The sequence below is a fragment of the Melozone crissalis genome, unplaced genomic scaffold, assembly GCF_028551555.1.
Source record: "Melozone crissalis strain CALT ecotype California unplaced genomic scaffold, PUWL_Pcris_2 ptg000008l_1, whole genome shotgun sequence".
NCBI classification, from domain to species: Eukaryota; Metazoa; Chordata; class Aves; order Passeriformes; family Passerellidae; genus Melozone; species Melozone crissalis.
In genome coordinates, this window is record NW_026535786.1 from 7,527,679 (window position 1) to 7,591,762 (window position 64,084).

Genomic DNA, 64,084 nt, shown 5'->3' on the forward strand with positions numbered 1-64,084 from the left:
TTCTGCAACTGTGCTAAATCAGTTCCGACTGAGTAAAACATAATTCCAGCAGGGGGATATCCCAACTACCAGCTCATGGACTACCGACCCCAAAAAAAGAGAAAGATTGAGCATGCAAACTAATCAGCAAGAGAGAATAATTAACTAATAGAATACTAATTAATAAGATAATTAGGTAACTTATAGCTTCTAACACCAATTCCCTTGTTTGCTAAAACATAAATAGTAAAAAGTTTCAATAGTCGGTGTGTTTGATTTGTGGAATACCACCAAGTACCCAGGCTTGTGCAAATCTGAAATAAACGAATGTCTCGCATGAGTAATTCCTGGCTTGTTGCACACCAGGTAACAAATCCAATGTTTATAGAGAGCAGGGTGACAGGTGTGGGAGGCTGGGCCTGTAAGGGAGATGTGTGTGATTTGGGGGAGGAGAGGTGTGTGGGAAATATGCAGGAGGGGCGAGTGTGAGTGATGGGAGTGCAGGAGGGAATGGGGGAGTGACAAGGGGTTTGTGTGTGGGGCAGTAGGGGGGAAGGTCTCTCACACATAGCTATTGCCAAAGGGTGGGAAGGGGATTCCCTGAAGAGTGCAGAATGTGGGGTCTTTCCCACCACCCCATGGCTGTGGCTGGGGCAGAGCCCTGTGGGGCTGTTCTGTCACACAAGTGAGTGAGTGTCCCCTGCCCAGATTTAGAGTATTTAGGCACCTGGTTTCAGGGTCTCTTGCAGTGACCAGAGAGATACAAGTGCTCCTCATCAAGGGACTAATTCAGAGCAGCCAGCTCTCAGACCAAGGGCATAGTGTGTGACATGAGTCACTTGGGGTTTACACTGTAGCTGCCAGCACTGAGATTAATGAAACGTGTGTGTGGGGTGGGCACCTCAGAGCAGGGGAGTATGGTTAAAAGGTAGGAGAATGTGGTCCATGAAACACCTGTGGAATGACAGTTGTAGGAGCCAGGATGAGAAGAAATGCTGCGGTTCGTCACACAGCAGGTAGTAGAGCAATACTTCTCATCTCATTTTGCCTGGGTTCAAGGGCTGTCCAGAGTTCAGAAGAAAGGCTGCTAGCAGCTGCTGCTTATGTAGAGTCACAATCACAGAATGGTTTGGGTGAAACGGACCCTAAAAATCACCTAGTTCCAACCCCCCTGCCTTGAGCTGGTAAACCTTTCACTAGACCAGGTTGCTCAGAGCCCCATCAGCCTCACACTGAACACTTCTAGGGATGGGGTCATCCACAACTCCTCTGGGAATCCTGTGCCAGAGCCAGAAATCACATCTGGTTCAGCCAGTCCTTGAGCTGGTCACTGGCCTCCAGACCTGCTGCTTCCGATCATTTCTGTAAATGATCTCAATAGATACCAAGTCTGATACCCTGCTGTGGCTTATAGATACTCAGGCCCAAGAAATACTCAATCCCTTTCCTAGATTCTTGAGTTATGTGGCAAAGAACTTGAGATACTCTGGAGGCAGCTGCAGCTGCCTACAGCCCAGGTGGGGGATGCTGTTTGGCCCCTCATGGTGGTTGTTTTGGGGTTTGCTTTTTTTTTTTTTTTTTTATTGGAGACTTAAAGAACAGAGCTGAAATTCCACAGCAAAAATCTTCCTTCTTGCCTAGGAGACCAGCAAGAGAGAGTGGGAGGTCTCTGGATCCCACAGTGCTGATAGCAAAGGTTTTTCTTTTTGTCAAAAGCTGCCAGACGTGCACAAAATGGAAGAGTGTATCACTAATATTTAGCTGCATGAAACAGCTAAAAACAGGAAAAACACCCTGGTGGAACATCTAGAACATTGTCCAGTTCGAAAGAACAGATTGAAATAATGCAAAAGTCTTGACAATTTATTCTGAGCTGAGTGGGGATATAAATGCTACTCTGGCATTAAATAGAGTTTAAATGACTGCAGAAATCTGTAAGACTACTAGAAAACTACAAACAGTAGTTTGCTTGAGAATCAGTTGTCATATGATATTATTGGATTATCTGTTAAGTTGCTGAATTTAGAGAATTGCAGAGATATTGTAAGGTAGGATTTTCTTGGAGCCTCAGAGCCTCTTACGTTCCCAGCCTCTGCTGAACTTCAAAGCAGAAGCAAATACAAAAGGCTGAGAGTTTGAGCTTTTGGTCATCTTGAAAAATAAAATGGTTTTAACTAAAAAAAAAAAAAAGAAAACTTATGATTCAGCAGAGGTTAGTACCAAATAAATCAAATTCATAGTTTATGTTTTCCACCCTAATCGTCCATGTCACATCATTGACTGGTTCAATGATCCATGTCCAGCTGTAAGAGTGTAGTGATTTACTTTCATAAAGGCGTAATGACAAAAAGGCTACAGAGCTGTCAGTGGAGGACGGTTCAAGATGGTGAGGACAGTACAAAGAAACCAGAGGATGGTCCCATGGAGAGGAACAAAATTCAGGCGTGTGTTACCACAGAAGCACCTGTTGAGAGGAGAACAGAGAAAAAAACTGCAGTTATGCAGCAAAGTGATGGAGTTTGATGTTCAGAGCTCTCTCCTTAGTCAGCAAATCCATACTGTGCTTTCTGTAAGCATTGAACTGCAGCAAGAGTTCATTGTACGCCTGCTTGCTGTGTTCTAGCTGTCCTTGTAGCTCTTGAACCTTCAGATCTCTGTCTGCTGCTGCTGCCTCTTTCTTGAGGCACCTTCCTGCTCTCTGCATGGCTTCCTCCACAGTCTCTAGCTTCTCCTCCAGCTTCTGAATCTCCCGCTCCTTATCTTGCAGAGCTTGGCTCCTCTCCATGGCCAGGTTCAGTAGCTGCTCTTTCTCTTCATGTGCCCTTTCCAGCTTGGCCTGCAGCTCACTGCCCTGAGCCCTCTGCTGGCTCTCTGCCTGCTCGGCCCTTGCAGCAGCTTGGTGCTGCCTCTCCTGTAGGAGCTGCAGCTGCCTCTTGAATGAATCCACCTCCTGGGCATAGGCATCTGCTAGTTGGCTCTGAGCTTCCAGCAGCTCCTTCTCTCGCTCCTGGGCTCTGTGACTCTCAGAAGCATATTTCTCCTGCAAGGAGCAGAACTGCTGTGAGAGCCTCCTGGCCTGGGCTGCCAGCTGGAGCACTTCAGCTTCCTTCTTCCTCACAGCCTGGCTGAAGAGTGCTTCCCTGTCCTGCTGCAGGCGCTTGCTCTCCTCCCACAGCTGCAGGTGCTGTTTTTGTGCTCATTTTTGAACTGGATCATCTTCTCATGGTTTTTGACCAGATCTGTGAAGTGCCCCTCCAAATACTGAATGTGGTGGGTCTGGGTTTTAATTTTCACAGCATCCTCTCCCCTCAGTTTCTCCAGCTCCATGTTGAGCTGCTCCAGGTCTCTGCAGCGTTTGTGTGTGTCATCCACTTTCCCCTTCAGTACAGAGACAAGATGATGATGCTGTTCTAGGTGTGAAAGCAGTAGCACCTCCTCACTCTGCTCCTTAGAGCTCTCACAGAGTTCCTCCAAGCTTTTTGTCAGATCTTCCACATCTTGGCCTGTCTCTGGATCACCTGTGGAGTCAGCCATAGCTGCTCCTGTCTCCTAAGCCATGGAGCACCTGTCTTATGCAAAGACAAGATAAAATTTTATAGTGGCTTCTTCTGTTAGTGACACTCAGCATAATTAAACAGTGCCCTGTGGTTGTGTGGCCAACACTGCTGCCATAAGCTAGTGGTGTTTCTCTGGAAGTCCAGAGAAACTGATGTGGGGGAACAGGACCTCCCAAAACCAATGTCAGCCAGAAACTACACAGGCCTGCTGCCCTCCCCCTCCTCTGGTTCGGAGACAGGCACACTGAGACTCAAGGATGCCAGACTCTGTGAGCAACAGCAAAGAGTGTGGGCTTAGTATTTATGCAAGCCTATTCATTTGCTGATGACTAGCTTAGCTAATTATTCCTTCTTGAGGCACTGCTGTTGTAGTTACAAGAACTACTATTATATTTAGGTTAAAAGCTTGTAAGTGATAAAGCTGTAAATAACTCCTTACACAATCCTTTTCCTCTGCCTTTATTGTCTCCTACAGCTCTGTATTGTAACTGCAAATAAAACACAGAGGGTTATGTCAAACTTTTAATTGATTTACAAGATTTCATTGCTAGTTAAAAATAACTGAATAACCTTATACTGTGCTTAGAGATTTATGAATCAAAAGAGTTATACCATCTTAATAAATAATGAATGCTCTGTGATACTAAGCCTCTGTGTCTGGAGAAACAGTTCCTCAACTGAGTTTTCACACTGATCTGCTAGATTAATTTAGACGTGTAATTTTAAAAATCTGGTTCTTAATTTAAAAATAAGGAAAATATTTCTACTGCAAAATGATTATTGGTGCTGAATCACACAGCATGCTACCCAGACATTTGAAAAATTAACCTGCAACTCATCTCCAAGTTTTTCATTTGGACACATACCTGAAACAGCACATGAAACAGCACACAGGTAATCAGATTTTGTGAATTCCTGAGCTTTGACTAGAGGTAAAGATAGGATGAGGGAAGGAGCCAGCTTAAAGTAAGGATGACAGATAATGTACAACAAAAATGAATAAACTCCTGTGAAGCACAAAGCATTTCACAGCTCTGCAGTAGTGACTTCAGTACAGACACCAGCTCTGCCTCCACCATCCTGCACTCTCTCACTGCTGTTGCTGCCTTGGATCCTTTGCAAATAATGGAGGAGAGAGTGAAGGACTGAAAGGTTTAGGCCATTCAGTGGAAATACAACGAAGAGCAGGGTTTAAGAAAAGAAAACTATTTTCTTACCAGGTATTTTCTTCCTGCTGTTTGTTGACTCTCCTGTTGTGAGGCTCTGTTTCCATAGAGGTAAGATGCTGAATCCAGTCACTCCAGAGCTCATGACCTCATCCAGGCTGCTTGGAGCCAGGCCAGCCCCACCAGGGTGGCTGAAAGAGCTGGCAGTGTTTCTTAGCAAACAAACATTGCTGACACTCTCAAAAGCACCCAGATTTGGAAAGGAAAGAGAATTTCCACAAGCTTGAAGAACTCCTCGTTCTCGGCTTACATCCTGCGCATGCCAGAATCAGAATAGCAGGCTCTGACCTCAGAACAGACTGAAGGTCCATGGAAAGTAAAGACAGACCTTGCCCTGAACAATTCGCAACTTTATTTAGCAGCTAATAAAAATCTGGCCAACAGGATAGGGAAGGGAAAAATAAATGCAACTGGAAGAAACAAGTCAGTGCAGGCTTTGCTGAATCCTCTGGGAAGGGAAAGGAGAAAGAGGAGAGTGCTGTGGGTAACAGACATGAAGCACACAAGTAAAGGAGGGCACAGGACAGATTTCAAAATGGGTGAAACCAAAGAAGTGGGAGTTGCTGCACCAACTCAGGTTTGCAGCCCTACTTGCAGCAATGGGAGGTTTCTGAACACAGAGCTCAAAGGAGAGCTGGGAGTTTGAAGCCTATTTTATAGGAAGTGGAAACAGTATAATTCAGAAGATATACACACATGTATATATGCATATACACACATAAGTGCTAAAAAGAAAAATAAATCATGGGATAAAAGACAGATGAACTTGTAACATGAAGGAGAAGAGAGGAAGGAACTGTTGTGTTTCTGCAGACAAGAATGAATACATAAAGATATTTTAGGAGTGTGGCTGCTTTGATTCTTAATTCCAGTTCACCTTTATGACAAAGCATAGCTATTAATTTATCAAACTGCCCTTTAATGAGTAGCTAATTATGCTTCTTCAAAATTTTGGTTATGGATGACTAAAGGCTTTCCTTTTGCCTTGAGAACAAAGTAAGTAGTTCCTTGAAACTTTTTGTCTTAATCAACTTCCCAACTCACATTTCTCTGTCAGCATATTATCATACTACTGAAGTTAATGATTCTGTACACAATGAAAGGTATTTAAAAACTGGGGAGGAAGTTTTGTATGTAAAGGACAGTTTTTGTTATCTGTCTCAGTTTCTTGGTCAACCTAGATCAGTACCTATGTCATTAGATAATTAACTAGTTAATCAAACTAGTTAATTACAAGTGCAATATGCAAGTAAATCTTGCATATTGCACTTGTAATTAACATATTAATGTTAATTACATGTTAACATATTCATGTTCAGGTAGCTTTTCAAAATTTGAGGTCTATTAGTGAGGTGATACAGAGTCTTTTGAGATTCCAGAAAAATTCTGTGTCAGTCTCTAGGAGGACTAAAAGAATAGCAAGACACAGAATGTCTTCTACTTGATCAGAAGACAAAGAGATTGTCACTGTCACAAAATAAACATTTTATTTTGATAGCAGTGAAGTTTAGGTATAAAAATTTGGTAGAGTATAGAAGACAGCAGATTACATGACACTTGTGGCCCACTATTTAGCAGCCCTTCAATAGTGACTTCTGAGTCACTTGCTGGCTTTGAGGGTCCTGCAAATTTGGAGGCAAAACACAGGCAGGTCCTGCAAATGTGAAGCCTTAAGACCCCATCTCTGCAATTGAGCCTACAGCTGATTTGACTTCACAATGTATTTGAGCTTCACCGGAGATAAAACTGCAACACAACCACTAATTCTGTGACACTGTAGATCATGTTCACAGCCAGCTATGTTTTCAGATGAAAAATTTATTCATGTAGGGAGCAAACACAAATAAATTAGGTGCCTTTTCTTTTTCAGAATCACCATCCTTTCTGGAGTGACTCTTTCTGGACCAGCTGTATCATTTTGGTAAAAAGACATTGTTCTGAAGTGTCATGTGCATGTGTTCCCTAGTCAAAAAGTGTTTTGTATATATCTAGCAGAGTGGAAGCTGTAGCAGTTACCAATCTCATACAAAACACCTGAAGCAGGAAGATATCAAAGACTGGCAAACTGCTTTTGACACTTTTAGACTCCACAGACTGCCTGGCTGATGAGAGAGAAAGTGGGTTCCCTGGAAGGTTGAAGAGCATCTTTCCTTTTTTTCCATTCACAGTGTATAATATATACCAAGTAGCATTTAAATTTCTATTATTAAATCAAGCAATTACATTACAGCTGCGAAGAGCTCCCTTCTCCCTCTACCCTAACTGAAGTGAAAGATTTCAGCAGCTTTTAGACTTATCTGGAGTAAATAATTGTGCATTTATTTTCAAAAATGTTTTCTGTCTGCATTTTGTTATATTGCATGCTGAATGGCTAACATATACCACTAGAATTTAATAAAAACTGAATTCCTATTTAGTTTAAATAGGCTGCATTTATTTAAAAAAAGAAAACAAAAGGAATATATTTTTTATTTTATGTGTTTATCTACCAGTAGCATGCATTTCTACAAGTTAAAAACTCCAGTCTTATTTCCTATGCCTCAAAACTAAGCAAAGCCCACCACAGTCCTCCCAGTCTCCTAACGGTGGCGCTGAAGCACAGGTAAGCTCAGTTTCTGCAAAAAACCCCAAACTAATGGATACAGGTACAAACAAGAGCACTTTCGAGAATAAATACCCAACATTCTTGTCATCACTAAAATTGGCACATGTAGATCCTTTTGAGTAGCACTGGAATAAAAAAAGTTTCACCTTTACATCTTCAGCACTTAAGACTAAGTAATGTATGCTAACAAGATGATGTAAAGCAAACCTTTTATAACCCTGATTTTTAACAGTACATTGGAACTAAGTCCTCTGCACCTTGTAGAACAGGACATCAACAGTACCACTTCATGCTACACTTCTTTCATTGGGGAAGTAACTTTCATGTCCTAGAAATGTACAATTAAAGCTAGAGGAACTTTCAAAAAACTAAATTCTTCATGCCCATATTCCATGCTGGTGAGATCTAACATGGCATAATGAGGATACAAATACATACCAATGAGCTTTAACACTAATGCTGCTGTCTTATCAGTAAGGCTTCAAGAACAAGCCAAGCAATGTACAGAAACAGTTGACTTGCTCTTATATTTCTGCTGGTTATTGGGATCATTTAAGGGATCAGAAATGCTTCAGCTAGACAACACAGTCATCCAGGTATCACAGCTACCTCTAACACTGGGTTCTGTAAGCACCTTCTTGAAGTTGTTTTCAGTGAATAAGAAATTTTAAAATCCCTACAATTTACATAACGATCTGCAAGCAGATGTTTGAAATACCAAGTGACATCTGACAGCACAAAACCAGAACAGTAACAGAGCAGAAGCTGTCAAAAAAGTTACTACTGTGTTCCTCTTCCAGGTTCCACCCCCATGCTTTCAATTTAATTCCCAAGGTTTCTTTTTGACACTAACAAATAAAAATCCACCTTATTTAGTCAATTTGGCAACCATAAGCATCCTGAGAGGTAGTGTATCTTCTATCCAGGTGTTTGGAGAGTTCATCATCTTCTCCCAAAGGGCAGTTTCATGTGAAGTAGAATCCATCCAATCTACTTTAGTTCCATAGCTTTTGCCTAGAAAAATGGCAGTTTTAAGAGAAAAATTACTTAATATGCTGCAGACAATCAAATTTGCCTGCTCTAAAATGGTTACACCTCCTTAGGTAGCTGACCTTGTGGTTTGGAGATCCAGTTCTACATTTTTACTCTTGAGCAATTATGTCAAATACAATTAACAACAGTTTCACAGAAGTTTTGTCATCTTTGTCCAGATTTTCTCCTTTTTATCCTTGGTCTTTTTGTCACAATCCCAAGGAGAAAGATGCCAATTGCCCATACATCTGAGAAGACTTAACAATAAAACAGGGTACTGATTTTGTACTGAAATGCAACCTTGGCTACTCTAAAATTCAAATTAAGATTTATTATTCTAATTTGTAATTTAGGTTATTCTGGTGAGCCACGCAAGAAATTAATTTGTGAAGAGTAGCTTGTACATTGCATTTCTTGAGAAGACTCCAAACACGTGCTCCCCTCAGATCAGAGAGCAGAATGAAAGGGACAAATAGAAGAATTGTATGCATTTTCCTGTTGCTATATCTGCACATCTTATATTGGCCTTATGCTAAAAACTTATTTGCATTTATAATTCAGTATCTTCCAATCTTATCCTGCATTCCTGATCTATCCTTTTATTTCCACCCACTGCTGTCTTTACACTATGTTTTTGCATGAGTAGATTTGCAAGACATTATCAGAGTTCAGGTGAAGGAATACCTTAATCTTGTACTTTAAACAGGACCAAATACAATGTATGGCCAGACAAAGGTTTGTTTCTAATATTTCTCCTTGTCAGTCATTCTAACCCTCCTAACATGACTATTATGTACATTTCGGGATCTGTTCTGAAGAATAGGTACATTACTGAACAAAACTGTTTAAGGAAAAGGAAAAACTGAAAGAGATAAGATGGAAAAGGAAAAAAAAATATGAAAGACTACTCTGTAAATTAAGTATTAATGTGGTGATTGTCCAGTACCTGTTCCAAGGCCTATCCGGAGGCCTCCCAGAAAGTGGTTTGCTAGTTTGTTGTGATCCCAGACTGTGAGTTCTATGCAGGCTTCTTTCAAATCTTCTGGTCTAAAGCCATCATAGACCATGGTGTGGTTGAACACCGGGTTTGTAGTTTTTGTAACTGTCCGTGTTTTCTGGCGACTTTTTCTGCTGGTGTCTGGAAGAATGGTACTTCAGAGAGAAAAAGCACTGTCAGTTTGCACTTGCACAGCACAGCCTGCATTAAACATGCTGAAAAGGCAAAACCTTCTGATTAACTATGTTTTGCATGGTAAAACAGGACTGAAGATAACAGTGCTTTACAGAGATGGAGTGAAGGGTGATATTCTCAGCCCCTTACAGGAAATACTGGCAGCAGGTATCCACCCTTGTGCTTCAGAGGATGAAGGGAAAGTCAGGTGGGGAAGAGGCACAAGGGAGTTTATTTGCTGTGTTATCACTGATGACACTGAAATGTTTTGTAGCCAACCAGCTTGTTATTCTTGTCTCTTCATATTTTTAGTCTGTATGTGGAAAGGAAGGGGGAAGAAATCCAACTATGTATTAACACTATTACACTATTTCACACTTCTGTCTCCTCCCAAAATTTGCTAAGCTAAACCATGTTTTGCAAAAACATCCTTTGCTTAAATGTGAATAAAAGCCAGAACAGTTTGACTATTCCTTCCCCAAGTGATTGAGAGACAAAACCAAAGTGTAATAACGACACAGAAAGCTCTCCCAGTAAGCTTTACTTGGTGGTACATGCTTAGCATCTGGAAGCTGTAAACTATGCAGGACAATTAGCACTACAATAAAGGAGAATCAGAAAGCAATTCAGTGCTCTTCTAATATGAATGTAGAAAAAGAAGATACAATGAGTGCAATGGTAGCATTATTAGGCCACCATGTTTGATGACTTTGACCACAATTCTTACCATTTAATGAAAGAGTTGAGCCTATTGCCTCTCAGAGGAGGGAGGTTATGGCATTCCTTCACCCAGATGTGCACCTCACCAGTAGACAGAGTCTTCTTTCCTGTAAAAAACCAACCAAACAAAACATCTGCTTAAGCAGATGGCTTTTAAAGGTATTTTGTCTGATGCAGCAGTTCTTGCCCATTTGCAGAGGTGATATTTAGCCTGGACTTGTTATCTCACATCTTAATTCAACATTGCTCTCTGTACTCTGGAAGTTGAAATCTTCATCCCATCAAAGTACTGCAAGATCACATCATGTCTGCCTTCCTACAATGACTTTTCTTTGTTACAACTAAGTAAAACACATGCCACTGGTCTTCTCTTCCCAAGACTCCTAGATAAACAGATCAGCTTGTCATCAGTCTATGTGATGTTAGCATTTATTGTTTCTTGTACTTTCAAATAAGCTCTTTTATGCTATTAATGTATTTGGTTCTTACTGTCTGTCTGAATTAAAGACCTGACCTGGCTTCACTCTCAGATTGATCCACTCTTTGTTGCCAAACCAAACTGATCAGACTGCTATAAATATCTGCTTTCTAAATACTTGCTGCTACTTCTACACCTAGTATTGCTTGAAATTCTGTGTGTTGTCATTGCTTAGCACATCACAGCATCTGCCTGATGATTTATAGTCTCTAAAATTATTGAGAAAACAGAATTTTGTTACACATATATATTGCATTACAAATCTTAGATTATGACAATGAGGTAATTTCTTCTTTAGTAACATTAAACAACAAAAGATCTCAAAATAGTCTTTGGAGTTCTTAACTGTATTCACAATCAGAGTGACTTACTTATCTAAGAAGAAAACTTTTATGGTGAAAGAAGCTGTCTGAAGTGAATGACAAACATTAAACAAGGTTTGCTTTTTTTTTAAATAAAAAAAAAAGGACAAAACCACCAAAGCCTTGATGAACAAGCAAAGCAGCAATGCTTACCTCCTATTGGATGTGGGACATACTGGAGGGCTAGTTTCATCTCCCCTCTGTTTTCTAGAGGAAGAGTTATTGCTGAAGTCTGAAATGAAAAGAAAATGAAACCAAACATCTGACATTAAAATGGTGCTGCACTTGCTCCATATCCTCAGAAGGTTTACTACATATTTGGTTAATAAGTGCCTTCAGATTTCTGTTTCAGCAATATGACAATGAGAAATACTTTGAAATTCCTACTCCTTAGACTGTGAGAAAGTTTCTCCTACTGTAAAAGCTAGCTAGACTACAAGACATCTCAGAACTGTATTTCTGTTTACCAGTGTATAAGTATTTATGATTATAATCAGCACAGAACCCACAGAGCACAGAAAACCAAGCCCAAATAATGACTCGGTTTTGCACTTACACAGCAGAAAATGCAAAACAGCCAACCTACCCTTGGCTTTAGAGGAAACCAGTTGATCTGCTTACTGGATGGATCATTCCAGTCCCAAGCTCCTAAATCCAACTCCACTTCACCAAGGAAGCTATTTCTACCAAAGGTATCATTGTGCCAGACAGAGATATTGAGGCTTTGATTCTTTAGGAGCTCCTTCTCAATTTTATACTGCCAGGAAGAAGTAAGAAAAAAAAAAAATTAAAACAAGCTGAATTTTTACCTGTCCTGTGTCAGAAAGTGATACTGTTAGGAAAAAATGTCTGTGTTTATTCATCCATACCTGCCCACTTGTGCATTTCAGAAAGCAAAAAAAATCACAATAAAACCCAACTATTTCCTTTTTATTTCTGTCATCTTAAGGTCATACATGGCTCATGTTTGTTTACAAGAAGTATAAAACCACCACTGTTCTTCATGCTGGATCCAGAGACAACTGCAGAGGTAATGTATCAATGGAAGCACACAGTCAGCTCTGCAGAGCAATCTCTCTCATGCTAATGACCCTTTTGAGTGCAATGTGCCCAAAAGCTGAGGTTCCTCACACATCACACATAAACCATATTATATCCAGTAATAGTTTGATAAATACCCGCAGTATTTCATTATAGACTGGATTAAAAGTTTTCTTTTTGATAGATGTCTTCCGTTTGCCCAGTCTGTATTTCTCTGGAAGCAGGTAGGTCTTTACATACCTAAAATTTGGACAGAATTGTTAGAAGAATTAAAACAACCCAAAAACCTAAAAAAATCCAGATCCTCTCCATCTTCCAAAATACACAAGTATTTGCTCACAAAGTAAAAGAAATCCACTTGAGTAGGCATTATGTCATTCAGCTTGTATATTTAAGAATTACAACAGCAGTGGTGATGTATAAAACATCACTTTCTTATAATATCCTTCTCCAGGGGAAAATCTGTTGAAATGTCTCCTCAGCACATGAAAATACAGAATATATCCCTGTAGCAGGCCCAAATGTCATATTTATAGGTGCTAATCCTACTGAAAACGTATCAAAGTGGCATTTTAAAAGATAATTTAATTTTCTTAAAAGTTTTAATGATCTATGTTAATATATATACACACCAATTTACAAGGGCAGTTCTATACTCAATCAGAGTGAAAAAAAAAAAAAACAACACAAAGCACATTATAGCCTCTTCATCTATTTCTTGGTTGCTTTACTCCAGCAGGTTAGAGAGACTGGAAAACCCCAGCAGTTTTCATTTCCACATTGAAAGAAAAAATTCCATTAGAACAGAAATGCATTCTCTGTACTTACGGGTCTGAACGCTGTCGCTTAACATCTGCCACTGCCAGGTCCTTACACTGGCAAATAAAGATGTGGAGCTCGTTCAGCTGTTCCACATAATCAATGGCAAACTGAATGTTCCCCTTCACATCCACATTGCCAAAGTCTGCACTGTAGATGCTCATTAGGCTGCCACTCACCTGCAGTGTACAAGAGGAGATATATTTTCACCAGGTACTTCAGGATCAGGGTAGAAATTGTGCTCAGGATTCAGACAGTAAAGAAATCAACATTGTCATCTTTAGATGTAACAATGAAATGTAATGGACACTATTATACAAGCTTCTCAGCAAGTAGATTAATGAAAGAAAGATAATTGGAAATCACAGGTGTTTGGCCAGGATTCTTACAAAAAAAATTGAATGGGTTTACTGCATTGAGATAGAAGAAATTAAATTATAGGATGCTGTAGATGTGAAGATTGCCTGTGCTCAGATCCTTGAAATATTACTTCTAAATCTACTCAGCTCATCTTCCCTGAACCAAGCAGAGCCTAAGGGTTCAGGACAACAGATCTTCTTAAAATAATAACAAAAAAATGAATAGATAAAGTCTATATGGCTAAATTATATATGTAAATATGTAACTAAATAAAACACTGAAAATTAAATACTAAATCCAGAGGAGAAGAAGAAAGATGTGTGTGTGTATACATATTTTTTTAATCTCAACACACTTCCCCCAAAATTCTGTTTTTCTTATTCAAAGTCCACATAAACCAATGACATTTGGTTAGCTGGTTGACTCAACGACACACCTGATACACCAATAATATCTCCCAATTTATCTTTCTCCCCTTTCTCCCTTTCTAAATGTTTGTTCTAAATGAATTGTTCCTCATTTTCAGATACAAATGTAAGCTCTAAGGGTAAAATCCATATCTTTGTTCAGAGCCCTGAACAAGCTCCAATATATTACTAGAAAAAAAAAATTGAAATCTATTTAATTTTACTTTACTTGCTTCAGGCAATTCCATGCAAGGAATTATGTTATGTTCATAAAACAGAAGTGGAAAGAAGGAGACAGAGATGGCAAGGAAAGAAAGTTACAATGAATAAGAAAAGAGCCAAAACAACATTGGAGAAATTAGCAAAAGCAAAGTGCCTTTAAAATAATGCTTTGGTTTACATACAGAGGATAAGGAGGCCATGCCAGAAGAGCTGCTAAGATTGGTTAGAGAGCTGGGACTCTTCTTGATTCTGCCAAAGGAATAACTGCTTTCTGATGTTGTATCTGTCTCTCTGTCATCACTCTACAAAAACATCACAGAAAGAAAGTCTGTGTACGTTCTTTATAGTCACAAGGAAAATTAAAAAACAAACAAACAGAATTTTAATGCAGGTTGAGACTCAGTGGAAGTCTGAATTTAAATTCCCTTGTAGTGCAACATGAATAATATTTCTAGAATTAGGTCATGCATTTAAAGTTGAAAGGGAGTTTTTCTGATGAACACCCTACACTGATAATTTTTTTAAGTAGCGATGCAACTAGATTTGGGTGTTTGTTTGTTTGTCTGTTTTAAATCTCAAGTAGCAAAGAAAAATTACAAAATTAAGTTTATTGGAACAATTAAACTTAACTTCTCAGTGTCACTGTCTCATGCATAACCTATGCAATTGATAATGCTCAGTTCTTTTGGCAGTCTTTTCTGTTATATAGTAAATGCTGTCAGCTCTGTGACTCTCTCTTAAGGGCAGCTGGCCAAAAGGTAACATTCAGAGAACAGCACTGGATACAGCAAATGGATTTTGCAAAGTCTTTCTTGCAAGAGGGAAGTGGGACTTTGCTTTTCCATGAGGGAATTGCAGCTTTTGTTTCCTTGGTCATTATTAGGTTATGTTCTCACAAGCCCATTCTTTCTCAATGCTACTTCTGCACTAAAGAATTGATCCCCTTCCCACGCGTGCCTTTCTATGCAAGCTGTTATGGACAACTCCATCTTCCTGTTGTTTTCCACTCAGGAACAATTTACAAGGTCTCCCCACTCTTTCAAACAGTTTTGAACTGATGTCATTGATCGTCTCATAACAGATACAAGGTTAGTAAACAACAGTTTCCACACATATTAAGAAAATAGTTATTTATATAAATAAGCATTTAGCAAATAAAGACCATTTCAATTTGCTTTAAAATCTGGTTATGTCTATTCTGTTAAGAAAAAGCACTCCAGGATTTTTTCTCTGTTCAGAGGTCAACAATAATGACTGAATAATGTCTAGCCTACCCAGGGCAAAGCTTCTTAAGAGAAAATTGCTTTGGAGAGTGCTGTTTGGTACTGCACAAAATTAATCCAGAGAGTGAAGTAACACTTAAACAGTGTGGATAATCAGTCTGGTTACACAAACTCTTTGAAAGACAGAAAAATCCTAAGTCCTCCTACAGGGGAAGGATATATGGTGATTATACCAGGGGGAATTGGCTTTAAAAACCTGATGATAGGTTTAGGTAAGATACTAGGAAGAAATTTTTCCACTGTAAGGGTGGTGAGGCACTGGCACAGGTTGCTCAGAGAAGTTGTGGAAGTGTTCAAGCCAAGTTGGATGGAGCCCTGAGCAACCTGCTCTAGTGGAAGGTGTCCCTGCCCATGGCAGGGGGATTGGAACTGGATAGTCTTTTAAAGTCCCTTCCAAACCAAACCATTCTGTGATTCCTCTGATAGAGTTCTGAAATTTTACTTGCACACAGTTAATGGTCAGATACCTGAAATTATAATATTTCAGAAATGGAGCTTACCTCTTCCTGTAAGAATGATGGTACCGACTTGCTCAGCCCTTTGAGTTTTTCAGGGTTGGAAAATGGTTTATCAGGCTGTGAAGTCACTATGGAAACTGAAAAGCAGTAATTCAAAAGGCTTCAAAAACGTGTTTGTACATCAGAACAATGAGATTCCACAACAGGACACAATTAGGAGCAAACCACTTTGGATGAAACACATGCACATGCACAACAGCTTGGATGCAAGGGGTTTTCTTCCCCCCCGCCCCAGGACTCAGAGAAGCTATAATTAGGAAGAATAATCTACTTTGGCATTGTCTAAATCAGTGACCAACAAACTTTGACAGGACCAGAAATGTTGCTTGATATGAGGTAGCCTGGGTGCTACAAGCAAATTCTTATCAAAAGTGATGAGGAAATCATTGCAGATTAATGTCTAGATTTTCTTCCTAAAACAAGAGTAAGCACCCTTGTGCACTAACAATATCACTGACATTAGAATTATCATAATATTCTCAATAAGAAACCAAACATTGTTCTATTTACTCAGTCTATTTAACTGCAATAGGCAAATTTGTGTAAATCAAGCCAATTCTAGACCTGATCAAGGAAGTTACCAGTATTCCTACTTAATTATAAGATGCATATCTTATTAATGATGCACTTTTTTGCACTCTCTTCCATATTTGCATACCTCTACTGCAGCTCATTTCTGTGCTCTTTCACTGTACAAAACCTCATTGCACAAGCTAGGCTTGCAAAAATCCAGTTTGCAGTAAGCTTGTGATCCTCAGAATTTTTCATGCTCTAACCCCTCTTATATTTAATAATACACAAAGATGAACAGGATACACATTGTGAGATGCATCAATTTGATGTGATAGAAAATGATTTGGCAACAAACAGCCACCTACAGGAGCACATATTTATTGCACAAAATGAAACACTGCACATAGTGGGATTGTTTGCAAGGTGAGTGAAACTTTTGCAAAGCTTTTGATGTCAAAACTCAACCAGTGCTCAACAGATCAGTTATTGTCAGTGTGCAATTAGATGCAGTACTTAGAGCAAGTATCTAGCCCAGATGTGTAACTTGTTAAATGAAAAAGTATTGTTAATGTATTAGTTCTGCTCTCAGAGGAAAAGTCTCTCCAGTATGTGCTGCAAGAATCCTGTTACTCACTTTCTGCTGCATTTTGAGTCCTCTCTTGATGCTGATCAGGTTTCGGACCTGCTCAGTGCAGTATTAACAGTCATTCAGCAGCACAGTTTTATGAGGTCATAAATAGAACCAGTATACTTTATATGTGGGATTTTTCTGGTTTTTTCATGTTTGGTTTTTTTTTTTTGTTTGTTTGTTTTTTTTTTTTACTTCCCCAAACCACATGAATATTGTGGGTTTTTTTCCTTCCAATAGTTGGCAGTGATTTAGGTATTAGGCCTGTATGGATCAAACAGACCTAATTAGGTCTGTTTGATTTTGGTGCATCATGGAGCCTTTCTGTTTATACAAACATAAATTCAAAACTAGGGACATGGCTCAGTGGTGAGTTTGCCTATGCTGGTTTAAAGGTTGCATTTGCTGATGCTAAAGGTTTTCCCAAACTAAACAATTCTGTGATTCTGTTTCTGTGTTTTGCATTGCTGTTCTCCTTTGAGGAGCTAGATCATGACAAAATATGAGTGTAATATAAGTGTTCAAGCTAAAAATTCAGTCTTTTTGCTGTTCCAAAAGAACAGTCTTTTCAAGAGAACTTGCCTTATTCTGACTGTACAGCCATCAGTTTGGCTCTGTGTCATTTTTTCATAACTTCAATCTTAAAAAATTAAACTCAAATTCCCCCTGCTCTTTTCAGGTTAGTCTCTACACATTCACACTGAATGCCAAAACAGGCTTTCAGTAGGGGTCTCCACTGGAAAGCAGAGTGCAGGATGGTGCTTAAGTCCTGTTACTTTACTGGGTGTCGTAGGTATTCTAATATGCTATGATTATCCTATTGCTGCTATAGGCCACTGGCATGCACAATGCTTTAAAGCATCTAAACCATGAAATAAAAAATACAACTGCACACAACTGTTCTTTTAAAACTGTAGTGCTCCAATGCAGTAAATAAAGAATTGTGTGCTATATTCAATATTATTTGATGGTTTTCAATTCTGTTTATTTTGACACATTCTTGGAACAGGTTTGCTTTTTATTTTTCTTAGACTTGGAATTTCTAAGGATATATAGAAAAATTTAACTATAAGGCATCTATAATGCACTAATGGACTGATGATATCAGTAGTAGCTGATCTAGAAGTTCATCTATTGCTTAGAATAATGCTACTTTATAGGACTAAGACAGGGATATTAAGAGAGGTTCCTTTCCAATTGAGATATTCTGAAAGATGTCTTGCACTAGCAAAAGTCATCTTGGATTTTACAATGCAATGGATAAATGGACAAACTGAATATTTACTGAGGCAAATTTCTTTCAACTGAGCTTGTGTTCAAAGCTCCCTATGATTTCAGTAACTCATAGACTGAATGACTGAAGGCCAAAAGAATACACTGATAAGCGGCACAGTTTCTACAGATACAGGAGGACATAAATAGATTCCTTTAGAATAAGCACCACAACAGAATTCTACAAAAGCTTTCCAGCCATGCTGAGGTTAACCAAATCTAAAAACACAATATAATTCTTGGTTACAAAAAGAAAAAAAAAAATCTTCACTAACAAACAGAGGCCATTAAAAAAGCAACAAACTTCCATGCAGACACAAATGATATTTACCATCTTCAGCACTAAGAACTAATTCTTCCTTTGGTTTATTTATTTTTTCTTTATCTGTTCAGGAAAAACAACAGTTAGAAACTTTGTTATTCAGTATGAAATGGATGGCAGCAATAACCACAAAATTAGGAGTAATGAGGACTAAAACCACAGACAAACCAGCAGAGCCACAGGAAGGGTTAAATTCGAGAGGCTTTTACTTGACATTCTGTCTCAAAGCCTACATCCAAGGAGGGGTCAGGTCTCATGGTGACATAGTTTCTGTCAGCATGTTGTTGAACAATGTTAGTGCACACCTAAAACCTAGAAACTGGTTAGAAGCAAGCAGCAGCATAAGTAGTATTAGAAGAATTACTTGCCAATATCTTTTAAAAAATCTATATCTCCATACTTCAGTTCACAAATTCATAAGTTCAGTCTGTGTCTTCCCCATTAGACATGAGATAAGCATGAAAACACTCAGGGGCAGGGTGAAGTGAGACAGTAATAATAATTTATAAAAACCAAGGAATCCAAGGAGGCTACTGAGGGAAGCTGGAAATTCATTTTAAGTATAATATTATCTCACTGTATTCTCTAAAGTGAGGTTGATATATTTACTGCTAGAATACACAGATGAACCACTACTAAACTGAGTTTTTCATGCTTTCATTGTCTACTTATTCGACCCAAGCCACAAACCAGGAGGGAATGACAGTAGCTGCTCACTACTGGTTTGGGTAATTGCCAATACTTCCACAACTGAAAAACTATCCAGGAAACAGTTAATCACTGATCTATACAGTGCAATTCTGAAGATATTCTAAAATTAACACCAAGAACTGAAAATTAAACCATATGAGAAAAGAATTTGGTTCCAAAGTACAGCCTCCACACAGCTTATTGAGAAACAAAAACAAAGCCACGACTTGGCAAGGCTGTATGGAAGACCAGCATGAACACATTTAAGCCAAACTGGGGGTCATGGGAGATACACACAAGCTTTGTGCTCACTTGAGGTGGCTGATGGAATGTCCTCTAGACTTTTGGAAGGCTTTTTCCTATCTGCACTCCTTTTCAAAGCCATCAAAACAGGGTTTAATTCTTCTTCAGAACCTGTTACAAGACAAAACACATGAACACTGCACACACAGGCAGGCCACTTTAAGCAAGTCAATGATGAACCAACCACAGGTTTCTCATGAGAATCTATTTTGACAGTTAGCAAAGACAGTGAACATTCAATGAAAATACAAGATAAATTCAAAATAAAATAAACATCTAATTTTAAGTGTCCATTTGTTCTCCCTAAACACCCCCAGTCATCAGCAGAGACAGGTAAGTCTGACAAGTGATTTGATAGACAAGTGATTTGCCCTGTGTAGGTATAGGTCTATCTTTACTGACTAATAACAGCATTTGGGGAAACTATTGCACTCAATTGACTTAGATTGTAGTAATTTTGTAACCATCATTTTATGAATCAGCACAAAAGAAAATTTTAGATTTTTTACTTTGTGCAAATTTTTCGGTTATATCCTTTCCACAGTGAAACTAATTTTGTTTCAATGCTTGAGCAACCAAAAAAAACCAACAAAACCAAAACCAAACAAAATCAACTGACCAAAACCACAAAAGAGCGAACACCAATTCCCCCATACACCCAAAAAAACCCCCAATAAACAAACAAACAAACTCCACAAAAAACAAGCTGTGGATGTATTTGGAACCCTGAACTTATGCAATTGTCTCCAAAAGTAGAATCAAGACAGACCTAGCTCCTTCAGAAATCTTTCAGACTTTCATTCTTCCCTATCTCACTTTCCTCCCCCTCTACCAACCAATCACAGTGTTGCTGCCTGCAATTATGGGTGAAACCAAATTATGTTTGATTTTGTCCTCACTTATGTTTTCAGTCACTCTCTTTGGAAACCCACTTTCAAAATAGATTCAGATGTAAGTTGGCAGGCCCTGGGAACGTCATATATTTCTCAGATTCTCCAGGAGAAGAAAATATTCCCACTTTCTCAGTATGAGACTGAAAAGGTAAAATTATCTCCTCTACTTAAGGTATTTGATGACTACCATACACTATACATTGACTAGAACTGCCATTCAACCAAAGAATGTGAATTCTAGTAAATGGACATCTTCATTGATATGGCCATTTTTCAGTGCAACAGGCAGCAATGCTAAATTAAACAGCACAGAGTATTGGTATTATCCTTATATCCAGATATTCCACTGATAAGCATCTATTTTCAGAGACTAGCCTGTCGAACTAAAGAATGAACCCAGAGAGCCACTGATGTTTTTTTCCTCTTTTAATCCAGTATATTTGAAGGGATTACTAGATTGAGTGGTTACAAATTTATTAATTTGAAGGCAACATCACACAGGATAAGAAAAAGTATAAATCACAAAGACTAAATTGATTAATGCTGCTAAACTATCCTGACCAAAAAAGGCTTACCCAAATGTAGTGTCTGTTAAATGCTTTCCAGCTTAATTAGTTCTTCCCACCCCTCCCAAGCAAATATCCAAATTTCTCAATTAAGAAAGTATCACGCAGACTTTCCATTAACATATTTCAAGCTGGACACAAAAAAATTATTGTAGCCATGTTTAACTCAGCACCATGAATTTTAGAAATCAGATAGCTCACGAGTTGAACTTCCTGTTCCAGAGTGGGAATCAGAGTTTTGATCTGAAAACTTGGATCCCAAATTTAAGTTGTTGCCTTCCACTTCATTGTTATCCTCATGCTGCGACATTAGACAGAACTGAGCTTCTGGCTGGGGGGAGCTGCTCTCATCTTTAAGTGGTGTACTTGTTCTTCTGAAATTCACAAGTGCTTGAAATTCTGAGTTCTGTTCAGAAGCCTCCAAGAATGTGCTTTCCTTCATCCCTTTTGCATTTATCTCAAATGGTTCGACTACAACTGTACTGGTCTTGCCTTCCATGGGAGGAAGATCAACTGGAACCATGTTTCTCTCTCCTATTTTATTAGTAGCTCCCTCTCTTTTAAGACCAGAAGCTTCAATTTCACTTACTGCAAGATCATTTGTCAAGGCTTTGACATATTTTTCTGGAGCTCCCTCTTTGAGAACTATCTTAATTTGTGTATCACAGCTACTTAGAGTGTCACATGGCTGTGAACTCGTCATGAATAGAGTCTCTTTTTCTGAGGGAAATGTATGATCCTCAAATTCTTCTTGCTGATATAAATCTTTGGAGATTGGACATGAAACTGCAGATGCTTCATGAAGAAGTTTTTCTAAAGAGCGACTGAATTCACCAAATTTTGTGATATTTGAAACAGAATTTTTTTCTATTGTTTCTTGTATTTCTTGAGGGTGATCTCTGTCTCGTTGATACAGAACATGTATACTTACACTAGTCTGTATTTTAGCATGCATTTTCTGATCCATATTTTCCAGCACAGAAGCTGGTGTTTCAGAGACCTCTTTGGGTGGATTCTGAAAATTAACATCAGACCCTCTATATTCAGTGTTGGACAGTGCAGATCTTTCTGTGGTATCACCAGCTGCCTGCACCAGCTCTCCATCATGCCCATTGTCTGTGCTCATAGCTTTCACCTCAGCAGTCCCCTGTACTGTGCTGTCAGCACATTTAGGCTTAAAAGGAGATGTTTCAGAGGCCTCCTTCAGCATCCTCTCTAAAGCAGAACTCAAGCCACCGGCCTTGGATGGGGCAACAGACTTTTCTATATTCTCACTGATTTCCTGAGGTACCTCTCCACCATGCTCATGGGTTGCGCTTTTAGCTTCCACTTCCAGAGTTCTCTGTGCTTTGCTGTCAGCACGTTTGAGTTTAGGAGGTGGTGCTTCAGAGGCCTCCTTCAGCAGCCTCTCTAAAGCAGAACTGAAGCTACTGGCCTTGGATGGGGCAACAGATCTTTCTATGGTCTCACTGATTTCCTGCAGCATCTCTGCACCATGCTCATAAGTCATGCCTTTATCTTGCACTTCAGCAGTTCTCTGTGCTGTGCTGTCAGCCCATTTGGGCTTAGAAGGGGGTGTTTCAGAGGCCTCCTTCAGCATCCTCTCTAAAGCAGAACTCAAGCCACTGGCCTTGGATGGAGCAACAGACCTTTCTACAGTCTCACTGATTTCCTGCAGCACTTCTCCACCATGTTCATACATTGTCCTTTGAACTTGCTCCTCAGCAGTCCCCCATGGTGTGCTGTCAGCACGTTTGGGTTTAGGAGGTGGTGCTTCAGAAGCCTCCTTCATCAACTTCTCTAGAGCAGAACTCAAGCCATTGACCTTGGATCCAGCTACAGACTTCTCTATGGGCTCATGGACCTCTTCAGGCTGACCAGTAGCTTCTTGGTGTGCTGACTGTACACTGCAGTTACTTTGTGATAGACTATTTGAGTCATTGTATGTTTTTATTTCCACCCTTCTGCATTCAGAAGGTTGAGATACAAGGGTTTCTTTGAGAAGGTTCTCCAAACCAGCTTGAGGCCTCTGAGAGCCCTCAAGAGTATCATCCTTGTCTGCTGCCTGATAGTGTAGATACAGAGGTTCAAATTCCCTAAACAGTTTTCTGAGACTTTTTCTGTTCTCATGTTTATCTGTTGATGACACATTCCCTTGTCCTGTACTTTTGCCTATTTCTTCTCCTTGATCAACAGGAGAAATATCATGACTGTTGTCCCCTGTTCTCTCAAAAACCTTGCACTGATTTGACTGAAAATGTGCCCCTCTTAAAAGGTTTTCTTTGAGGTTTAAGCTACATGACATCTCAGAGGCTTCCTTTTCTAGCTTCTCTAGACATGATTTAAATACATCAAGCTCACCTTTAGGTAGAACAACTTTATCCACAGTCTCTGCAACTTCCTCTTTATCCAAAGGAGTAGTCTTGTTTTCCCCTTTTTCTATAGGTAAATATAGTATATCACCTACTACTGTGTCCTTTAAAACACCTTTAGCACCAGGTGTCTGGAGCTGCAAGGATACATGATGATCTTTTGATGAAACAATGCTTTTTTCTGTACAATCTCTAACTTCTTGCTCTGGAAGACCCATCTTTTCCTGGGATTTTGAGACAACTGGTTGTCTGTCCAGCTGGAGAGAGTCTGTATTCTTTGTGTGTGTCACATTCAGACCTTTTAGGATAGGAGATCCTACAGACTTTTTGCTTACCACAGAATCTAGTTTATCTGGTTTTTCTCTCTCAGATGTTCGGGTTTGTTGTAGAATTAACCCTTGCTTGCTCACATTATCTCTGCCTTTTTCATCTTCCCTTGATTTTCCTTCATAGGTTATTGATCTAGTATTTTTTGGCAAAGAATCATCTTCCCTGTCAATGCTACTCTGGAATTTAACTCCAGTATCCCAGAAGTTTCTCAGACTCTGGAAGTGTGAAGGATCTAAAATTTGATTCTTTGACTTTTCATTCATCTTGTCTTTTAAAGACAAAACCTGGAAGCTGGGCTTCTGTTGGGAAGAAGCAGCAACTTTCCCTTTAAGAGTTTCCTTCTCATCTTCATCTTTGCTTTTTGAGGAAGCTGAAATAACACCAGCTCTGGGATTCAAGTTACTGGCTTTTGGGAGTTCACCAGATTGAAGTGTTCCTTCTGGCTTTCCAAATGCATGGCCTGGTCTTGATTCAAAAGAATCGCAACTTTTGTTTCTTGAAGCCTGGCTTGCACAACTTAGTTCAGGACTTCTTGATGTATTCTTGCTCTGATCATGCAAGGCCTTAGGTAGATACACTGCAGATCGTTTTAGTTGGTCACTTTCTCTGAGGCCTGTAAAAGCACGGCCACCTGACACATCAGCATTGATCCTAACTTCCTTCTCTCCATGACTGGGGATACCTTTATCCCTTTCCCAGAATGCTCTGATCTCCCTTATTCTTCTTTTTTCTTGTATTGCCTTCTCTGATTCACATTTCTGAGCTGGTAGCTTGTGCCCTTGATGGTCCAGGAGATGTGATTTTTTATTTTGTTGTTTGATTTCTTGATCATGTTCTTTTTCTTCAACTCTTGTACAATCAAATTCAGTCAGCAATTTATCACTTTGCTTCTCATTTGCTTCCCCTGCCTTAGGCTTCACCCTCTCCTTTATCAGCTGTATGTTTTCTGAAGTAAAGGATGTAGAAGAAATTCTGCTCTGTTGTTTAATTTTTCTGAATGGTTTCTCTTCTGTATCTTCTATTTTTCCATGCATGCCAGGCCCACTGTGCTCTGCAGGAAGAACTGCTGTTCTGATTGACACATCCACTTCCTCTCTAGGCTCCCTGAATTGGGACTTCGTTGATACAGCTTGCTCATCTTCAGTACTAGAACTTCTTTTAAACCAGTCTAAAACTTTTGACATAGATTCATCATCCACTTTCATGAGTTCATCAGCATGCTTGCCAGGCTTGAAAATGGTTTTAGCATCTCTCTCCTCAACAAGATCAGGCTTACCTTGTTGAACACTTGCAGAATTGGTATTGGATGCCTCATGTGCTTCTGTTTCAGCAGAAAGTTGATGTCCATCTACAATGTAAACAAACTTATCAGAGTTATGAATCAGATACATGACTAAAAATCTCTGGTCTACCTAGAAAGTTCTCAATTTTTTTTAACTGTTAGTGGAAAAAAGAGTTCTCTGTCCCTGTGATTTTGGAAAGAACCATACCATGGGCAATGGCGTGAAGAAAATTCCTGCTCTGAGGCATCCTACTGGAGTCATTGCTTTCGAGGGTACAAGCCAAGAAGATGAGTTAAACCCATTCTTAAAGGAAATGCTTTCATTGAAGGAAGGCTGCATGTGACACGCACACAGAGGATGACAATCCAGCATATTTTTGTTTAGTCCCATAGACAAATCCCTAAGTCATGTCTGAATAACTCCCAAGGACAACTGACAGCACTACATTAAAATACCATCCTCAACAGAGGTGCCTATACTGGCTCTCATACAATGACGAGTAGGAGATCATAAATGTATATTAAAAAATATTGATTATTTAATTCTGCAGTAGCACATTCCTGCAGTAGCACGTTCCTACTGCTACTGTTTCCTAGTTGTTAATCGTTAGCTACAAGTGATCCACATTAATGAATATGTGTTATATCCTATCTCATTCCATTCTTCACTTCTACTAGACTCTTACCAGTAAAGTTTTTGTGTGACTCTGATTCATGGCTCAAGATCTGGTTGGATTTTTTTTCATGTGTCCTATCAACACTCCACTCATTACTGCTGTTTGACAGGACATTGCTGGAGGTCTTCTGTGGAGTTTCAAGTTTCTTGGGAGTAACTATATCTGTCTGGAAGCTTTCATTAACTGGGAAGTCTGATCTGTTACTGTCACAAGGGCTGGATGCAGATGTGTCTTCTTGTAAGCCATCTATTGTTTTAATTTTTGAAGTTGATGAATAGATTCCCAAAGGCTTTGCAGCAGGAATTTGCTTATCCCCAAGTGAATCTGATTGAATAGCATAATTTTCACTATTCTTTTTTTTATCATATTTTAAGGTTTCATGCTCTCCTTTTTCTTTACCATGGTGTAGCTGTGGGCTTTGCAGAGGTTTTCCTTTACCTGAGATAGATGAAAACCTCACTTGTTTCAGTTTTTCCAGTGAATTTTGTGCGGAGTTTTCTGCTTCTTCCGTAAGAGAGTTCTTCTCACCTTCTCCTTCAAAAATAGTTGCAGTAGCAAAACCATTCTTTTTCTGAACATCTAAGGTCTGACTGACCCGAACTTCTGAGTCAGTGGAACTTGAGCTTGAGCTGCGCTTCAGAATGCCCCTGGGTGTGGCACCAATGCCATTTACCCCCTCACTCTGCTTGGTTGGTTTGGGAACAAGGTCTTCTCTTTGAGATACAGAATCTGCTGCTTTGTGAATTAGTTTCCTAGCTTTTGGGACAGGACGCTTAACTAGCTCCTTCTGTGGCTCATCAGTAAGTTCTACAAAAGGCCTCTCAGGTTTCTCTGTTTCATCTTTTTGTAAGTTTGATTTAGGTGGGCTGTCTTCTGAGAGTGACCAAATTTCTGTAAGACATAGAAGAGCTCATGAGTCTATGTGACATTTGTAAGTATAAACAGAAAAATACGACAGTGCAGATCTGAAATGCAGTGATTATACTGGTTTATTAAAAAAAACTGCAGCAAAAACACAGTCAGTAATTTTATATAGGTGTTGATTTCATTTTTATGTAATAGAACTTTTTTGCAAATTAAAAGCTTGCAGTTATTTATTTTAGAAACACTAACTATTTGATGATACCAAATAGAGCACACCAAGTTTTTTATCAGCATTATTCCTGAAAGGGACAAAGTTTGTAGGGAAGGGGAGCTTTTGAATACACATACACGTCTTCAGTGTCAGAATGTAAACAGTAACCTACAAAACTGGAAACTGGCCATTTCCACAGTCATGTGGAACAAGGCAAATACAGAAATAATCTCCTGGCAGGGAGATGAAGGGTTTTGTATTCCTACTATGCAAATCTTTCCTTTTCCTGTTAGCATGCTTCACAGCAAAGACAGGAGAGTAATAGCCACATATGACTCTGAATTACAACTTCAAATGCCTGTATTGTGATATATAATCACTCATCAACTTGCTTGCAGAAAATTCTGCTGGAAAGGGAGGATAATAAACAGGACTAAGGAAACAAAGGAGAAAACTATGGACCAAAGAGAGCTAGGCTGCTTCTGTCAAGCTAATTAGCAGCAATGATTGAAAGGCCATAAAAACAGCTACACCAAATTCAAGGAAATTTCACCGTCCTGTTGTCAATTCAGGACCAGCAGCCCTCCCAGATGGAGTGCTTAGTACTGACTAAAACTATGAGTAAAAGAAAGGAAGCAAAATCCATTTACTCATGTCTACTGCCATTTCCTGAGTATATTCACATGCTTTCGATGAGGTTTGAAATAAGCTAGTTGAGAACTCTCTATACTTAAAGACAAAAAAGGTTTTGATCTCTTACAGAAAGAAGCAATGGAAATAAAAATAATTTCCGTATAAACCTACAGGAAATTCACAGTCATCTGCAAAACAAGTTCATTTACCCTTCTTTGATAGCTGAGGTATGATGACTGGTCTGTCTTCTGATTCCCCATTGTTCAAGTTATCATCTGATACAGTGGAATTAAAAGGATTTCTCCTTTGCTAAAAAAGGAACAAACATTACTGTTGCAGTCAAATTCTTATATCACAAAATAGACACAAGTGCTGTGATTTTTCTCTTCCCCACTAACCCATCAGTAAGGAGTCTGAAGCATACCTCTTAAATTGGATACATGACAAAAAATCCTAAACAATATGAACAGGAAATTATCAGAAGTGTCAGTGACAACCTCATCTTGTTCTTCTGAACTGACCAACAACAGAGATAAGCCACTACTTGAAGACACTTGAAAATTCCAAGGTCTTGAAAGATAAATAATTTTATCTCTAATTCTGTGATATTAGAACGGAGCAGGCCAATTGCTTTCAGTAGTTGAACAAACTGGAAATAATGTTAAGAAAAACCAGCCACCAATTACAAGTGTAGCAGCACTTTAGTGCTGAACCTTTAGTGGCTTTCATTACCTCCCTCTAAAACAAAACAAAAAAACCCTCAATTTTTACAAATAATTATCTTTCCTCCTCAAAGTTTTATTAATGTTTCCCACTGAAGCAAATAACTTCTACCATATTCAGTACCAGTCATACCCTTACTGATGAGACTGCTGCCTTCACAGGTCTTTCCTCTGACTTGTTTAACACAGGGGTTACTTCTTTAGAACTGTAAAGGAAAATTATATAACAACTTCAGCAAACAGGACATTACTTTAAGCCTTTTTGAAAAAGCAAAACAAAGATTCACTTATACATACTCAAATATAAATATAAACATGGCACTGGAGCTTTTCTATTTAGCCTGTTTTCATTCCTATAGGAAAAGGGATACTCTTGCTGCTTTATTTCCTTGCAAAAATATGTTTACTTGTTAAAGAATTCAATACAAGTTCTACTTGGTGTGACAGAAACCATAGTTTTGATACATTTAAAATATCAGAATAAACTTTATAAAAATAAACATAAATATAAATCTATATTTTATATTTACAGTAAATACTGTATAAATACAGTAAATATCACTACTCTCCAATATCAGTGTTTCCATCTTCATCCTTGTCCTACATTTGTACTTCTAGGACTGAAACCAAACTGGAGGAAAGTGTCAAAATCTGACTGAAAAATAGAGTTTCACAAAATGTCAAAGTCAGAAAAAACAGAGGAATCCCATCACCACTACAGTAAAGATGTGACAACTCACAGATAGCAACACATCCCCTCAGAGGTACAGTTTATAAGGTATTCTTTCAATTGAGATGTATAATTTTTTTTAATTGTTTGCATAAGTGAAGTAAGTTATTGCTTATGATAATAAGTATAGTCCAGATATGGAGAAATTAAAACAGCTAGAAGAGACAGCTCCTATATTATGTCTAGAAATATCTAATCTACTTGCAAAACAATGCAAGGTTTTTTTCCCAATCAGATTTTTAATATTTTAGTTTACCTAAACATCTCAGATATGAAAAGTATTTGAAGATGGAAGTTAGACATGGATTTCAATATGGTCTTCACAGAACGACCATATTGAGTATCCTAATTTTATATGGAAAACACTGACATTAATCAAGATATACACTTATGATTTTGGGGTGGGGGAACAATATGAAGCTGAAAATATTTATATTTCCTGATAGGAAATATATATCAGGCTAGGAAAGACAGCAATTCCTATGGTTTTTTCAATACGAATGTACAAGGAGATTCCAAAACTGAGTATTTCTTTTCTCAATGATCTTTGTTATGTGTGAAAAGGCTTAAGGGTGGTAAGTAGAAGAACCACAAGGTGTCTTGGGACAAAAACAGCATCCACCTCTCATCAAGTTCCAGATTCATCTCCTTGCATTAACAAATAACTCTCCAGTCTGGTAATGGGTACCAGTCTGCCCTCCTGAGGGGAGGACAACTTTCCCATCTTCTGCAAGGTGCACAGTTAAGCTCAAACTTTAGGGGAGAAAAAAACCCCAAAACACTCTGATAAACTACCCTTGGAAGTCTATTTGTCTCTGGACTGCTAAGTATGTCTGATCAGTGACATCACTTACATTTTGCAGAAGGAAAAACCAAAATTTTGGAGAGGATAAAATGACCACAGTGAGCAATGTGAACATAAGGCTAGCAAAAAAATACCATGTGCAATCTGAACTATAAACTTCTATATCCCTTCCTTGCTCTTTTGATTCAACACTGCCTTTAAGAAATATCCCACCATGTATAGTGATAGAGGGTTAAGGAATGAGCTGATTTTATACTGGAATCTATCTCAAGGGTGAAAAATTAACTGTTCTTACATTTTTGTAGGACAGTAACTGTTGCAGACTCTTATATGCACACACCACATTACTAACAGATTACTATTGTTCTTTCTACCATTTGCTGATCCCAAGTAAGAAAAATATTCTGGTTCTCAAAGAGCTAAATGTTGCAACTTCTATTTTCTTTTCCAAAATATCCTTTCACATTATTGTTTTTAACCTTAGTTCTAATATATTTTTTAAGTGTGAAAATAGACACACATATTAAAGAAATTACAGAAAATGAAGTTTGTGTTCTTGCTTTTATAAAGCACTTGTGGTTTTGTTTTTGAGAGCACCGCACTCATATGCTCCTGCATTTTGTGTCTTCTCTGCAACATCTACTACTGAACAGGACAATCATAATTTTTGCTTTTCAGGTTTAGGTCCCAAATACTTCAACCCCTCACTCATTTTAAGCAAGAAAAATACTGTTAAGCACCCTGGGCTGCAAGAAACTGATAAGACATTCTTCAGTAAAGTTTTCACAGGTGGAGAGGTACCTTTATGTGTGTATTCAATGAAACATAATCTCATAATCTTTAATGCAATGTTTCTTTGGACTTAGCATAGAATAATTAAAGATTAACAACTTGGCATTACGTACTGAAAACCCTAGTCTAAATAAAGCAGAGAAAAAACAACAGCCAGGATCCTATAACTATGTTTTACAACAATAGGTCTGAAAATGAGTTTACCCACAACCTACATAGATAAGAAAACTGAACAAACTGTTCCCAGATATGCTGCATTCACAAGGCTAATCTAAAAGCGTGTAAATCCAAACTGATAGATTAAAAAAGGCTTTAAAAATTCTACCCTTCAACTTGGAAAAATGATGTGTCAAGAACCACAAGGGAGGTCCAAGGCCCGTACAGACTGAAGCAACAAGGCAAATGCAGGAGCAAAGCTAGAGAAAGGGGTTACAGATTTGCAGGCATTGTCAATATGTGGATTCGTACACGAACTGTGAATCTTAATTTAAAAGACAACCCTCCTTTTTTGAGATTCAGCATATAGACAGATGGCATCACTGGACAGATGTAATATTGACAGTGTGACTCACCTTTGAAAACTCATTCTGTTCAAGGTTACACCTTTAAAGACATTTCACACACCTGGCCCGTAAAGGCTCTGGTATGCAAGAAAATTATCACAATGATATAAAACTCAAAAAAGAAATAATTCATAGTTTCATGACAGAATTTTGATATTTGGGGTGTGGGAATAAACGTCACTGCTAATTTTAAGAATATTGTTGCTCTACCTAATATAGCAGCACCCTGATTCAACAGTAGTTGAACTGGCCCCAGGGCTGGTTTTATCCTTATCAGTTTACACACAGATTTAGCAGAACTAAACTTCCTTTACACTCAGTAAGAGTTGTTTTGCTTTAAGAACAGGATCCAGAACAAGAGTACTCTGAGTAATTTGTTATCATATTGCTTCTGGACCCAATCCTCAGGTTAGCAGCTGTGTAAGTTTATGCAAAGCCTGCAAGTCAGTGCTGGCCTAAGCCACACTCTTAGAGAAAGGGGAAAAAAAAAACCAAACAGAAAAACCCCATAAACCCCACAACATCAACAAACTTATTCTTAAAGCAGCACTTAAAAATGCTTTAAAAGTCCAAGTGCTTGAAGCGCAGGTAGCATTTGGACACCGTAAGCCGTGAGCTGCCTTTAATGCAATCCCAAATTCTAGAATGATACTCTGTTTCACCCTCTTAGCTGTGTTAAGACTATTCCATTGTGAGAGGAAGAGCCCATTAATTCCTTGTGGCTCCACTATCCTAGCAGCCAAATTAAATGTTTGTAGACTTTCCCTTCCCACCCCAGCTACTGGGGTTATTGCTTTTGCACCATTGTGTTTCCTTCTGCCCTTAGAGACAGGCCCACAGTTATGCCAGGCCAGTCTCCCTCAAATTCCAGTATCAAGAGAACAGAAAGGAAGACTATTTTAAAAGCATATGGTGCCTCCTGCAATTTCTCACATACAATATTGTGTAGACTAACCTCAGTTATGGTGAATTAAGCCCACACTAAAATCATAAGCAATGAATTTCACAGTCCTGCCACATTTGCTTGCCATAGGTTTTGACATTTTAGAAACAAATAACCTGAGGCATCCAATCAAGTTATTTATGCAAAGTTAGTGTAAGCAAGCATCCAGCCCACATGTGACAGATCACTTCCTAAGGTCCATTTCCAATTGCCTCATAAATCATTGGAATGTGTGGGCTTGCTTTAGAGAGAAGATCTTGAGCTAGAAAGTACAAGTACACATGAACAAGGCATGGAGGCTGATCAACTTCTGGTACAATTTGGAGCAAAAGGCAGGGGCGAGTCCTGGAAAATAATTATCAAGCTTTGCATGGCAATGATCTGAAATAAGTCATCAAATACTTCAAGTTGAAGACCATTATCAAGTTGGTCCCATTAAAAAAAAAAAAGTCTACATATTTTGAAACCTTGCTGTGTTGTGTATTTTTGAAGAGGTTGCCCTGGCATATTATGAAATCTATTATACCTTATCAATCACACACAGTTTCTGGAGAGTTCTAATTATAAGAATAGGATTATTAGACTATACTTCTTTAAAAATATCATCATCTGTTCCTGATGAGCAAGATGATATGTAAAATATTCTTAAAGATATATTAAACAGCAACATGCCTTCTGCTGTTCTTAAAGAAATAACTTCATGGCAATCTCCTGAATGTAAAAGCCACCTGTAAAAAAACTACAATTAGTAACAACTAACTCTGTCAGCACATCAGTTAACCTCAGCTGGGAAGGAAAACAGAGCTCTGTTTTGTGATAAGCAAACTTTATCATCCTTTTCGGACAACTTCATTTTTGGCAAGTCTATAACAAAGCAGCTGATTTGACCTCTTTCAACACAATTTCAGATGTGGTCAAAACAAACACCTCTGAGTTCACTGATAGTGATAAAATATAAGAAGGACATAAGCCAGAGTTGTTAAGACTCACACCAACCTTTGCTGCCATTCACCATGACTCTGAAAGGTTCAATTGTGTAAGTCTGTGAGCCCAGAAAGGTTGAAAGTGAAAGGTTCAATTGCTACTAGGTATTGCATAAATGCATAGTAGGAGAAGCCTTACTGCAAAGAAAAAACAGATAATGTACAGAGAAGGACACAGAAGACAGACAAGAAAGTGACAGGTTACAGAGTTGATCAATGGCACCACCAGAAGTGAAGCAGCTCCCCTAAGAAGTAACTCTGGCTCTTACCTCACTCTGCTCACTATAAGCAAAAACAGTGGCTATCTGGGTTACACCCTGGTGTTTGTTTCCTCAGTGTGTTGAGAAATCTGGCCACTTCAAGACATTTTACTTTTACCTGTCCTGACTCCAACTGTTTCAGCACTTTCCTTCTCAAATGTAGGCTTTTTGGAAGTTTTTAACACAGCCAATGAATTACATGTAGGTATTTTAAAGAGAAGACATATCTGTTTCAGAAATCAACTCAGGATATTTCAAAACAAAACAAAGCTGTTTGGGATGTTCATGGGCTTGAGATAAAGTGATTTAATATTAAATCCTTTTTAGTTCAAAAACTACTTATCATCCAGCCAACTGCACAGCTGTAGTAATTCAGGCATACCAAAGATGACTGTCTCATTTTACTCTCCATTCCAGAAAGACATTTACTTTTCTTGGTAGAATTTGACTAATTTTCTGCAGCTATCTAAAGATTCTAGTTCTTTCCATCTGAAATATATTTGGTCTTCTGAAAAAGTCTCAGAGGTCTTAAACTGTGTGCCAAATAATTTGGAAAATTTTAAATGGCAAAATGGCAATTTCTTAGTTTCCAATTCTTCATGTGATATGAAGTGCTCAAAACATGTGGATGTGGCACTGGGGAATGTGGTTTAGTGGTGGTCTTGGCAGTGCTGGGTTAATGGCTGGACTTGATAACTCTGTAGGTTTTTCTAACCTCAATAATGCTGTAATCCAAGTTTAAAATTCAGGCTGAATTGATAGAATGATTTCAGTAAACAACTCAATGAAGACATGCAGAAGTTGTGGTCCCCATATTACTGACTGCAGAGGACTGATCATGGCCAGCCATTCTAACTAGAAAATCCAGGTCTCACTTCAAGGAACCAAAAAAAATTGTGACACGAGAACATGTGCGCAAACATTCTATGCTTGATTGTCAACTTTTTCTGAGAAAGGCAAGCTGAAGATTGTTAATTATTCTATATTCAAATGCAGAACAGTACATGACTATGTGTCTGTCACATGCACAGTTTTCTTGTACAATTCTAAGGGAACATTTGATGATCTTTGAAATAAGAGATAAGTACAATATTTTGGGTGGAACTTAGAGCTCCCAAGTTTCACTAGTCCATATATATATATATATATATATATATATATATATATATATATACACACATTCTAAGCATGATAGACAGCTTACCTCCAGCTAGTTTTCTGTTGTTCTTCTTCTTGATGTTCTTCAATGCCATGTAGATCTGGTGGCTGAAAGACTTCTTTATTAACATTGTTCACCCAGCTGATCTTTGCTTTGCTCGTTTTGTTCTGAGCCACTTCAGCTAAAACATGATGCAAGAATATTGCTGTTTCCCACATGCTCATACAGGTTTTCTTAAGAAAGTTGTACAAGTATTTGCACTTAGGCCTACAGCTATTTCTAAAGCCCACTATACTTGAATTGTTTTCAGAAGCAGATCTGGTGCCTTCTAAAGAACACCTTTTTAATGCTACTAAAAACGTCAAATACTGTTCTGAGTACTTCATTTTACTACACCAGATATATCTGGTTTAAACCTTAAAACCTTAAACCTTTAAACCTCCATCTCCTCCTAAATGGAGGAGTTTTCTACAAGAACGCTGGTATACACTAATCCTGCAGTTCTTGCAGTTAGAGAAATACTGAAAGTTCATCCTCAGTGTCCTGAGGAAGGAAAAAATTATTAAACCAGAGGAAACTGAAAATATGTTGAAATCAATTCAATTTTTCCCTTCTTAAACAGTAAACTAGAAGTTGGTCATAACTCACTTGGGCCAATCCTTTATGAACAGAATTGCCACAAGACATTAAAAAGGTAATATGAAAAACCCAAACAAACAAAAAGCCTCACCTCACTCAGCAATGCAAATACATTTGCATTTCTTTTTAGGGTGGGACAAAATCCTACTCTGATAATGCCTTTCAGAGCAAAAACATTCCATTATTTCCTCTAATGCTTTTTCCACTTCACCAACAGTTTAGAAGTGAAGAATTCCTTAGTGTGCAAAAATAAGCAAGATTTTTATTCACATTTTTGCTATCTATAACTGCAAGGAAAAATATCTTGCCATCTCATGAGTCATTGAAACCAAGCAATTGTACATAGTTCTGAGTGTGCCAACATGTCACTTTGTTTAAGTAACAAGATTGGGATTAATTAACTTGCCTTTAAGATGGCATGGCTTTTAGTACCTTCCTTTAAGATACAAGTTACTGTGAAATTTAGCTAGAATTTTACAGCTGATTTTCATAACCTTCAAGTACAAAACCAGCCAAAAGGACAAACACACCACACTAACCACCTAGGGCTTTTTTTGTGCATTCTTTTCTGTTTCAGGCCTTTTCTTTTTAACTTAAAAACTCAAAGCAGTAACCTCAAATTGACTAAACTGACATTATTCAAAATCATCTCTGAAAATATAGAAATTAAGAAGGTGCAATACTACAGGGTTAGACAGAGGAAAACAAGGCTAACTTGTAGTTACAAAACCCATAGAAAGCAACAACCTGTAGTCCATTCAACAACATGGAAGGAAGTACCTTACTTGCTTCACTAGCACATAGCAAAATCCCTTGACAGAACTAAAAAAACTAAATAGCACAAACATCAGTACAATTTGGTAAGAATAATGTAAGTCTTGCCCTTCTAAATCAAGAGGACTTAGCAGAACTTGAGGAGGTTAAAAGGGGATGTAGGTCAGTTTTGCTAAGAAAAAAAAATCACTTTCTGTACAAAGAATGATAAAATAGACCAGGAGACTTTAGATTAAAAGTCAGATGCTGAGAGATTTAAAATGGGGGTCTATAAAATCCTGGATATTATATAATATGTTTTTGTGAATACAGATTGACTGCTCACTCCCTCCCTCCAAGGGGTAAAATTAATGGTGACCAGGACACCCACCATGGCATGGGGATTATGGGTGCTCTTAAAGTTCACCAGGACACAGGATGCCAGTCACAGCTGCCAGAGCTTTCAGCACATCTATTTCAGTTAGTTATAACCACTATCTCTAGCTTGTGATGCCTTCCATTAAGTCTCAAAGGTCTCAAACCAAGCACTGAAATCTTAGAAAATCACGTTCAAGAGCAATTTCCTCAATCTTGGATTCTTTGCATGTTCCTAAATAACTCATAGGGCCTCAGAAATGGAAATGAGAATGAGTCTAGGAGTGCAGAGAGCTTTTAATCCTACACATAAACACAAGCCAGTCCCTTCTGTTAGCAGCCACTGCTCTTGAATATACAGCATTGTGGGAGAGGAAAGCTTCCACTGTAAATTACATGGGAAGTCTCTTTTTTGCATCACTTTCCACTTGTAGAGAGACCAATATTCTTGTATTTCACAGACAACACCGTCTGAGGTTAGCAAAGTAAGAGGCAGCCTTTCCAAAACAAATTCCCAAGTGCTCACCGATGGTGGCAGGTTTCCTGCGTATGGAGGCTCTGATAATATCTGCTCCATGGATCTTATCCCTGTGCCGCTTCGACTTGGCCTCATAAAACCACTGCCCGCTCATATTCTTCAGCTGAACACGGTCTTTGACTTTTTCTGGTAAATGCCTGAGGAAGAGGAAAATGAATAAATGAGATATAAACATACTTCACATACTTACCTATGTGAGCAGGAAAAAAAAGAGTCAGATTGTTTTGGTTGCTTGTTTTTTGTTTCAGGGAGAAGGGCTGTGTTTTGGTTGATTTTTTTTAACACTGTCTCCACATGCTATTTCCATCTTCTCACCCGTTATACTCCTTATCTATTTCTGAAGGATGATAATGAGCTGGAAAGGGAAGAGCCTCAGCCTTATTACTTCAACCTATGCTCTGAGGGTAACTCTTAAAAAAAAAAAAAACAGCTTTGCTATGATAAACACTCAAGCACTAGAAAACTTGAGTGTTACCCCAGTTACCCCAGTAACTGCAGATTTTGACTTCCTGCCTTCAAAGGCCACTTTTCCAAGATTAAAATTGAGATAGGCTAGTAGAACAGCATAAATGTCTCTAGCAAAATTAAGAGCATGGCTATTTTGAGGCCCAGAAGATGCCTCTTCAGTGGTTTTTTGGCACTTATTTTACCCACACACAGTCCAAATGTGTACTGGAAGCATGGTGCCATTTTTTCCATAAATTACACAAAAATCTTTATATGAATACAATGAGTTACAAAGAAAAACATCATCACATGCAAGAAACAACAAAATAACTTTGTGCGATTTGTTTTATTAAACTATATATATATATATATATCCATCATGTGAACTACAGTCATTTTAAAAACTGGAAGACAAATTTTTAATAATTTGTTTTCAGGCTACAGGGTTTTCCTGCTTTTATGAGGCATGCTTTAACAGAATAAGTGGTTGCTGTGGGCAATTTGAGAGGGTGGCTTTTTTTTTTTCTTGTTAGGCATGTAACATATTAGGCATATGCTTACATATGGCCTGGAGACTAACCTGCAGATCAGGGAAGTTACCACACAGATTTAGAGAGCACTTAAACAATAAAAAGTCAAGTCAGGCTAGATCTTCCTTCTCCATTTATGTCCTTTCCTTCAGCAAAATAAGCTAACAACATAGCCCAAGGAGAAATCAAATCAGGTTCATTTACTGAGACCTGAAGGCTAAGCACAGACTACAATGCCATGGAATGGTGCTGTCTTTCATAGGCCTGATGGATAATCATGAATGGTTTGGGTTGGGAGGGACCTTTAAAGATCATCTAGCCTAACCCCAAGGAAGTTCAGAGCATGACATTCCTTGTGAGTCTAGGGGACAGATCTTCTGGTACAATCAATTATTTCTGATGACAGCCCTTTAATTATAGTTTGCAGATTTGATTGTCACACACTGATAGTTATTCACAGCAGAGAAAGGACACTGGGCTAGTCCCAACCCTCAGACTAAGATAGACCATTCTCATCTGTCAATCAACTTCTCTTTCATCTTTGTATGGCCAGATATGAAAAGCCTTATTTGAATACTTAAAGCTTCATTTTTAAAGTACTTTCAAAAATCAGTGCCTACTACTAGGGGTGCCTCAAATCTACTACATGCAGTTTAGGCTGCCAGAGGTTGAGGTCCCCATTGGCATTTTTAACTCCAAGATTCAACAGTCCATACTATTACTGGGTCATTTAAAATTTCTCCCTCTCTCTGTGCTTCTCCCAGGGCCAAACTAAATACCCTTCCTAAGCAAGTGTTCTAAGTTGAAGCAGGAACACAGCAGTAGCTTCTCTTTGTCCTCCAGCAAATATATTACTCAGTTTATAAATGCAGCCAGCAGGAAGAATGGAAATGTAGAACACACAAATTTTTTACACAGGTGGCTGCTTCTCCCTTTCACCTTCTTTCACACGTGTTATTTGTGTTCTCAGAAGTGATGCCCCTCAGGGCAAGGGACTGGCTTTTCAGCTGTTTGTACAGCCTGCAGGGCACCAAGTGCTCTGGGACAGTGTGACAACATATGCCAAGGGAGGTTCTCTAGGGAGGGTGCTGAGTCACAGGACAAGTATTCGGTGTCCTCACCCCAGACACTGCTCACCTCTCTCCCCTTGGTATTCAGCCACTGAAACTGTGGGGTGTGGCTGGAAACCTTTACAAGTCAGCTCAGAGCAGAGGAAGCTCTGCTGGGCTGTGGAAGGGGACAGGATCACAGGACCCCAGACTCTCAGACCTGTGACCAGTTAACCAGATAGAGACAGAGGCACAGATTTTCCACAGCTCTAGATTCAATAAGTTTCACCTGGCCAGTGCAGCTCTCATTTTGTCTGGAAGTGAAAGCACCCTGCTCCCACCTCTGCTTGCTGCCTATGAGAGTTATTGTACCTTAACTCCACCAGCTCAACAGGCCTTCGAGACTTTGGGAATTAATTAATTATGCTTGCTAACAAAGGTAGAAAAGTGCTCTCAATTTTCACAGCACTTTCTTTACAAATGACCTGCCTGATAGAGTTTGTATGGTGAGAACTGACAGATGCTGACAGCAGCTGACTTAAACAGACTTTTACTATCTCACTTCAAAGTAAGCTTGTCTTACTTGCCTTTTCAAGAGAGGCGTTTAGCCTGTCAGTCCCATTGTTTCTGAGGAACTAAGAGCAACATAAGTATTAAAGCTATTTCCAGGCATTCTCCAGCCACAAATAAAGAAAAAGAATTCCATATCAGAAAGACAATTAGTTCTAGGTTCTTGACAACAAAAAAGTTTTTAAGCCTCCTGTGGTCACCAATACATCATAGACTTGTAATGCCTGCAACTGTTTTTGCAACAAACGAGAATTTTTAAAATGCTCCTTGAATTCTCAAGATTTTCTAGGAGGAGGTCTCAACAGTCACATCAAACTGCTTGCACTATGTGGGCTTGATTGACTGCTAGGAATTACACAAGATTGTGGTTTACCTTGAAAGCAACTGTGGAGAATCAGGCTGCAGCCATGGTTTTCCACAGCTACGTCAGCCTCCCAGCAAACCACAACAGGCCTAGAAGCCAACAACTGATTCTACACCAGCTCCACAGTTAACAAAGAGGCTGACCAAGTTGCCTTTAAATTTTTCTCTTGGCGATCAAAGAACTAGTAGACATCCAGATTAAGAATCAGATTGCGGGCTCAGCTGCCAAGTTGCAATTAGAAGAAAATGCAGCAAGACCTTTATGCATGGTGCAAGTATGTATTCTGGAGTCCCTCTGTGCTCTGCTAAAATGCCAGTTTATGCTGCAGTTTTTCAAGGGGAAACAGCCTAAAGTTATAGTGAAGCTAGTGCCCATTTCTCCAATAGGAACTTTGCACTCAAAAAAGTAAAGGTACATAGTTAAATGGAAATTTAAAAGAGGATTTTGGACTGAAGAAGACTTTGTTACCATAATTTAATAAGATGTTTCCACTATGCTAAGGTGAAACACGTTTTATGGCAAGATGGAAAACTTGTCATCTCCCCTAGGGCACTAAGTACAAGCAGATTGCACTGAACAGGAATACAAACCAACTGTCCACCACTCAGCAGGCAAACAGAAAATCTATGCATGGATTAAATTGGTTTGTTCCTCTTTACCTCTGGAACATCTGATAGTGGGCTAGATCATGTAGCACCACAGTAAGGCAGGAAATCTGCTCTGATATAATCAGTCCCTGACAACCTTCTTATCACCAAATCCAGAATGGTTTATCCTGTAGGCTTTGTAGGCTACTGTAATAGGTCATTGCATGAGCAAAGAGGTAACAACTCATCCTTGTTTTTGAAAAAAAGAGTATCTAGCAATACATACCTGTATCTAAAATTTTTCATCTACACTTCCTCAGTGTCTCAATTCCCTCCCCTGCACCTGCCTTATTCACAGTCTACATTACAAGTCACCATGGAATTTGCAAGATGTGACACTGACACCTTAATACCTCATTTGATTACCTTATACCCCAAATGACAGCTCAAACTGAACTTTCAGACAGGAGAATCTGTGTGGTGCCAGCATATTCTGGGACTTGTCGTGATGAATGAAGGAGGATTGAGATCAAGGTCCTCAAAGACAGATTCACTATTGTACCACACACCCTAATCCAAACATTTGGAAAAAGCACCTTAGAGTCCAATATCAAAGTAAAGCCTTTAAAAATCATTATATTGCCACACCTTATCAACAAATTAACTTCTGAAACCTCCCTTCTGCAAATGGGATAACAAAATACCAAATAAGTGGAGAAGTTGAAAGAGAAATTTGATTAATTTTATCTCAATTCTATTTGCTGCAAACATAACAACAAATCACAAGCCAACAAAAAGACAAAGGATTTAGGTTCTGGGTCACATTCTGAACACAGACAAGACAAACTTTTTGTAGTATCACTCATGCAAGAAGAGAAGTAAAATTATATTAGCCCAGGTATTGTAAGAGCCAGACTTGTTGATTAGGTTCTTTTTTCTTCTTTGAGAGTAGGAAACAACTACAAAAAGTTTGCAGGACAAAGCAGTAATTATTTAAACATTCCACCTTGTATGAGCATGCCTCTTTAGTCTGCAAATATCTATAGAAGGTATAGAAAGAAAGTCTGTTCTGACATTTGCTAGAGAGCTACACCCAAAATATTTGTAGTGGGCAGTCCCAAATTGCAAGTAAGCTATCTTTTGCATGGTAGCTGCACATGACATTACAAAACCCTAAAAATCAAGAAAACCCACCAGTTACTGTTAACTTCATTTAAACAGGAGAGTAATATAATTTGAAACTGTTTTAGGGCTATACTAAAAAGAACAAAGCAGACCTGTGGGGTTATGCAACCTTTCCCCATCCTTGCCATCACAATTCCTCATAAGCAACACCTCTAATTCTTGTCTTTGGCATCTCTCTAGACAGCAAGATTTCTGACAGTTAGAAGCAGCTGGATACATGAAAAAGCAAGCCAATTCTGTTTGTAGAAATGCATGTTCTTCCATTTTATGCTTCTTCAGAAGTCTGTGTGTGTTGAGTACACTAGCAATACCCTGATGAATAAATCTCAGGTATCATCTTGCTTTTGGGTCCTTGGAGAACTGACCAGGCTGTAGTCAGCTCAAGTCTTGATGACAAGACAAAGACTTGACATTGTCTCTCAAGTCAGAGGGGAGATAGATCCAAGCCTGGAGCATCAGAATGAATGAATGAGTTACATGCTTAGAAGATGTGAGAAGTCAACTGATTTTGGAGAGAAGGAAGAGAAAACATGAAGCTCTGCTGCCCACTGAAATATGGTCTCCATCAGAATCTGGAACTAAAACTACGATTCCAATGTTTGTGCTAACAAGTGGCTGTGAAACACGCTGACCACATTAACCCTGCTGTACATTTCTCTCCTTGCAGATGGCCACTCATGGGACATCAGACTGGCACATTTTCCCCCTGTTTCATTTAAAATATATGCATATTCTGCACTACAGATAGAGGCCTTAATGTCTCTGTGCCTTCCTGCTATGTCACCTGCACTTAGCACTCAGACTTACTCTCCTATTAGTAGTTACACTGTCAAGTAAACTACCTTTTACAAGCAATGAATTATATAGATCATGTAATTAGATACCCCCTAGGCAGACACAAAGTAAGCACAAATGCTTTGTTGAAGCATTTCTTAGCATATAGAAGCTTCACTTTATTCCATTCAGGAAATCAGAATCAAGACTCTTGAGTCCTGCTACAGGAAGCAGGAGTCTTCAAGGTCTGCCAGTATTAGCAGCTCTATTATCTTCCAATTGTTTTATTTCCAGAACAGCCTTACAGTGTTTCGTTTCTCTGCTTATTTTAAAGGATTTGCATTGAGGTTGCCCAATGGCCTCCCCTCCCTCCTCTGATGCAACCCAAGTAAACCTGACAGGGGAAAACTAGACCAAACTGATCAACCCAACCCTCACAATGAAGGCACAGCTGTCCTGTGACAAATACACCTTTGGTATGAGAGCCTGCCTGGACAGCAGTACAGGACAATCTGAACAAGGGCTGGAAAGGTTGTTAGGAAATATGTAACTGGCAGGTCCAGCTCACACAGCATCCCCAGCTCCTCACAGGCTTTAAAAGTAGGCATATAAAGCATAAAACCAGCCCCACCAAATGACACATACAAGCAAATATAAGTGAGCAGAAGAGCCTGTATCATAGCTTGCTTCACGCTATCAGCAAGGACATCTTTCCTGCTGTGCAAAAGAAAAGGTTGCATTTAGGATTTCAGGTGAACTACAAATCAAGACTGATCCAATCTGAAGAAAAAGGCTTCAGTTTGGCACTTAATAATACAACACAGTGTCAGGTACAAACATGTGATAAGCCTTCCCAAAAAAGTTTTTGAACTGTAGGGGAAACTTTGCTTACAGAAGGAGTACTCAATATACAGGTTAAAATTGTTATTAGTATCCACTTTTTCCCTTCAGTACATTCTTTTACCATACAGAATAAGTCCCATCTCCCCTGCTTCACTAGCACTCCCAAACAATCATCATCCTGTCAAACAATTTATCTGCTACTGGTAGACAAAGTAGTAATCAATACTGGGAAGAAATGGTATCAGCTCGTTTCTCAGTGTAGTCTAATGCTGTATCTTTTACCAATACCAGTAAGTAAGGTCTCTCTTCCTTAAGCCCATTTATCTCACCTGATCAAAATGAAAACAGTCCTGGTTTTCTTACTGGCATTTTACAAGGTGGGCTGGGACCATTCTTCCCACCTTCATTCTCATGTCAGTTTGCTTTGTTAAAAAGGATAAATAATGACATGAACATTCTGCTAGAGAATAAAATTGATCTACTTCCTGAATAGTCACTGTACTTGGAAAATCATGTGGTGCTAAGCAGTGTCCATGATGGGGAATTCATGCAGAAGACATGGGCTTACCCTTTTCTGCCACAACAGGTGCACTAAGAACCTCCTTGCCTCTGCTAAGCACACTCTCAAAACAGTTTCATGTAACAAAAAAAATATTTTATGACAATTTTAAGTACATATTCTGATGTAGTTATTTTCACATTGCAGTAGTAAGTCTGGTTTCCCCAATGCCAATATTAACCTTGCCACGATATCTTCAATATATCCCACCTCACAAAAGACAATCAACAATATAAGAAAAACTGCCTTGAAAAGTGACTGGAGTGGAAATCTGTTGGAACTAGCCAGAGACAAAATAGCATTTACAATAGGCTTTCAATTGCCACACACTCCCAGCAGAATCAGACCCCTGAAGCTTTCTCTCTTTTTGCAATACCACACCAATTAATGTATCAAAGGGGTTTGGCACTCAGCAGTCCCCACCCACCACACAAACAACTCCATATCAGAATTTCCCCTATCATTAACCTCCTTCAGTTTACATAAGGAGCAAACAATCCAAACACAGCCCACAAGAGCACTGCTAGGAGGTTCTGCTGGGAAGGGCTGATCACCACAGAGGGAACCCTGTCTCAAAGGTGACCACAACAGCTTTCAGCCTTAGACACGCTGGTGCCAGGGGCCAACTACTCAAACCACAGAAGAGTCACCCAGCCACACTCTACAACTTCACAGACAAATATCTTCCTGCCCACGTTACTGTCTCCAGAAAGGGCTCATAGTTAAGTTAGTTCTGAACTATGCATCTGTAAAAGGGGTTGGGGGTTACATTGAAGCTACTGCCAGGACATTCAGTTATGTACGTAGCCCACTCATTTTGTTCAGTGCTGGAGTAGGGTATATCAGAGATTCCTGGACAGGAACGATGACAAAAAAACCCCAAAATAATTAAGTTAGTAATAAGCTGAAAAAACAGCTTCTAGTCTTGAAAAGCTGTCACCTGATTCTTATTTTATGCCTTTGCCCAATCCACAGCAACACTGCTATTGAGCAAACTGCTGCAGCTCCTAGAGCAAGGAAACAAAGAGAGGCATCTTGCACCAGAAATAAAAAAGCATACAATGTCTTTTGCTTTCCATGCATCACACCCTCTTGTCACCTGAGATTTCTTCATCACTCTTTTGCCAAAGAGATCATCGGTATCCTCTTTCCTTTGAGACAAACCTCAGCAGAGGTGAAGGAGGAAGCAGACGCACTGTTCCCAAAGCAGTGCTGCACCTAAAATTAATCATGCTGATCCTGACCAACACATAAGGAGCCAAAAGATGGGGAAACACCTATTACAACCTTCAACAAACCAAGATTTAAATCAGACTACCTTAAGGAGGCTGCATGGGCCAGCCTACTTAGATTTTTAGTTTTATTAGATTAGCAATATTAGGAACTGTTAGCAGGGAAGAGACTCTATCAGGCGGTTTGTAAAATTCCACTAGGAAGTGGCTCAAAGAGGATTTTGTCACGTAACCAATTTGACCATGCTCCAAGAACATGGCACAGATTATTAGAACACCCTTCAAACCTCAGAATTCCTTCTGAAGAGGAAAAAACATCACATTGAAAGACTCCCATTATATACAGATATAAATAACACATTGTCTAATGTTTGTATGATGACAGTTGATCTCAGGTCTTGGAATCTTCCAGCTGTGCAAGGCTATAGAATCCAAACTAAAGTACTGCACCTCCTTGGCTGGAGATACAATTCAAGTAGTGTTTTAATATATAAGATATGAAAAGCAAGCTCCATATGCCACAATTAAGCAGAAAAATCCATTTCATATGTAGGCTTCGAGCTTCTCAAGTTATAATATTTAGAAACTAGAAGAGACTTTTTATTGTAGCAGCAAACATGCTGCTGCAAAACATGATTACAGGCTGCTACAACCTGCAGTCTCTTGCATTTTTCCACCACACCCTCTTGAACCAGAATTATAAATGGCAAAAGTAAAGTTACAGGGACAAAAATGCTTTCTGACAGTCCTTTCAGACCACTACTGAGAGTGGTATTTTTATATTTCTGTTCCAAGAAGGGTTCTTTTCCCTAGATGCTGTTTTCAAACTCATCTATAATTACTTACCCTGAATGCTTTCAGACCTGGCACTGATGTAACATTCCAAGACTAAATACAGTAGTTTTCTACCTTCAGTAAATAAAATGCCTACTCTGTTACAGAAAAGTCAGTTTACTGCTTTTTGAAGCAGAAGACAAAACTGTATGGTGAAAATATTCACTTAGGCTGCATTAAGATGGGGGCAGGAACTTGGAACAGTGCCTGTAATGATTTTACCTTCACCAAAGCAAATGATTTGAGAGGAAAAGTCTTTTTAACAAGGAGAAGCTACTGGTCTACACTTTATTGCTCTTAAAAGAAGCAAGTAGAATAACTCAACAAAATGCTGATTGCATGCAGATCAAAGAACCTCAGGGCTGCACAAGCACACTCAGCAAAAGGAATGCTGCTCCTAGGGCAAGAGGCAGGCTGCCCTTTCAGGATAGAGGGTATGCCTACAACAAGGACATTTATTAAAAAAAAAATTTCTTAGTAGCAAAGAAGCATCAGAGATGCATCATGGTTAGAATAATTTCAAAATATTTAAATTGGAAATACATTACTTCATGAGGAACATCACAACGAGAAGGAATCTTAGAGAAGATTATCAAATCAGTGAGAGAAAATCCTGCCTTCACTGAGGCCTGTAAAAATTTGTTTCTGTTATAGCACTTGGAGTTCTCAGCACCTCAGGCTCGAATTTTCATTATTTGCCCACATATTATTTTGTGTACCTTGTAATGGATAATTGCCTTTCCAAAAACAATAAAACAATGCCTACCAAAATCCTCACTCTTGAGCAAGCAAATACCAGCAACTATTTGGGGATATAGATGTCTATGAAGCAACTGTCTGACTGCTGTTTATACCTGTGTAGATAGACAGCTTTCTCAGAGCCATCTGGGAAACACTACTTTCCATGCAGGCATTTCTAGTCATGGCAATTACCCTAATAGTAGCTCCAGTAAAACCTCCCAGCACATGAAACACTCCAGAATAACAACACATTGCTCCATCTGTAGCACCACAAAGAAAATAAAGAGCAATTTTCTGCTTTATCTGTGGATTGCAAGGACTTTTCATGGCAGTGGGGCATAGTGTTGGTACTTCTTCTGAACTGCAGCTCCAAATATTTTAGGTAAAACTTCAGCATTCAGACATATTTGCTGACTGCAATCATCATTTGGTTTGTTGGGGATGCTTGCAATCCTTTTGAGCCAAGTCCCTCACTCACTATGCATTTGCCCAGTCTGCAGTGGTTTTGACCCTTGCAAACTGAATTCTCTTCTGAGGAAACCCAGGCAGATGTGTATCCAGGCAGATGTGTACAGGGTGCTCTTGGCCCCTCGGGGAATTGCAAGGGTCCATAACAATTTTGGCCACTAATGAATCATTTGTGTGGCAGAGGTATTTCATCCAGAGACTATGGTAAATCTGGTCCAGAGTAGAATATATCTCCAAACCACATATACTGAAGCATATGGGGCCCTTAGCAACAACTGTTTTAACCTACTCCTGAGTAACAGAGCACAGGAACTGTGTGGGTCTTCCCAGGACAAGCAGGGTGCTGGATCCCTTACCTGACTCTCTCTTCTTCAGTTCTTTTAAGCTCTGCATCCCGTTGCAGCACCTTCATTATTGCCTCTTGCTCCTCCTCTGTTAGGAAGCTTAGGTCAATCATCTTGTTTTGTGTGTAGGGCTGGTAAAGAGTCTGGGAAGATCTTGGATTCTGCTGAGGACAGTCTGGCAGCCTGCTTTAAAGTTCTAGAAATCTTTTTCAGCAGGCACTGACAAACCTGGACTGGGTTACAGTCAGTGATTTAAAGAGTCACAAAGGTTGCTTTCTTGCATGTTTCCCTAGATGAGAGACTTCTGGGAGAGTGCTGCATTCCTGCTTGCCATCACAATAATGTCTTCTCAGTTTGTCCTCTCAGCTCTGCTTCCTGGAGTAACAGTTCATTGACCCAGCATATCCAGAGTTTTAGAACAAACAAAACATTCCCTAAAAAAGAGACAAGGAAGAACAAGTTGCAATATCAGGGATCAGGGAAGTAGATTATGTATTCATTTTTAATTAAAAGAAACAAGTTTTTCAGTGTGATTAAATGACTTTATGAAGTTCAAATGGTCACTTCAAGTCAAACCTGTTTTACAGGCCTCTTGAACAAGGTGGCCATGAAAATATATTCCTCCCCAATATGACAACTCACACCCTAAAACAGAAATGAGTGTCATACAATTGGTGCACTTTTATTATACAATATTTTAAACCATTCTTACAGTTAGCAGAACAATTTGAAGCAAAGGGCAGATAACCACGCCCCCCAAAATAAGTAAAGAGCACTTATCACAACAATTTAAAGGAAGGGAAAAAAAGGCCAAATCACTGTTCTACAGACCACATGGAATAAATGTGAAATACTTTATACATTTCTATATTGAGTACGTGTAATTACAAGTCATGTGGTAACATGAACCTTACTGCTTTATACAAGCCAAACTGCATTTACAAGTAGTAATTTGAAATACTGTTTTGTCTGTGTTCCATAGGCCATGGTTTCAGAGGACTATTCACTTAGAGATAATTCCAACTGTAAAAGACAAAAACCTCTTCTTTAAAAAAACCCTTAAAGGAATAGAGAGAGTGGCATGGGGAGGAGTTAGTTGTGTCTGTGGTTAGGTTATCTTACTGCCTCAGGATTCCAGGGACACTGGAATGTCAAAGCCTGAGAAAAAATAAATAGCTCCAATTTAATGCTCAGAAGCATGCCTAGTGCCAAACCTGGTAAGAGACAGAAGAGAAGCAGATGTTTTCACTGGACATATCTCTGTACCAGGCAGCTCCATCACAGCCCTTCAGGATTGTGGGTGTCCTGCTTTGGCCCATCACTGACACTGTGATGTGGCTGACAGGATGCTGAACTCATATTGATCTCCTGAGCACTACAATCCAGCAATGAGTCACTGCGTTTGCTCCCCTGGCCACGAGAGTGCCACCAGGCCAGTAAAACAAGATATTGACACTGGCAGGACTCAAAGGGAAACTTCATTCTGAAAAGAACAGCATTTCTTTTAGATTTGGTAGGGAGCTGTAGCCACATTACCGATTATCCCCCCCAAAAACTCCAATGCCCGACCACATTCTGCATGTTTTGTTTGGCTGCTCTATTTTTCTCTATGATGCTCATTGTGATTTTGTTGCATGAGGTTGATACAACAGCATCTCAAACAACCCATCACCTGTAACTTCATTTGTATTTAGAAAATTATGGGTTTATAACTAGGCAAAAGTGAAAAGTGCTTCCTATAGGACTACCAACAAATAGAACAATCCTAAATTTTTTGAGTATCTACATCAGTACTCCTTCAGCTTAGGAACAGGTATGGATATTTCAGCTGTCATGTGGAAACTTCCTACACCATCTGACACAGCAAGCAGCATCCACAGTGCTAATCCAAAGCCCTGGGTGCTGGTTGAATGGCAAGTGCCCAGCCAACAGGCACAGAAGTTCATGTTGCAACTACAGAACCTGGACAGCTGTGAACTACAATAATCAAAGATTTTGCTTTGTTTCTTACCCAAGATCAGTCCAGTCTGCAAGAAACCTTTTGCAGGGAATAATATCTTAGCACATCTTTGGTCTTTTTGTTTTTAAAGACTAAGGGAAGATGTGTTATATTGTCTTATTATATGAATTTTAAACTAAAGGAAATAGTTGGACAGCATTTACAAAATCACCTGCAGATTTCACTGACGTCTCTCAGCGCTCAAATCAATAAAATAAATGGAAATAGAGCTTCAGTCCTCCCTAGCTGAACAGCAGTTTGCAAGGGCACATCCACACAAGCTGTGAGAGCTCACAGCAAGCAGCACTGCCACTGAACCACCCAGACACCATCATACTGCAGAGCAGTTTCTTCAGCTAGGGGTGCACCCCCACATTGTTTTCAGAGGAGAGATAGCAAGATACCACCCACCCTGGCAGGCCCTTCACCCATGATTCCACAGTTCTTCATAAACAAGAAAACCTCTTTCTGTGTGTGTGGTGTGTGGCCAATCTCATGAGATTGTCTGATACAAGTAACTGCAGGCTGGCTCTCTGCAGAAGATTATCAGCACTGATTCCAAACACAGATGGTAAAAACTGCTAGCTTAGAGTATAGAACCTGTTATGAAACTTGAAGTTATTTTAAAAATAAGAAGTGAAAAAAGCCCAAAAACCAAATGTCTTCCTCCTGTTAAATTCCCTCTCTAATACCACCCCAGCCTCAATTATTTTGATTTCTTTTGACATTTTCTTCCTCTTAAAAACCCTTATACATATCAGGAAGAACTCAGAGGTTTGAACAGTTTGTTTGGTGCCACTGCACCTTCAATGGCAAGCATTTTTTTGTCAGGAAAGTTTTCAGACTTAAGTTTCAAGTAAGACTGCAAGATCCTTATCAAACTGATTGACTCATGAAAATTGATACCACATTGACTGACTTCCAAAGTAGGGGTCTCATGTGCTATATACTAACCTTTGTGAGTCATGGCATATTTGGCATGATTTTTTTAAACATTAAATTCAGGTAAAGCCACACCAAAAAAAATCCTCTCTTTAATGAAAGACTCCCAGTAATAAACAGGAATCTGAATTTATGTTTTATCCAACTCATGAAAGCTTCTATGTTTTGGCAATAAAAGAAACAGAAAGGCAACTCAAAATATAGTTTTGCCCACACACACTCTTAAGCTGCACTTGGTTTCCAACTGGTTTAGGCCAGGCACTCATCCAAGAATTTTATCTTGTAAAATTTCTCAGAACCTCTCAGACAGCTGTACACCTCATTTGCTTTAAGTCAGAATTCCCACTTTTCTAAAACAGGAACCACAAAAGAAAGACAACTTTGTCTACAAACTCATTAACCCTACATAGGGCTCTGCTTACCCCCAGACACATCTTTCCCCCAAATACAAAAGGGGAACATTAATTTGAATGCTGTATTACGAACACTGTGGGATATTACATTAAGTGGTACTACAGGAATAGTTTAGGTTCCCAAGTTTTTACTCAGTGTATACCTGTGGGATGCTAATGAGGGAGTCAAGGAAAAGGCTGCAGTACTTTGCCATGGCTGACATTGAGTTTACCAACAGTCAGAGGACAAACAGCAAAACCCCAGAGTCAGCTGTTCCACTCAAACCAACAAGATCTCCTTTTGCATGCAGAAACCTCATAATGTCCGAAATTTACATTGCAAAACTGCTTTTCAAGTGCTCCTTGTAGAGTAGATTTAAGCTGCTAAAGCTTTGATCCAGAGAATTTGTCTTGCAGCCAATGCCTTCTAACAAGAGGAAGAAGGTGACAGCCAATCCTACTTCTGGCTGCTTCACCCACTCTCCGTGCCAGCTCCTTCAGCTGAACAACTACCCTGCAGGCCTGGCTGATTAGCAACTGCTATCTGCACATCTTCATCCACTTACATGTAACCCACTGGCTCTTAAAAATAAGAGGGTTTGGAGTTATGTGCTTGAAAGGTACAATTTTTTCTAACTGTGTTTCTCCCCTGCTAGAACATACCAGCACTAGCAACTAGGATGAGTTGGAAGTCCACACATAAGGCAACAGGAAGCTGAGGAAGACAGATAAATGCAAGTGTGCACTATAACAATTTGCATGCACAGAGGAACTCATTCTCAAAAGTAACCAAGTTTGGCCTACACCCATGCTCAGGAAATAACAGACCTTTACTTTGAAGCAGGGAAGCCAAGAAGAATACTAAGAGTGATAAAAGCCTTGGAGAGCTGGTCCCTGTGGCCCTGGGAAGTGACATTAGGCAGTATCAGTACCTCTGACTGCAAGCCCCACAAGCTACAGCTTTGCAGCAACAACAAACAAATGAATAAACTTCATTCTTCATTGATATTTAAGCAGTGCAGTCACAGGTAACTCAGCACTGGCCTAGCTAGGCTTAGAGATAATTTTTCTGTAAATACATGAGGCAAATCTCATGAAGGCAGAACAGCTAATTAAGCTAAACACCACTGTTGGCACAAGCACAATTGGTCATGAAAATATTTGCTCAGAAAATCAGAGGATTATGGATTTCATTTTGAGAAGTGGAGAAAGAAAAGCTATTAACTTTGAAGAGGGACTTAAGTCACAATTCACAGGAGTTTTAAAAGCCGTTGCCTGCAATGATAAGGACAAGAATTTAGGCACAAGAAGGCCCGTTGTCATTTTTATTCCTGAAGAGGCAGAAAGGAAAAGATCACCCAGTAAGATATGCATATCTGCAGCCAATCCAGCTGCTCTTACAAGAGGTGCTATCAGAATATTTTCAAAATTATAATAGCAGAGTATACATAGCATATCATATGTCCAACAGACCCAGAGATTAATTTAGAAAAGAGTGTTTGCTTACATGTATGCTTAGTCAGTGGGAGGTAGGAAGGTTCTTATCTAGCTAGTTGTGAAGAATGTTGGTAGAACAAGGACATTCGCAGAAGTGAGGGATATCTATTTTAAGAGCAGTTTCAATGTTTCCTTATTCATACAGCAATGCTTCATTTTATTGCAATAATAAGCCTACTTGTTCTCCTATGCAGGATTCCTTACAACGTGGTTAAGGGAAAGAACAGGACCAAATAACTGCTCCAAACAGCCACGAAGGGGAAATACTGAAAGTTACACACAAGCTTTGCTCACACCCTACTCCTTCTCAACAGTATCAAAATAATCCTTGCTGGTTATAACCTGTAAAATAGTTGCAAGTCTCAAAATACTTTCACTGACAGCCTTGTATATTGACATTCAACCAGCTGAAAGAGGAAGTAGTTCAGCTGGCACAAGCACTTAGAAAAATTCACATTTTCTCCTGGAACATCTGATTTGTTGGTCCACATGACTCTGCTTGTGGTTTAATTTTATTCTTATTTGGTAAGACATTAAGACCTCTACCACTTTGAAGACTATTAAGGCAATTTACTCTGAAGAAGAGCTAATAACAAAGAGGATAAAAGTTAACAACTTAATATTGGAACAGAAAAGAATAATTTGCTTTGGTTTTGTACTAATCCCTCTAATCACATATGGCAGCTTGCCATTTCTTTCACAGGGTTTGGACATTGGCAGCACTGCCTAAGAATGTAAATCTCTATACCTGTTATGGTGTAAAACCATTAGGCCAGAGGTATTAAGAGGATGTGGTCTCTGGAGAAAGAGGCTCATAAATTAAAGAGAAGACTTTGGAAAGCGCACCTAAACATTCCTTCTCCCTGTGACCACTGTCAGACTAACTGCAGAAGCCATGCCATTTATTGCATATTACAGTAAGCATAAATCTACTAAAAATATATAATTTGAAGAATCTTCAAAATTACAGAAATTTCACCAGCATAGTTTCAAATCTAGTTATATTTTCTTGCACATTGCACCATTTGTACTTGGCTGTGGTTTAATCCCAGTAGGCACACTGCTTGAATTAGTAACAGTTCATTTGAAAGAACTTAATTCTTCTAGCTAATTCTATTCATCAAGAATTACAGAACAAAGAATATCTTCTCAGCATAATGGACTTGAAATATAATAATGAAGGTGACTCAGTCCTGTAGATCTCTGAAGGCAGAGCACTGTCAGTTGTGTAACACTTATTCTCATCTCCATTTAGACAGCAGAAGCGTGAGGCTCACAGAACTCAAGCACCCATTGCCACTTTCTCACTCTTCATGTCAACATTGGCATTAAACTCAAATAGGATCCAGTCTGAGGGACTGGTTTTTTATATCTTATTTGAAAATAGACTTAAGCAAAATACTAAAACCTTTAGAGAGATCAGAAGCAAACCAATTACTTGGTGGGAAGCATCTCCTGACCCTACATATCTGATACATTTCTGTATGTAATGGCTAGCTATTTCTGAATGTTTTCCCAACATAAATACAAAACAGATTCAAATTCTAGCAAGGAAGTTACACAAGAAAAGCCAAAACATTGCCTCACCTCTCCCTTCCAAAAAATATCCCAGCAACAAGCAACCCTGAAACTCATAATGCAACTTAAGTGATTAATTTCTTAAGAAGGTTTTGTTAAGAAGCCATGACCTTCCTTTCATGTTACAGGAAAGAAGTGCTTACCCTTTTCTTCTGGAGACTTGCCATCTTAAACATATGGATTCAGCATGGAAGATAACAATGACAATGGGACAACAGGACCTCAATCCTTCTCACAAACTTCTATTGCAGAACGGAAAACACACCTGCTATTTCTCCCACTTGGACTGTCCCACAGAGGACATTCATCTATAAGCAGGAGCTGCCAAATCCCTTTCCTTTTCTTCCATTGGCCCATTCTTCCAAAAAAATACATGTATTCTAGTTTGGGATTTAGCATTACCCAGGCTAATGAACACTGCACTGATGCAAGCCAAATAAAAACATCTATTATGTACTAGGAATTCCTAGGAAAAAAAAGTTACCAAAAAAGCTAGAGGCCTTGACAAGTTTAGATATTGAAGACTTTAGGGGAACTATCTGACTTCTACCCTCCTTCCTTGCTCTACAGCAAGCACTGACTACATTTTAGCTAGAATTCTGTTTTATTGTAGGGACTGCACTATCAGAGAATGGAAGTGTGCAAAACAGTGTGACTAATTAACAAGTATTTCCTATCATGGCTTCCCTGTGGCTACTGGGAAGTGACACACTTCCTACACTTTGTTAAGATATTCTTTCTCATGTGAAAACAAACTGAGCTGCAGTTAACAGTCACTGGGTAGTTCTGACTCTTTCCTAGAGAAGACAATATAATGAAAGGGCTTATTAAGGGGCTAGCAGCACTGATGAGAAGAACTCTATGCTACAATGAGCAGACAAGGATTTGCATTCAAATACTTAGAGTGATGCTAAACTGAGCTGACAGTAAGACAGTTTGTAGAGCAGTTCCAGTCCTAAACACCAACTGGAAGACTGGAGCATACAGTTTCTGAAGAAATCTTCTCAAAGTTTTATTTCAAAGTCCATGGACATGACTTCTCAGATGATTTTTATCTCACTGTGGAAATCCTTTAGTCAGTATCTGTTGCATCCCTGGGACTTGGAGAGTCCCGCTCCTGCTCCTCATTTGAGTTGAGGTGATGAGCTAGTTGAGCAAGGACAGCTGCCATCACTGGCAGACTGATTTTGCTCCACTACTTTTGTGAAACTTGGAACCTGTGGGTTAACAGGTTGCTCCTTCCATGTACCACTTGGATCTTCTCTAAAGCACTGTCAACAGCCAGCTGCTCGGGTCACTGTGAGTAGCACTTTGCCTCTGCAGGAGGGTGCACAATACAGTCTGTAGTACATATTAAGCAAAAATTGCCTAGTCCAGACAGCAATATTTTACATCATCTTTGCTTTCCTTGACAGAGGCCACTGATCTCAACTTCCTCAGAGCACCTTTGCCTGCAGCCCAACAGAAATTTGGGATTGCACAGAACGTTGCAAAAGGCACTCCATCATTCTCAGACAATTAATTGCATAAGTAAGTATCTGTGGGAATCAAACAAATCTGTAACTCACCTGAACCACTTGATTTGTCACTGCAACCTCCTGCTTTTCAGCTACCAGCCTTGTTCTTGTAACTACATCTGTATTTAATTGATTACTACTGTGGACAAAAGAGCCAGCAAACAGAACAAGCCCTTTGTCTGTCCTCTCTCACAGGTTGACTGACTAACCACTCACCTTAGACACTCGTGCAAGTTTTGAAGGTTAAAATTACCTACCTAATAAATTACATAATCTCAAGAATACTAAAAAAGTTTGTATCAATTAATCAGGTCCTTGCTGCTGTAACTAAAGCATACACCTACTTGAAAACAGGGCCTCACACAATTGCCAGCACAAATCAGGTGCTAGAGGAAAGAAAACATCCTTTAGGAGTCCTGCAGTCAGAGGCAATAAGTAAGGCAAACGAGCTAAAAAAATGTACTACATCAAAGGTCCCAGGAAAGTTAAAAATCAAAATGGTTAAAAAAGGTAGCATGCAGTCTGCACATTGACCAGTCAGAATCAGGTCCCTTCTCAGTCACTAAAATTAACTTCAACTTTGCAATGAAGTTTTTATTTCAGGGTTATTGGTTTTTTGTTTACTTGTTTTGTTGTTATCTTTTTTTTTTTTTAATAGATACATTTAAAAAAGCTCATGATAGCTCCCTATTTAGAAGAGAATAACTTGTCCTCCCAAGCATAATGTTTTAACATGTAGCCCAACAACATGAAAATTTTGTATACTATTGGGGTCATTCTGGCTAAGTTGAAACCACCAGCCATGTTAGTCCTCCTTAATACTGATACTGAATTGCAATAATAACAGGAAGCCTATCAGCCATGAAAACTTCACTCACGAGATTGTTTGCACTGCTGGGCTGGGCTGTGTCACACAAAATTTTCTTCTCCCTGACTGGTACCAGTTTCCCTGAATACTTATGGCCAGCTGCAAGCAGAGAACTCTGACACTGAAAAATGAGGTGTGCTATGGTGAAAGGAAGATAAAAGGCCATGGCAAGAGCTAAACCAAGCTGCTACTCATGAGAAGCATGAAGCAGGGAACAGTTTCTGGAGTAGCCTTCAGTTGCAGTGGATGAGGTGAGGTGTCAATTTGCACTGTGTGAAAACGATTTGCCCTACAAATGCTGCTGAATAGCACAGGAATAGGAAAGAAGGAGCAAAAGACTGTGACAGGAATTGTTTCTCAATCACAGGCAGCTAAATCAGGAGTTCAGAGTCTGTGAGGCTGGGCTTTGGGGTATCAGGCCTGTCCCTGAACAGGTATTTAGTCTTGCAGGAGTGGCTCATTCTTTATGAACACAGCTATGCAAGGTGTTAGCTCACTTGCCCAATAGCTGCAGCTACATACCCAGGAAGCAGCCAAATCCAGAGCCCTCATGACCACCTAACCCAAGAGGATTCAAATGCACATCCCCTTGTTCACCAAAATACGTGATAGTCTCTGAAGGGTTTGCTTGGCTCTTTCTTGACCTCTCCTAGGCCTGAGCTACCAAGGATAAAACCTCACAGAATCATTATTAAAGCGATACCACAACTTTGCAGGCAGAAACAGGAAGCCAGGTACACTTTCTCTCAGTAAGGCCACTATAAAAATAAAAATAAATCAAGGTCTGTCCTAACTTCTCTCCTCATCCAGAAGACCTGCATTCCTGGCTATGGAGCAGTCCAGTTCTAATAGAGCAGAGGGAACAGGAGAGTAACCTGAGGGTATTCATTTTTAATCCAAGTATCTCAACCTCCAGAGAAGTAATCACTATGAAGCAAGGCAAAATTAATGACATTTACACTAACATAAGCCATCCTGGGATTAAAAACCAAGTTATGTGGGCAGGACCAGAATAGAAGGTTAAGGGCTTGCTACTTCTGCTTGTTTGACAGATTTCTGCCTAGGACTTAGATACATACCTTCTGCTTACAGTGCTTCAAGTGCAATTACAGAGGGGTTTGGGACCTCACCCTTAATTTTTCATAACAGACACTATTTTTAAATGCTATTTGTAAATCACATTAGCCATTTAAATTCATTAGAGAAGAAAAGCACGGTGGCAGATCTCACAATCTACAAGCTAATGGCATAGAAACCATTTCTAACCCAGGAGTTCTCAAATACCCTGATCTAGTTCTGGAGCTCTAGCTACATGGCTGAGATCACATAGTCTGACTGTAGTCCATCCAGCCTGTACACAGCAAAATCTCTGTCAGTTTATCAGTCAGCCAGAAACAGACACTGGGCAGGAAATTTTGTACAGAATTTACCAATATTGTTTGATGCTTTTGTAGAACAAAAATATTTTGCAGTGAATCTAGGATATTGTTCTGCTAATTACTCCACAGATAAGCATCCATTTTCTTCTTACTTACACTCAAACACATTTAGAGAGAGATGAAATGCAAAATTTCCTTGACTGGGACAGAGAAATAGAAAAAAAATTATTTTTAGAAGATCTATACTGCAGAGAAAAATGAGCATACCAAGATGTAAGGGAAAAAGGGGATCATAGCATGGTTTGGGTTGGAAGAGACTTTAAAGACCACCTAGATCCAACCCCCCTGCCATGGACAGGGACACTTTCCACTAGTCCAGGTTACTTAGAGCCACATCCAGCCTAGCCTAGAACACTTTCAGGGATGGGGAGTCCCCAGCCTCTCTGGGCAACAAATAGTTAAGTTTCTCGTTAATTTGATGTATAGGCACAGGACACTGAGTGGCTTTCAGGTCAAAAATAGTCTGGCATTATCATCAGAAAAGGAGCTCTAAAATAAAGAAGGGGAAGAAGTATTTTCCTCCTCCTCACATGTACATTACATCTCTTCCCCTTGCCCTCTTGATGCAATAAGCAGAGTCAAATTACATATAGCAAGGAAACCTCATAACATGAAGTAAGAATGTAGCACAGCCAGTTGCTGTAGCCCAATGAATTGGAATGACTCCCTGCCACAAGAATGAATCACAACTAAATCTGCTGAAATCAGCTGTCACTCTCAAGTTATGCCCAAATAAGTTAAAAAATTGGAGACTGCTGATACACAAATGCAACATGACTGATTGTACACATTTTGGCTTAAGTGTTTTGGAATTGGAAGATCAAACTATGGATCCTCCTTAAATTGACTTCTGATCAACCTAAATAAGCTGCCTTTAAATGCAACAGGTGATGGACTTCAAGCACCAGAAAGGTACTTTTAGCAGTCATCCATTGGTCAGCAATCCCAGGTGAAATGCACTTTCTGTGCAGAGGAAAGAATTCTTTACTATGGTTCAAAACAAGCCACTCTTGAATAAAGACTGAATTCCAAAGGATAGGAGCATCACTTTTAATTAAAAAAAAGAAAATTAAACACTTTTTCCTACTGAGAGACGACAAATGATGTTTATATTTCCTTGTAAATAATGTTTTCTTATTAGATTTTTGATTTAAGTCTGTTTCATCCTTTTCTGTCATGAGCACAGGAAACAATACAACGTAGAAAAGAAGTAATTTCTTTAACTTCATCCAACAGCTTTCCTGGTTAAGCTTTTTTTTCAGATGAAACTATCAAAATTTTCTCCATGTACTAAACTGAAGGAGTATTTTCACCTGAGAATCTGGCAAGCATCTCCTGCAGAATAACAGGGGTTTACTCCAGAGAATACCTGCACATGGTCTCCAGAGTACTCCTGAAGTTCTATCCAGCGTTCTAAAGCACTGGCTCTTAATGGAACTGACAAATTCACTTTTCTATCATCCATTTTTGGGGGCAAGGGAATCTTGTTTATTCTGGCCTTTGTCAGAATTGGAAAACAAGAACATGAAGACCTATTTCACTGAATTTTAAAAGTCTGACAGTGAAATTGACAATACACTATTTTGGGATGCAAGAAATGGTGGAATGAAATTTGTTTAACAAGAGACAAGCCCAATGACAGCTTCAAGAAATTCAAAAACATGCCTTACAACCAAAGCAGAGAAGGGCTGCACACATAAGGTAGAAGCAGACTAAGATGCTTATTATTTCCTTGCTTTAGACCTAGACATAAACACACTAAGGTGTGTAATTGGTAGCAGTGTATAAGCATTTTGTAACACAGCAACAGTTTCAGTAGCATTTTATAACTTACTACACATGAATAACACACAACTGCAAATGAACAGAGACTTGCAGTATACTTGCCTGAACAGGGCACAGGAAAGCATAGGCAAATAGTAAAATCTGCAAGATAAGAGCAGAGAATGTAGAGTGGTCAGGAAAGATGTCAGATGAAACTAAAATAAGATTGCAGAGCAAAGAGCAGATGTGTCTGATGGAACCAGAATAATCCTACAAAACAAGTAAGATGCTGAGCAACACTACAGTAAGCTTATTCCCTCAAATAATACGGACTACATCATCTGAAATCACCCCCTTTTCTTCCAGGGAGGAAGCAAGGTGAACAATACATTAACAATTAGAAAAGAAGGACCGTAATTTATGGAAATCACAAGAAACCTTACTTTGATTCCAGCTTCTCTTGTCAAGGAGCTCTCAAGCACTTTACTGTGACTCCTGCAACTGAAACAAACAATCAAGAAGAGTAGTCATCGGTGCTAAATACAGGGCACCAGCTCCAGGGCATTGTATACTCCAGGTTTACTACCACTTATATATGTGATTGTTAAGAACTGTTTGGGAAAGAGATACTAACGACTAATGGTAATTAAGAACTAATGACCGGAAAGCTGCTTTGTTGCTGTATATGAATTTAATAAAGTGCTTTGATTCATTAGTCTTTTAAACAATCCATCACTGAGAGCTTCAATCTGTGAGGAAACACGCAAATGTTTTGGTGCAACACTTTGATCAGTTCTTTCAGCTAATAAGATGAAGTTCCTTCTCACAACATCCTGTTAAGCACATGTCGTGAATGAGTGTGGGGGGACACATCAACACAACATGTTTTAAGTCCTTTCCCCTACACTTTCTCAAAAAGTTCAAAAATACTCGTCACTGTCAAAATATCTGTCACCAGATTTAAGTGACCTTCATCCTAGCAATCTTCTAAGCAGAGTCTTCTCACACAGAAGATTTTCCCGCTCACACAGGAAAGACACAATTGGCTGCATTAAACTTTAGGGCCAGGTCCAATCTTGCAAGTCATTCCAGAGACAGTGTGAATGATGCGACTAATTCACTGTTTTGAGATTAAAAGTGTTTACTATTTACGAAAAAGTCATTAACATCTCTCAGCTGAGTTCTAAGCACCTTATTTCAATGAAGAGTGTTCTCCCATGCCAGCAGAGTCAAGAGCTCTGTGCAGCCAAGTTCGGACAGATCTCACCCGGACAGAGGCAGCAGCAGCAGCGGGGATGTCCCGGCGCTCGGCTCCGCGGGGCTCTCGAGAGCGGGTCTGAGGAAAGGCGCTGACAAGCGCTGCTTCCCTGCGGCCTCAACAGCCGGGGCCGGCCCGGCGAGACACCTGTGAGCGCCGCGCCGTGCTCAGGCGAGCGGGCCCTGCCAGCCCAGCCCAGCCCAGCCCACCCTGCGGGGCAGCCCGGCTGGCGAAGGCCGGCAGCCCGAGCTCCTCAGCGGCCAGCGAGCGAGCTCGCACGCTGTCCCCGCACCGCGAGCGCGGGTGCTTCTATAACCCCTTTTAACTCCGAGTCACTCCATTAACAAGTCCTCCCGCTCCCCAACCCCAGAGCCCTTTCTAGGTCAGCCTCACCTCTCCTTCCGTCCCCTCCGCGGCTCCCCCTTCCTTCCCTCCGGCCAGAGACAGCGCCGGCTCCCCGGTCCCGGCGGGCAGCCGCTGTCCCGCGCCTCCGCCCCGCTTGTCTGAGGGCAGGCAGACGGCGGAGCGGGGCGAGGCCGAGCCCGTCCCGCCGCCCTGGGCCAATGCCGGCGCCCGCCCCTCCGAGCAGGGCGGCTCTCCCGGCCCGGGCCCGCCCTCCCGCCCGTGTCACCTGTGGCACCCCGGGTGTGCCCGGCGGGGCCCTGACAGCAGGGGCGGTGACACTACCCGCAGGCCGGGCCACCTCGGGTCGGCTGTCAGCGGGCACTGCTCTGGGGCAGCAGCTCCACAGCGGACAGTGGCTGCTTCACACAAGCCCACGCAGGGAGTGTCGGCTTGACTTGACGAGCTGCCTTGAGGGACAATGATCAGTATTTCACTTTACCTGGCGATAGGCAGCCCGAGAAGTGTGAACATACGCCCCTGTTTGAGTAGATACGGGCCGCGATAACAGAGGTTGCAGTCATCTATTTGTTCAGGAAGCCGCTCTAAGTGGTTTTCTGTTTAATTAGTGGCACAAAATACACATGCCGCCATTTCATGGGGTGTTCCAGCAGGACCTTCCCCTCAGCAGCCAGGCACCACGGCGATTTCTGAAAGCGGAGTGCCTCTGCAAGCAGGGTGAAAGCACCGAGGCCAGCATGGGGAGAGCTGCTGTGCCGGTATTTTCCCCTTACACACGTTCTTCTCACAGTGCTTGACCTAACTGGTTCAATTCTAGTTCGGGGCAGCTGAAGGATTTCAGCCTCTGGCGTGTCCGGGAGTGGGACCGCCGTGCCCTGAGGGCGGCCCTGCTGTCACTGCCCACGTCTGCCGCCCGCAGGGCTGGCTCAGCTCTCGCTCGCAGCAGCTCTGGTTTGAATTGCATCCCTACTCTGCTCCCAGCCCGAGTCCATTTACACCCCAAATCCTACACCATCAGCCCAGGCTTCCTGCTAACAATAAATTATGTTTCATTTCCTTCTCAAACTTAGATATGGTGAAACAATTTTTAGAGAAAATTTAGTGTTCCTAGCATTGGTGTGAAGTCTTTGTCAATTACATGTCTTTTCAATTTCATGCATTTGGTACGCGGCTCTTCCTTTTTGATGACAAAATAAGGGACGAAAGCATGCTTTTCATGCAGTATGCAGTAAAATTCTGGCTTAATAAGCCTTTAATAGGGCTTACATTCAGCTCACAAGGATCAGAGTGAATTGGAGACCTTGTGAAAGACTAAAAGTCGCTTGCTCTCCTCAATAACTTCATTCAATCACCTCTCATCTACATATCCAGTTTATTCACCCCAATGCAGCATACTAAGCTGCATCTATTCAAACCCACATTAAAGTGCTGTTCAGTGCAGATCGAGAAACATCACTTAATTAGAAGTGATGCGAAGCCCTTTTGACAGTCTTCGTAGATGGAGCATCCTTTTCTCGTGTGTAAAATACCTCTTTACCCCCTCTCGCAGCAGTCCGAAGAAAAAGGAATGTATGAGTCGAACAGCAGTTCAGGACCAGGCAGGCTGTATCAGCTGGCAGCTGTGAGTGCTCTTGACCCCTGCTGGATGGACTTGGAACTGACGGGTCTGGTGCACCCACTGCCCAAAACAATTCCCCCTCTAACCAAGGACTTTGGACCCAAGCTTAGGAAAAAGCAGCTCCTTGGTGCTAAAATCGTAGAGGTTTCCAGCACTCTGAGAAGTGACTGCTGAGAAACTGTGTATGTGGTGTGTGCTGTGTCTGTTAAAATACGTAGGTGAGCTCTCCTGCTCAAATTTAATTTAGTGATGTGTTCTTAGAACGGATTCAGATGAAATCTGTGGGATTATGTGTCTAAGGACTGTCTCAGCTCAGACCAGTTGCCAGCTCATATCTTCATAAAGAAGAAATTGAAGATATGGACAGAACATGGAATACCTGAAGGACCCTCAGACTCATTCCTCAGTAACTGCAGATGGAAAAAGTCTGCACCCAGTATCCAGCCTGTCCCCACAGCTACTCTGCAGCTGTTCAGCAGATTTGAAGAATCCACTCAGTTTACGTAAGCGCAGGCCAGCTGTTTTTCAAGTGAATTGCGCCTGAACACTCTCAAGGTGGCAGCAAGAGAACAAAAATTAGTCACAGAAGGGTATACCCTACCCACCCTCGTCTTTGTGTTCCCCAGACAGTTCTCAGCAGAATCAAAAGATTTAAGCATGGTTTTGATTGCAGAGCAACAAAGAGCGTTATGGCATCTTCAGGATAAAGATCCAAACCAAAGAAGTCTGCAGGTATCTTTCTATAGTAGTATTGCTATCAGATTCAGAAAGTGGATCACCTTTCTTCCTTCACCCCCTCATTCAGCATGTCTAACTCTCTAGTGATTTCCCAAAGTAAAAAGGAAATCATGCCATCTTTTTCCAATAATGAAAAAATTAGTGAGTGTCTTGGTGTGGTTACAAAATGACAGGTATTAGTTGAAGAGACAGGAGCTTCCACTGAAGTAAATTGAGCTGATAATGCTTTCCTTCCTCCAGTTTCCTCCTGTCACTCAGCTGCCTTTGACACTGAGCTGCTCTCTGATGAACTAACCCAAATCACAGCAAATTCTGATGTTGTTCATTTAATGGCTGTAGTGACATTTCCCAGGTGGCTTTGACCAGGTGGCTTTTCATCCTTCATTTGGTTCCTGGGCATCAAGGAAACTCTTTTTCTTCTTTTAAAATCTTCCACGCTCTTAGGTTATGCCATTAAAAGTTCTCTACATGCACAAAGGAAGGCAGAGCAATAATGGTGAGAACAATAGCTTGAGAAATACCCTGCCTGGCTGCCCCCAAGCCCACCACAGGGGGCAGCCAGGCAGGGTATTTCTCAAGCTATTGCTTGAGAAATACCCTGCCTGGTATTTCTCAGCCCATCAAAGGTCCCTCTCTTCACACATGAAGGAGTGCAGAGTCTTTAAAAAGTAAGTCTTCAAAAATATTTTAGAATTATTTAGAATTTATTTTAAAGTATTACAAGAAAATGTATACCAGAAGTGCAAACTGTAAAAGGAAAGAGTGTGAATAATTTCTATTACTCTGTACAGTGCTCTCTGTGGTAAGAAAAAGACTGGCTTGAAAATAATCATGAAAGGAATGGCTTCAAAGATCAAATGTGCATGACAAGGGCCTGATCATTTTCCTTTTCTTTCTCACAAACAAAACAAATTTAATCCTGCTACCAGTGACCAGGGCATCTTTAAATTTACTGTCTTATGCAGCATGGCTACAGATCTCTGCCT

General features: G+C 39.8%; 2 protein-coding genes across 4 annotated transcripts; both read right to left on the minus strand.

Annotated features, from left to right (window-relative positions):
• Nucleotides 1-2,476: 2,476 nt before the first annotated feature.
• Nucleotides 2,477-3,537, minus strand: CCDC89 (coiled-coil domain containing 89). The gene is given in 2 exon segments (XM_054270127.1): nt 2,477-3,171; nt 3,174-3,537. Coding segments are annotated over 2 exon segments (1,059 nt in total).
• A 4,030-nt stretch (nt 3,538-7,567) lies between these two features.
• Nucleotides 7,568-47,554, minus strand: SYTL2 (synaptotagmin like 2). 3 transcript variants are annotated; one of them, XM_054269721.1, is made up of 18 exons: nt 47,138-47,554; nt 36,587-36,735; nt 34,339-34,474; nt 28,192-28,264; nt 27,546-27,645; nt 25,638-26,519; nt 24,946-25,017; nt 19,518-19,619; nt 18,525-18,578; nt 15,763-15,857; nt 14,162-14,281; nt 13,000-13,169; nt 12,309-12,411; nt 11,717-11,887; nt 11,284-11,362; nt 10,298-10,397; nt 9,346-9,551; nt 7,568-8,381 (listed from the first exon to the last, which is right to left on the minus strand). In XM_054269721.1, exons 1-18 carry the CDS (start codon nt 47,236-47,238, stop codon nt 8,236-8,238), a joined length of 2,859 nt encoding a protein of 952 aa, XP_054125696.1. In that variant the 5' UTR covers nt 47,239-47,554; the 3' UTR covers nt 7,568-8,235. The 3 variants fall into 3 exon arrangements, with proteins under 3 accessions (XP_054125696.1, XP_054125695.1, XP_054125697.1); XM_054269720.1 differs by having other exon boundaries at nt 23,329-25,017; XM_054269722.1 differs by lacking the exon at nt 18,525-18,578.
• Between the last annotated feature and the right edge of the window lie 16,530 nt (nt 47,555-64,084).

What these genes read in the sequence shown, in the direction of transcription:
- SYTL2 (XM_054269720.1), bottom strand. Translation starts at nt 47,238, where the DNA reads ATGATTGACCTAAGCTTCCTAACAGAGGAGGAGCAAGAGGCAATAATG. An exon ending in GTCACACAAAAACTTTACTG is followed by an intron (nt 25,018 to 25,637) that starts GTAAGAGTCTAG and finishes TTTACATTGTAG; the next exon opens with ATGGACATCAACTTTCTGCT. An exon ending in TCTATAATGAAATACTGCGG is followed by an intron (nt 11,888 to 12,308) that starts GTATTTATCAAA and finishes TCTTCCTGGCAG; the next exon opens with TATAAAATTGAGAAGGAGCT.